Source organism: Mytilus californianus, unplaced genomic scaffold, assembly GCF_021869535.1.
Source record: "Mytilus californianus isolate M0D057914Y unplaced genomic scaffold, xbMytCali1.0.p SCAF_3, whole genome shotgun sequence".
NCBI classification, from domain to species: domain Eukaryota; kingdom Metazoa; phylum Mollusca; class Bivalvia; order Mytilida; family Mytilidae; genus Mytilus; species Mytilus californianus.
Genome location: NW_026262679.1, coordinates 88,939,301 through 89,011,389, shown reverse-complemented (window position 1 = coordinate 89,011,389; position 72,089 = coordinate 88,939,301). Strand labels below are relative to the sequence as shown.

The 72,089-nt window shown below is 32.3% G+C and overlaps 1 protein-coding gene across 1 annotated transcript; it reads left to right on the top strand.

Annotated features, from left to right (window-relative positions):
* The first annotated feature begins 31,881 nt into the window (after positions 1-31,881).
* On the top strand, positions 31,882-48,660 carry LOC127735341 (neuropeptide Y receptor type 5-like). The gene is made up of 2 exons (XM_052245505.1): positions 31,882-32,016; positions 47,563-48,660. Exon 2 carries the CDS (start codon positions 47,584-47,586, stop codon positions 48,658-48,660), a length of 1,077 nt encoding a protein of 358 aa, XP_052101465.1. The 5' UTR covers positions 31,882-32,016; positions 47,563-47,583.
* Positions 48,661-72,089: the final 23,429 nt, after the last annotated feature.

The following is a 72,089-nucleotide window of genomic DNA, read 5'->3' as shown; positions in this document are numbered from 1 at the left end:
TTCAATTGTATTTTCATTTAAAACAGATCAGCATGCATGTATTCCGATTTTTATTTTCCATTTACATTAAAAAAAACTCTCATCAGTTTTAATACAATTAACAAATATTCATGTTTGTATAAATATTTCTATGTAATTGAAAAAAAGTAAAGGCATGTAAAGACAAATAAGCAGCTTATTAAAAAGGAGTCGTAAAACTTATTTTTTTGTAGCCTATTTAGAATTTTTTTTCAAGAAAAGCTCAATATTAATTATTAAAAAGTAGCGATAAAGTTGTTATTTCGTAATCCCGTCAGAAAAAAATGCAACGAAATACGGAAAAATATTCTAGTTTTCTAACTAGTTTTCTTTCACTAAAGTAATACAGTAGCCAGCCAAGTTTACTGTTACATATGTATTCTAAATCAAGCAGAGGAAAAGATATAGCATTGTGTCAGTACAATAGAAATGTATATCACGCTAACAGTATTTGATGTAACTCGGTCCCAATAACAGCGAAATGTAAAACCCCCATCACAATCATTCTATCTTCCAAATTAAATGTAACCTACACAATTAAAAAGTAAATAAAAATACCTCATTACTTCATTGTTCAGGACAAATTCTTTTTCTCCATATATGATAGGGAAAGATCTAGCTGGATCACAAACATTCTTCTACCTTATATACAAACCCGAAATAAATTACAGGAAATTTAAACGAACAATTTTAGTGGAATATCATGTACTGTTTTCCTCTTGCAAATTTCTCTGTGTATATTGATCTGACAATGAATATCGAAAATATCATCGATCATATATATATGAAAATCATTATGCGAATTTCAAAATAATTTTAATGAGGAGATTGCGTTCAATTAAGAATAGAGGTATTGATTTTGATAAGTTTAAGTTTGCTCGTTTATTTAATGACTCAATCTTTATTTCTCCTTATTGTTACAAAGGTCCATCTGATGACATGAATAATTCAACAGACTAACATTTTGGTCACCTGAACTCTTGTCACATAAGTTTTTGAAATGTGTAATGGATTTGGAATATCTTAATCGACCTTTTTCATTTTAGTTTTTATTGAAAACTTTACACCCAAATAATTTGGAAAAACATCAATTTTTGTTGTTGCAAATCAATAATGAATAGCATAACATACCATATACATCAATGTTGGTTGAAATTCAAGCAGAAAAGGTTGGTTCTCAATATGTTATGATTTTTTAACAAAAGCTAAGTTTTCTATCCCAATTTTTATCCAAATATCACAAAATAACAAAGGGACCTTCCTTTCCTGGGATTAAACAATGTGAATCAAAATTGTGGAGATCAGTTTAGTCAATCAGGACTTATCGTACAAAATAGAAGTGGTGATCTTTACATGTAGAACATGTCTACTCATTTAAAATTTTAAATTTATATTATGATTTGGAGAATTCCTTGGTTACTTTGGATATTTAGAATAGAAATTTGTTGCTCATATGAAATTCTTAAAATACTTACAAGAACTCGGAACTGGCTTAATCTATTTCTATTATTCATTAGCATTTATGTTTATGTTTCTTGTAGAGCTGGATAGAGTGATCGCCCCTGCATGAAACCCTAACAATTCATCAAATTTTAAGTATCTATTTCAAAAAGCAAAAGATATATTTGAAAAATCCATATTCTGGCTACCATTTAAGAGAAATTAAGAATATCAATCCATCTCATGGTTTTTTTCCCTCAACTAGCAAATGGTTGCAAATGCACATTTTCCAGTAATATCTATGTTATTAGACTTATTACAGGGTTTGTACTAACATGAGCAACACGATGTGTGCCACATGTGGAGCAGGATCTGCTTACCCTTCCGGAGCACCTGAGATTACCCCCATTTTTTTGGTAGGGTTCGTGTTGCTCAGTCTTAAGTTTTCCATGTTGTGTTTTGTGTACTTTTGTTTGTTGGTCTTTTTCTTTTTTTAGCCATGGCGTTGTCAGTTTATTTTCTAGTTATGAGTTTAAATGTCCCTTTGGTATCTTTCGCCTCTCTTTTATTTCTATTTAAAAAAAAACAAACTCAGAAATACATGAGTCTTTAGATCGAATCAAAGTCAAAATAAGGACGTGTGACCCTAACTTGTTTAAACATAAAGTTCTGGTTTGGAAGTTTTGTTGTAACTGTAAATTTTGTTATTACAATCGCGAAATTACATCCTTATTTTTACGGTGATGTTCTTTAGAGAGCCCGTAAATTAAGAAACTTAACGATCCTTTGAATAAAATTATTCTAAAATTTTTGAATATATTGTTTTTATTGCTAATCAATAAATTAAAGCATAACTAAATATTATGTATTTCTATATAGTCATAAACACGTACGGTCAACAATTTTGGCGATACCTATTTCGGCATTGTCCAATGTCATGTTTTTCTCAGACTTTTGATGACGTCCTAAATTAAATCTATTGGATGTGTATTGATTGAAAATTTGTCCTGGATACATGATTTTTTAGTTGTTTTTGTCTTTGAACTTACTCTCAGTAATCGTTAGTACTTAACTTACTGATTTTTTACAGTTTGATCTTATTTTGCACAGTTTGTATCTACTGATTTTTTACAGTTTGTTCTTCTTTTGCAGTTTGTATATACTGGCTTTTACAGTTTGTTCATCTTTTGTACAGTTACACCACTGTCACATGTTATGGTAGGTTTAGGCACTCGCAATCATGTTGAACCCTGCCACATTCACTATATGCCTATCAATAATGATATCAAATCAGGAGTCTGTAATTGTCGTATATTATATTTTGTTTTCATGTCGATGCCTTTTATAACTTGCATTGTGGTATAGGTTTTGCACATTGTTGAAGGCTGTATGGTGACCAGTAGTTGCCTACATCTACGTCATTTGGTCTCTGGCCGATAGTAGTCTCATTGGTGATCATACCAAATCTTCTTATTTTATATAACCACAGGTAAAATTATATACTAAAAACTATTTAACTGAAATTTCAAAAACTACATATAACAGACTTATCTTGCATGTAGTTTTTTTGGGAAATATTTTGAACTGTTTATAAGAATAAGTCTCAGTCAAAACATTACATGACAGAAGCATACAGTTATACATAAATGAAAGTATATGTGTATAAATACTATGAAGGTACTGCATGTACGTATTAGTAAAATTTAATCTAATGTAACTACCAAAACCGTTAGTTACGCGCTAACCTCATGAATATTATACCGGAAACACGTGTTACGCATGTATAAACCATATCATAGATTTTAAATAAACGAAACGTAAGTTATAAGATGTGTTTATGGTCCTCCTAATTAATGCATAATGCAACAAATAGTTAAAATAAAAACAAAACGGTTGGCTTCTCAGTGTATTGAGCAATCATGTCTTTGTAGTGTAATATTTTCAGGTTTTTATCTATATATTAGGATTCAAAGAATATAATGAAAAAAACTTTGACTGAAAGTAAAGTTGAAAACAAGAGTAGCATGACACATAAAAAAATAATTAATTTGAACACATTTGTCAAGCATAGATTAATTCGTAGAATATCTTTTAAGATTTGTAATCAAGCATTTTAGAAGAGTAGCATTATTTATTGCTAAGGATATATATGAAAAATAACTCCTAAAAACACTAACAACAACAAATATAAAACAGTAAAAAAACAAACAAAAAAAAAACAACGTGGGTTCACTCCACCATACTCCTTTCTTTCACAGAATGTAAAATAGTAGAAAAAAATTAGCTCAAATAATGGTTCACCAAAAGACGTTACAACTTTGTCATAATGATAAAAGTCCTTGGCAGGACATCACTTATCAAAATACTTATATGCGACATATTAAGATGCTTTGTAATCGCCTTGTGTGGATGAAATGCCTTGTCTTGGTAATATATAAATAAACTCTTCAAGGCAATACAAGTAGTGTGTAGGATAAATGTCAAATACCATTAAATGTCTTCCTGCATAAGCATTGACTGCTTTTACGACTAACAATCTGCTATGGTTTTGTCTATTTAGAAGACATTATCAGGATTTTGTATCATCAACTCTCAACTATTGGTTTTTGAAAAGTCGTGCGTAATCTGTGTTTTATTTTCGTGTATTGTCCATGAAATTTTCATTGATTGATATTCGTTGGTTGCCGATTAACAAAAAGACTTTTCGAAAACACTACACATAATGTATTGCGAGAATCGAATTGACCAATCAATTGAATTTTGATCATTTATTTTGAATCATAATTAAATTTGAATTGTATGTTCAGTAAATTAATCCAGTGATTTTTTTTAAAGAAAATAATAAAAGGAGATAACAATAAAAAAAGAAATCAAATAAATCTCACTACATTTGGCTTTGTTGTTTGTTTTTAAGTCAAGCACGTACTTGCCCTGAAAGTGAACCAGGAAGTTTTAATAGTTATGATATAAAAAAAAATGTAACAGGTTAATAACTGATACATGTTTACTAGTATCAACAAAAATAATAACAGGTCATCATGATATATAAATATAATAATAAGGAGATGAGGAAAGATTGTCGATTAGATTATATCCACCAGATACCAAACAACGATGATGTATGCAACTACAGGTCAAAATGCAGCCTTCAACAATGAGTAAAATAAATACCGTATAATACGCTACATGTATGAAAGGCCCCTTTATGACACATTTTGAATGGCAGACAACACAGAATTTGGTGGGGGTTAACATGTCTGTAAGCTCTCATACCTTCCATAACCCAGGACAGTGGTGTAGCATGTTAGAACAAGAGAAAGGCGAAAGAAATCAAAGGGACATTCAAACTCAAAGTCAAAAATAAAATGACAGCGCCATGACTAAAAAAGGAAAAAGACCAACAGTTCATAAAACACAACATAGAAAACTAAAGACTGAGCAACACGAACCCCACCAAAAACTGGGAGTGGTTTCATGTGCTCCGGGATGATAAACAGATCCTTTTCCAAATGTGGCACCCGTCGTGTTGCTCATGTAAATGCAAACCCGGTGATAAGTCTAATTTGGTAGGTCACATTTAGGGGAAAGGGGACGGAATTATAGTTACGACAATTGGAACATATCCGTCGTCATCTGTGAAACAGAGATTACATAACAGTCAACCAACTCGTGATGGCGTCCGAAAATTTTACAAAGGGATGATTTCAACATTACCACTTGGGACTCTTGGTTTAATAGCTTTCTTGTGAGCAGCAACCATCTATCAAGGAAATCATGATAGGAAATGCAAGCGACGCTCATTGTCAATTTCTAGATGTAAGTCAAGATATGAGGCAGACTCAAGTGTATCTGTTATATTCTTTATCTCAAGTTTGACGGGGTAGATGCGTTCAACATAGTCACCAAATGTTTAACTATTAAGGGAGAAAACATTATCTATACAGCGGAAAGTGAAGTTTTCTTTCTTCCTCATAAATTCCTGTATGAAGTCAGCCTCATATGAATAAAGGAACAAGTCGGCAAGAAGAGGAGCACATTTGGTTTCCATGGGAATGCCGATTATTTTTTGAAAAACACGTCCTCCAAATGTAACGAAAATGTTGTCAATCAAGAAATCAAGCATCTTGATGATGTCAGTTTCAGATAATTTTTTGTTTAAATCAGAGTTACTTTTTACAAAGTACGATTTATCCATCCATAAGACAAGACACTTGTGTCTATGTTGGACATCCTTTTTTATGAAACAAAGCAAAACCAACTCTTTCAATTTTTCTGTTAGTTTGGAAAGGGGAATACTTCTGTAAAGTGTAGAAAAGTCAAAAGTCAAATGTTTTAATAATATTGCAAGATGAAAGAGTCTTAGATTGTATGTACTCTTAAAGATCCATGGAATTTTTAGTATCCACATCTGATTCATGCCACCTCTAGAATAGGTAGTTTCACAATAACTTTGAAGCCCCGCTTCGATTGGTGATGAAGTTGATGTTAATAATTTAGAAAGAGGTTTCATGGAGCATTTGTAAGACCCAGCAATATCACGTTTTTGTAAGGACACTTATGTAATTTAGGTATCTAATACTGTAAAGGAAGATCTAGTTCTTCATCTTTAGTTGAAAATGCAAAGGAACAAATTGTAAAAATCAGTTAGGAAGGACTTGACTCACCAGATCGTCGTTAAACCAAAAACAAGTAACACAAAAACAAAGAACAAAAAGTACCAATGTAAAAGTATGCAGCCATTTCAAAACCCAATTTCAACTAATACAATAAATCATGGTTTCCCAGATTAAAATACCAATCAGTATTATTAATGCTTTTATACTGACATTTTTCAAAAATAATGTTGTCATAATTGTTGAAAGTAAGTAAGTGAAAGAAAATTCACAAAGATTAATGTTTCTTTAATAGGTCCCTTTTGGTCATATAACATCGGAAAATTCGGGATATAATGAATCCAACAATTTAGACAAAAATAGGAAGGTTGAATGCTAAAAATACAAGTTAAGTCCCGCAACATGTGAGAGTCTCGTTCTCGTCAGTAGTTATCTGTATTTAATTCTAAGAGTTGTTATTATACTCCAAAGAACTTTGTGTTGATGGTATTGTTTGCTAATCTCTGATAAATAAATTTCAAACTTGTCTTGACTTGAGGAGATTTACAGTTTGAGAAATGTCAAAGACAAAAGCTTGTGCATTGTGTAAGACTGTACGTTTGCATTCTAAAAGTCCCTTATGGTTTCATTGTGATTAAGAGTTTTTTTTCCTCATAGACATATACCCTTTGTATATATAAACATAAAGAAATGTGGTATGGTTGCTAATGAGACAACTATCCACTAAAGTCCAAATGATTGGATGCAAGCAATTATAGGTCACCATACGGCCTTGAACAATTAGCAAAACCCATACCCTATACTTGACAAGCATCAAGGCTGGAGTCGAGCGCACCTGCCACGTGCGTTATTCGAACTCATAACCTCAGCGTTGGGAGGCTAGTGATACAGTAGTGGAACTACTTAGACCACTCTGACACCACGGACCCCCAAATTTAAAAACACTGTTAAAAATGTATCTTCCATTTTACATGTAGACTGGTGATAATGTACAAAAATAACGGGTTTTTTTCAGCTGTTGAAGACAACTTTGATATATTGTTGCAAATTTTAATTATAATTTATATAATATATTTTGCACAAGTTAATTTGTTTAAGAAAGAAAATACATAACTACACTTTCGAATAATGTTGATTTTAGTTAAGAAAGTCTCTATTATTTTTTTTTTGTTTGTTGTGTGGGGGAGGGGAGGGGGTTATACTCCACAAATTGCCAACACATATCCAAACTATGGTTTGGAACCATTCTTACGCATTGCTACTTGCTCGAATGTATATATTACATCATACTGTTGGTAGAACCTAAGAAACAGATTTGAAAAAAGGAAAAAGACTCTAGTGTCAAGAAATTATATTATTGATCATATCTCGTTTAAAAACGAAAGATCAAAATACCAGGTAAACTACATTGTTTGATCAAAATGGGATCTTAATGTTTAAACAAACTGTTGAATCCAAATTCATGCATTTGTATGCACCTGTCTAAAGTCATGTTTGCCGTTTGTTGATGTGGTTCAGAAGTGTTTCTCGTTTCTCGTTTTTTATATAGATTAGACCGTTGGTTTTCCTGTTTGAATAGTTTTACACTAGTCTTTTGGGGGCCCTTTATAGCTTGCTGTTCGTTGTGAGCCAAGGCCCCGTGTTGAAGGCCGTACTTTGACCTATAATTGTATAATTTTTAAACATTGTGACTTGGGTGAATAGTTGTCTCATTGGCACTCATACCACATCATCTTATTTATATTTTAACAAGGAATTAAGTTTCTACAATAATTATATATATTTATCAGTAGCCTAAAACGAGTCAGCAAATCCTACATAGCAATATACATTCTGTTTTCCAATTATATATATAATTCTTTCAGGAAGAGGAAACATTGTAAAAAGTGAAGAGTTAGTATAATATGCAATTCAAAACCATTTCCACATATTAACAGTTGTTAATTGAATGGTGATAATAGTATTGCCTTGAAAAACAATAAACATTGTTGTCATTGACCAGTTTCAATTTGTCCTTGATTTCAGTCTCATATCCTCTCACATTTATGTGTTCATGCAATTTGTCAATTTATATGCATAGACAAAGATAAGCAAGATTATTACACTGTTTCGTAATCTTTTATTATTTTTATAATTAGAACATGTTGGTAGTACATGATGCATTTTTTAGGAGATCTTAGCTGATATCACTACTGGTTTATATTGCCAAAGAGAAAGATAAAAAAAAGCGAGGTTTTGTTTTACATGCACTGAAAATAACACTTATTCAATATTGTGATTTAGTTTAAAACCACTTAAAATGAGTTGGTGGTCAATATCATCGATGCATCTCTTTTCTATGGTGACTACACTCACAAGAAGAATCACTCTATCTGAAATTTATAGGTTGTTTTCTCAAATCAAATAGATCACCTCGGTGGTCCCGTGGTAGCGTGTTCGAATCGAGTGCGGGAGGTCGTGGGTTCGAACCAAAGACTTTAAAATTGGTATTTGCTGCTTCTCCGCCAAGCACTCGGCATTAAGGAGTTAGAGCAAAGACTGGTGGGCTCGCAGTCAAAATAATGTGTCTGGGTGAGGTGACATGTCTTCTTGTGGACTTTTACCTTGTGAGCTAGCACGTTAAAAATCCAGCTCAGCGTGGCGGTCTAGTACAAAACAAAGCAGAGTAAATATTCATATTACATTACATGTTCTCGTCCTCAATATGCATATTAATTTGCCGCTGTACGTTAAGCAGCCATTCATCATCATCATCATCATCATCATCAAATCAAAAGGGACAGGATAATGTTGTTTACTATGATGGTCATAAGACACATAATTTCAAAATTTTCCGAATGTGAATAAAATGCTGAATAAATCATTAGTTATACATTTATATATATATAGCATATAATAAAGCTCTACAGATTTGTCATCATATAATTCTAATATTGAAATTATAATCAAAATATTCATAATTTATAAATATATTCATCTTGAGATATGTATTTATTGTTTCAAGTGGCTGCTAATGTTTACGGTCTATTAAATCTGATTTCCGTTCATTATTTTGTCAAAAATCAGGTTGTCTTTAATAGTTGCCTTTTGGTCATATAACATCGGAAAATTCGGGATATTATGAATCCAACAATCGAGACAAAAAAGGGATGGTTGAATGCTGAAAAATACAAATTTAGTCCCGCAACATGTGATAGTCTCGTTCTCATCAGTAGTTATCTTTGTTTAATTCTAAGAGTTGTTATTATACTCCAAAGAACTATGTGTTGATGGTATTGTTTGCTAATCTCTGATAAATATATTTCAAACTTGTCTAGACTTGAGGAGATTTACAGTTTGAGAAATGTCAAAGACAAAAGCTTGTGCATTGTGTAAGACTGTACGTTTGCATTCTAAAAGTCCCTTATGGTTTCATTGTGATTAAGAGTTTTTTTCTCATAGACATATACCCTTTGTATATATAAACATTAAGAGATGTGGTATGGTTGCTAATGAGACAACTATTCATTAAAGTCCAAATGATTGGATGCAAGCAAATTATAGGTCACCATACGGCCTTGAACAATTAGCAAAACCCGTACCCTATACTCGGCTATAAATGATTAAAGCATGACAAAATGTGATACAATTCAAACGATAAAGCTAACAGCCTAATTTATAAGAAAACAATTTACGAAAACCAATATTACAGACATGAAATAGGTCACACCACTGAATTACAGGCTCCTGACTTCAGACAGGCACATAAAAAAAATGTGCGCGTGGCGAGTTTAAGCATGTTTGCGATACTCAACCTTTCTTAACCTTTGTCAGTGGTGTAACATCACAACATAAGAAAATGACTGCAAATGGCTTAACTCAATAGATTGGTAAGAAGCAGAAAAACAACTAACATATAAACATTTGACACAAATTACCGATATAAGAGTACTAGAAGTTACTGAAAGCTAGTTCCAAACCAATTACAATAATAAATAAATCATGTTCGCCTCGACTGAACTTATCAATATGTACACATCCATTGGATTTAGTGTAAAGACGTAACGTAAAAAAACTCTGAGATGACCTTGTGCAATGCCAAAATATAAGTATACAGTATCGACAGGATGTAGTAGCATAAGAACAAATGACTGTATACATCTCTATTTATTCATAATTTTTGATTCACTTATGCATTCATTTAAGGCAATATCATTCTACCTCAGCCAGGTAACCAACTCATATGCCCAACAAGAACAACAACAATCCTTAATTCACCTCTTACACTTCACTGTGTACAAGAGGATAGCTTAAACATAATACATGATACGAACAATTGAAGACTATTGGAAATTTAAAAAAAGCAATTGGCCGTTGAGGCAGCCAGAAGACAGTGTAGTACAATGTTTAAACTGTCGGTCAACAAACTCCCCAAAGTACTCAATGAAAATAACACTTTATACATTTCATGGGACCGAAGCGCTTTACCGGATTTATCTTCTTCTGGAACGCTCAAACCTAATCATTTGAAAGTCAGAGTTGTATAAATGCACAGAAACGTTAGAACATTTATGCTTGACTTGTGTCGAGACGTGTCACGTGTTCCATTAAAAACTTTAGAATTAGCTGCATCTACGATGAGCAGGAGAAATTAGGAAGTACACCTAGGGACCAGTCGGGTTTATTTCGGCCTAACTTGTGGTAGACAATTAACACTGTAACAACAATACAATTAGGCTAGAGTGCCGGTTTTATCTCAGAAATAAACAATATCATATCAACTTGATATAACAAAAACATTGCTGATAGTTAATTTTGTTATTTTATTGTCCATATAAAATGGATAGAAGTCAAAATTAATATTTAGAGCTATATATTTTATTTGTGTCGTACAATAAGTTTGCGGCATACTTCCGAACACTGGTTAGCCCATCTACTGACCAAGTTCATGTTTCAGCCGTTTTGCTCCCCACGATTTGCTGCCTGACTTGATTTTACATATGTTTGTAACCTCCACCTGCACTGCTCAAACCTGTTCGGGACTTAAATCGTTCGTTACTTTCTTTTTCCTTTCCTTTCCTTTGTTAACATGAAACCTTCATTTACAAAACATTATCGTCCTTCCTGTTGTATTTAAAGTAACCTTGGATTTGAAAACGTCACAATATTCAAGCGTAATGCCAAACCATCGTACTTCAGCGAAAGGAACATCGTACTTCGACGCGGACCATCGTCTTCAGCATGACCATCGCACTTCAGCGTCCCCACCAAACCTCCGAGTCCTTCTTATATATCATACGAAAATGTCTAGCTCGCTCATTTATACTTTATATACAAAACCAAAATAAATTACAGGAAATTTAAACGAACATTTTAGTGGAATATTACGTATTGTCTTCCTTTTTTTAAATTTCTCTGTTGTATATTATTGATCTGGCAATGACTTTTGAAAAAATTATCAAAATATCATCGATTATATACTTGTATATGAAAATTATCATGTGAATTTCAAATTAATTTGTAATGAGAAGATTGTGTTCAATTAAGAATAGAGGTATTGATTTTGATAAGTCTAAGTTTGCTCGTATGTTTAATGACTCAAAACTTTATTTCTCCCCATTGTTACACAGGTCCATCTGATGACATGAATAATTCAACAGATTAATATCTTTGTCACCTAAACTCTTAACTGTCACATAGATTTTTTATCGTCCGTAATGGATTTGGAATAGCATATTCGACCTTTTTCATTGAAATCAGAGCACAATTTGTGAATTTTTTAACAAAAACGTAGTTTTTATGCAAAATTTTACACCAAAATAATAAAGAAAAAAAAATCAGTTTTTGTTGTTGCAAATCAATTTTGAATAGCATTGCATACCATATACATCAATTTTGGTTGAAATTCAAGCAGAAAAAGTTGTTTCTCAAAGTTTATGACTTTTTAACAAAAACTATGTTTTCCATCCAATTTTAGTCCAAATATCACAAAATAATAAATGGACGTTCCTTTCCTGGGATTTAAGACTGTGTATTAAAACTGTGGAGATTAGTTTTATAGTACAACATAGAAGTGCCGATATCTACATGAAGAACATCTTTCTTCAATTAAAATTTCCAATCCATAATCTGATTGTTTTGGTTGCTATGGAGTATTCCTTGGTCACCATAGATATTTAAAACAGAAATGTGTTGCTCAAAGGTTATTCTTAATATACTTACAAGGACTGGAAACTGGCTTGATCTATTTCTATTAATCATTATGTTTATGTTTCTGTTTCTAGTAGACCTGGATAGAGTTATCTCCCCTGCATGAAACACTATAAACAATTCATCAATTGTCTAAATATCTATTTTAAAAGCACGGTACCCCATTAAAATAACATATTTTAAAGATCAATATTCTGGCTACCATTTTAGAAAAAATAAGTATATTAATCCAACTCAATATAAAAATGGTAGCATACGCTATATATTTATTACTTTAGGATTCCATACGGCATATTTTGTTGATAGTGTATAATAAAATGCTTCGCTGAGCGCAGCCTGATACGACCGCAGAGGTCGAACCCTGGGGAAGTTTGGACACAATAGTCAAGCTTGATACTGTCTGAATTTGGATTGTGATATTTTTGACATAATATAGGTTTCTGACACAAAATAAATGTGGTCAAAGATCAGCATTCTTAAAAATTTGAAATGGGACATTTATTTTACCTAGAATGGTCTGATATCCAAAATCTAACAACATGGTTAGATACAGCATATAAAAAAACACCAATAATTTAATTTTAGTTGAAATAAAACAAAGTTTAATTTTGAACCCTTCAAACCTTAATATGAACTTATTTGAAAACAGGGCCCAAAATAAAAATCTAAATGCACAATAAGATTCAGCAAATCATACAGCCGCAATAATTCAGTTTTTGATGAAATCAAACAAGGTTTAATTTTGGACCCTTTTGACCTCAATGTAGACCAATTTAAAACGGGGCCCAATATCCAAAAAAATTATACAAGGTTAGAACCCCCAAAAATTAAAGATCTAATGAATCCCATCGAAATTGGTTAAAACATTTGGATTTGTTTTCAATTGAAGATTTCTTGCTATTGCGCAATACTGTACAATTGAAGATTTCTTTCTATTGCGCAATACTGTGATATTGCACAATAATGTGCTATTGCGCAATACTGTGCAATTGAAAATTTCTTGCTATTGCGCAATACTTTGCTATTGTGCAAAAACTGTGCTATTGCGCAATACTGTGCAATTGAAGATTTCTTGCTTTTGCCCAATACTCTGCTATTGTACAATACTGTGCTTTTGTGCAATACTGTGCAATTGAAGATTGCAAAAATTTGAAATTTCAAAAATTTTGAAGAAAAAAAATGACCCCCCCCCCCCCCCCCAAAAAAAAAAATTGGAAAAAAAAATCCCCCCAACTTTTTGAACCCCCACCCCCCTTTTGGAGTAATCACCCCCAAACTCAATCCCAACCGTCCCTTTATGGTATGGAACCTTGTAGTACAATTTTAGAGAGATTCATACACTTAGACACAAGTTATTGTCTGGAAACTCGAAAAATGCTTGTTTTTGGCCCCTTTTTTTACCCTAATTCCCGAACGTTTGGGGCAATTAACCCAAAACTCAATCCCAGCTTTCTCTTTGTGATATGGAACCTTGTGGTACAATTTCAGAGAGATCCATACACTTGCACACAAATTATTGTCCGGAAACTACAAAAATGCTTGTTTTTGGCCACTTTTTGGTCCCTAATTCCTAAACTGTTGGTACCATCAACCCCAAAATCAATCCAAACCTTCCTTTTGTGGTATTCTGGTAAAAATTCATAGAAATCCATTCACTTAAACTAAAGTTATTGTCCGGAAACCAAATGTGTCTTTGGACGACGACGCAGACGACGACGACGACGTCATAGCATTATACGACGTAAAATTTTTTTTGCTGTCGTATAAAAAGGTAAAACATGCTACACAAAGGAACAAGTGATCAGTATGCTGGAGTTTCTTATTGACAACATATTTGTTGAATTTGGAGGTAGACTTTTTCAACAAATTGTCGGCATTCCTATGGGGACGAACTGTGCGCCTCTCCTTGCCGACCTCTTCTTATTTTCATATGAGTTGAAGTTCCTTCAGACAATTGTCACAAACAAGAAGATCAAAGAAGCAAGATAATTTAATTTCACATTCAAATAAATTGATGATGTTCCTTCCATTAAAAATCCAAACTTTTCTGATTGAGTTCCATTAATATATCCTCCAAAACTAGAAATTAAAGAAACAACGCCTCATTTTTAGACTTATACCTCGAATTTGACATAAGCGGTCATCTCAGTACAATAATCTATGACAAACGAGACGATTTTAATTTTGAAATTATCGATTTCCCATACCTTAGTAGAAATATACCAACTTCACCTGCATATGGGATATACATTTCCCAACTCATTCGGTATTCAAGGGCTTGCAGCTGCTACCCAGATTTGATAAAACGTCACCAGTGTCTGAGCAGAAAGTTGATGAACCAGGGTTATGTCAAAGAACGTCTCGTCCTTTTTCTAAAAAAAGTTCATCGGAAGATATAAGACCTTGTTGATAAATATTCCGTATCAACTTCACAAATACATGTAATACATGATGGTCTTGAAGTATAGATTCTAGGTACTGACGTTGTTTATCATCTTAATTATGTGTTATAGTGTTCTTTAATTTGTCTTTGTAAATTAACCTTTACTGTTTAGCCCATTTTTGGTAATATCCTTTTGACGTGGCTTGGTATTTATGCATCCCGCCAATGTGTTGTTGTGCTGTGGTCATTTTTTCTATTCTTGTTTTTCATTTTTGCTTATGTGCTTTGTCTATATGCCATTTTGTTTTTCTTTGTTGACATATTTGTTTGTTTTATAGTGATTAGGATTATAATACAATGTTGGATGCTTTACCCCTATTTTTGACATTTTTACCTATTATGTCTGTTTGTTTTGTTCACACATTGTTGTCAATATAATGGAGTTTTAAGCGACGGTCATACAAGTGAGAGGTTTAGCTAGCTATAAAACCAGGTTTAATCCACCATTTTCTACATAAGGAAATGCCTGTACCAAGTCAGGTATATGACAGTTCTCTTCCATTCGTTTGATGTGTTTGAGCTTTTGATTTTCCATGAGATTAGGGACTTTCCGATTTGAATTTTCATTGGAGTTCGGTATTTTTGTTATTTTACTTCTCATAGATACAAAGAGTTGGTTTGTAAGCTTTGACGTAGAAAACACTTACGGTCCTACATCTTGTCGATACCTATATTTCAGCATTGCCCAATGTCATGTTTTTCTCAGACTGTTTATGACGTCATTAACTAAGTCTATAATTTTGGATGTGTACTGATTGAAATTTTGACTTGGGTACATGAGTTATTGTCTTTGAACTAGCTTTCATTAACCGTGAGTACAAAATAGGTATCGCCAAGATATAGGACCGTTTAAGTGTTTTCTACATCACTGTCACAGGTTAAGGGATCTTTTGGCGCTCGCAACCATGTTTTAATCCACCACATTCTCTATATGCCTGTCAATAATAATATCAAAAGGAGCCTGTAATTCAGTGGTTGTCGTTTGTTGCTGTATATCATATGTATGTATATATGTATTAGTAAATTTAAATTCAATGTAACTACCAAAACCGTAGGTGTCGCGAATATCTCAAAGAGTTATAGCATACCAGTAACACGTGTAACTCAAACAGAAACCATATTGTTTATTTTAAATAAAACGAAACATGAGTTATTAGATAAGTTTATGGTCCACCTCATTAAAAGATTTAAACGGTTGGCTTCTTTCATAAGTAGGCAGATGATTTCTTCATAGTGTAATATTTTCAGTTTGTTTAATGTTATATATTACGATTCAAAGAATATAATGACAAAAGCTTTGACTAAATGAAAGGGAAACGAAGAGATGGGAACAAGAGCAGCATGAAAATATAAATCAATATTTTTTGGTCCACATTTGACAACGATCGTAGATCATCTATTTATATTTTTAATCACGCATTTTAGGTAGGTAGTATTGTTCATTGCTATTAGATATGCAAGATGCCCCCTCCAAAAAATTTATGAGAAAATTGCCAAAAAAAAAAAAAAAAAAAACAAAAAACAAAAAAAACGTGAGTTCATTCACACCATAAACCCTTCTTTCACAGAATGTAAAGATAGTAGAAGAAATTCAGCTCAAGCTTAATGGTTGACCAAAAGATGCTACAACTTTGATATAATAATAAAAGTCCTTGGCAGGACATAACTTAGCAATATACTTATATGCGACATCTTAAGATTCTTTGTAATCGCCTTTTGTGAATGAAATGTTTTGCTTCAGTAATATCTAAATGAACTCTTCAAGGCAATACAAGTTCTGTGTAGGATAAATGTCAAATACCATTAAATGTCTTCCTGCATAAGCATTGACTGCTTTTACGACTAACAATCTGCTTAGGATTGGTATATTTAGAAGACATTATCAGCATTTTGTATGCAAGGTCATCAACTCTATAACAGTTGGTTTTTGAAAAGTCGTGCGTAATCGGTGGTTTATTTTCGTATATTGTCAATAATTTTTTCATTGTTCGATATTCGTTGGGTCCCGATTAACTAATCTTTCTTTTTATTTCTTAAATAAACATTAATATTTCATTTTTGTTTACACTTTTCTAGTTGAGTCAAAGTTTCCTAATGAAAAATAATACATATAATATACTGCGAGAATTGAGTTGACCAATCAAATGAACTTTGAAATCATTGAATCGTAATTAAATTTGAACTGTTTATTCAGTAAATTAATCCAGTGAATCTTTAAAAAAAATAATAAAAGGAGACAACAATGCAAAAGAAATCAAATCAATCTTGGTTGTTTTAATTCATGGACGTACTTGCCCTGAAAGTGAACCAGGAAGTTTTAATGGTTATGGTACCAACAAAAGTGGTACCAGGTTAATTATTGGTACTTGTATCAACAAAATTAATAACAGGTCATCGTGAAATATAAAAGTAATTATAATAAGGAGATGAAGTATGATTGCCGATGAGACTATATCCAGCAGAGACCAAAAGGCTATGATGTACACGACTACAGGTTACAATACGGCCTTCATAATGAGCAAAACCAGTACCGTATAGTACGCTACATATATATAAAAGTCCCAAATATGACACATTTTGAAACAGTTCAAAGGAAAAACCAACGGCCTGATTTATGCTAAAACAATTATGGCAGACGACAATCACAGGAATACATGTACAGGATCCTGGATTGGGACAGGCACATCAATAATTTGGTGGGGGTCTGTGAGCGCTCACCCCTTTTATAACCTTGGATAGTGACGTAACAGCATAACCTACACTGTAAGAACAAACTGTAGAAACCAGTTGACTCATTCATTAAGCACAAAAACAACTAACAGAAAGACAAAAAACACAAAGTACCGATGTACGAGTATTCATCTCGTTCAAACCCCAACTAAGACTAATAAATAAATCTTGCCAACAAGACGAGTACAAGATGTGGAGCAGGATATGCTTACCCTTCCGGATCACCTGATTTCACCCTTGGTATTTGTTGGGGTTAGTTTTACTTTCTTTTTAGTTTCTATGTTGTTTTTGTATACTGTTGATTGTCTTTTGGTCGTTTTTTTTTGTTTGTTTTTTTTTGGCATGTCATTGTCAACTTATGAGTTTGATTATCCCTTTTGTATCTTTCGCTTCGCTTTTTCTAATCAGCATTAATTACCAATGCTTTTATACTGATAATTTTCAACAATAATGCTGTCATAAATATTGAAACTAAGTAAGTAAGTAAGGAAAGTGCATCAAGATTAATATTTCTTTTAGGTGCCTTTAGGTCGTATAAGATCGGGCATTAAAACCAGGATCTAATTTTTAATTTAAAGATGCCAAAAATCGAGATAAAGAATGGAGAGGTTGAATGCTCAAAATACTAACTCGTCTAGACTTGAGGAGATTTACAGCTAGAAATATGTTACAGATATATTGTTCTTTGATTAAGACTACGTTGCACTTTAAATGTCTCAAGTTGTTTTATTGTGATTAAGAGTTTTTGTCTCATAGACTTTTATCCCTTGCTTATCTCTAAATATTCATAATTTCAGATTCACTAACGCATTAAGATTAGGTAATACAAAGACCCTAGCCCGATAATCAACTTATTTTCCTAATAAAAACACCAACAACAAGAAACTATATTGACTTCTAACACTTCATTGTGTACAAGAGGAAACCATATACATATTACATGATTCATTCATTAATGACAAAGAGCAATTGCAATTTTAATTTTATTTAGCAATTGGCCGTTACAATAATTCAGATATCTTAAAATCTTAATTCCGTGTTTAAACTGAAAGTTAATTAACAAATTGTCCAAATATTCTAAAACAAGAATGCGTCCATAATACACGAACTGTTCAGTGGACCGTGAAATTGGGGTCAAAACTCTAATTTTGGCATTAAAATTAAAAAGATCATATCATAGGGAATATGTGTACTAAGTTTCAAGTTGATTGGACTTCAACTTCATCAAAAACTACCTTGACCAAAAACTTTAACCTGAAGCGGGCACTATCATTTTCTATGTTCAGTGGACCGTGAAATTGGGGTAAAAACTCTAATTTGGCATTGAATTATAATGATCATATCAAAGGGAACATGTGTACTAAATTTCAAGTTGATTGGACTTCAACTTCATTAAAAACTACCTTGACCAAAAACTTTAACCTGAAGTGGGACAGACGGACGGAAGAACGAACGAACGGACGAACGAACGGACGCACAGACCAAAAAACATAATGCCCCTAGGTGGGACATAAAAAAAACTAAAGAGACGCAGCATCTTCATTTATAAAGTCGATACCAGTCTCTTAATCGGTTATTTTTTCTAAAATCCAATTTGAAATTAACCGATATCTGACTTTTGACTATTTACTTTTTTTAAATGAAGTCGTCATTGTCGCTCTGTAAACCCGTGGATTAATTTCAAGGTTATGCTTAAAATATACTAGAATTTTTAAGATATTTAGCAAAAACAAGAAGTTATGAAACTATTAAATATAGGACGAAATGGTGCTTTATTCAAGTTGTTGAGTATAGTAGTCGGTATAAAAAAAAAGAGGCGAAAGATATCAAAGGGATTTTCAAACTCATACATGTAAGTAGAAAATAAACTGACAACACAATGGCTGTGCATATAAATGTCGTGCAACCTAAGAACTATTCTGGATTTGTCTTCATCGAAACGCTGAAACCTTTTAAATAAATTGAAAGCTAGGGTTGTATTAATACGTAGAAACCTTGGGAACTTTGTGACCAAAAGGAACCTATAAAGAATAGCCACATTCGTTTACGGTCAACTTGCCTGAGGGAGTTGGAATCTTAGTTTCTTAATACTTTTGTAATTAGTTTAGCTTGTAGTGATAAACCAAGCGAGAACATCGGAAAAACTGAAGGATATTTGCATCAATTTTTTGGACATCTTGCCGAAAAGTCGCAGTGAGAACAGGAAAAGCTAGTTCCATATACAAGGCGTGAAATATGTATAAAAAACTGTTGTCTCGCCACTTTCATTAAAAGCGAGCTCAATTTATAGCTGAAACACATATAATTGGAGATGTAATGTGCTGAATGCATCTCAAGAAACTTTCTAGTTTCGAATGTTTACCGGAAAGAAAAGTTGAAACATTTTAAGCTGTTAATATCACACTGTAAACCATCTTTCTAACGTTATACTCTTTAATCCGTCCTTATTATTCAGTTAACCATCCTTATTATTTAGTTATCCGTCCTTATTATTCAGTTATCCGTCCTTATTATTCAGTTATCCTTCCTTATTAATCAGTTATCCGTCCTTATTATTCAGTTATCTGTCCTTATTATTTAGTTATCCGTCCGTATTATTTAGTTATCCGTCCTTATTAATCAGTTATCCGTCCTTATTATTCAGTTAACCGTCCTTATTATTTAGTTATCCGTCCTTATTATTCAGTTATCCGTCCTTATTATTCAGTTATCCTTCCTTATTAATCAGTTATCCGTCCTTATTATTCAGTTATCTGTCCTTATTATTCAGTTATCCGTCTCATTATTCAGTTATCAACCAAATGAAATAGAACCAAATTTAGCCGGCATTTCAACTTGTGTGGAGTAAACACTGATGATTACGAGGTCCCTACTCATAGACTTAAGGTCACCAAACTGCTTTTTATGGACAAGTGTTCTAATAATGTCAGAAGTGTTTACGCTTTCTACATCTCTGACGTAACTTGAGAACCTATTTGCGCAGAATCTTCGAGAAAGTAGATGATTTACATACCAAAAGCAAATAAAATTTATAAAAACAAAAAAATAAAGTGTTTTCATTTTTCATTTTTATCTTATAAAGCAAAAAACAAAAAAAAACGAATTTTCAGGGAAATTTTCCACAGTAAAGGGCCATAATTCCGCCAGAAGTCCCGATATCTTAACGAAAAACCAACTTGGAACGTATATCATCATTATTTGGACGTTATCAGGCATAACGTCCAAACAACTTTTCGTTTTCAGAAGGACGGACATGTGAAACAATAATATGCCCAGATTTCGAAGTGGCTGGTCATGAAAAAGGACATGCTCTCGCAAATGAGACAAGTCGTTAAGAAATGTTAAGGAAGTTTTGGAACATCGGATCCCTCGTTAGATTTGAAAACAGACATGTAAAACGTGACTGACTGAAATTTTGTACAGGAAACACCCACAATTAACAAAAAAATCTTTTAATTTTTGATTCTTCAAAGCTAATGCATTCTTTCAAATGATAATCTACTGCAACATGAATATTTTGTTTTTGATATCAAAAGATCAACAGATGCACATATTGCACATTATTTCTAATTTGACGTTTATATGTTTTACGACATGTAAATTTAAGGCAGCTTGTTTAACTATCAGATACTAGAAGTGTTAAAAAAATGAGAGAATGCATTGTATTCTGTAGGCGAAATCGTTTTCAAAATATCAGGTGTACTTTAAAAAACCTTGTAATGTAATTAAAACTGTACCAATAGTTAAACGAACTGATGTATGTAGCACGATATGTTTCCTAATTCAACTCCAAATCAACTTAGATCAGACATTTAAGTAAAGCATGGAATGATAGATGTGTTATAAACATCATGTATATACATCACAGCTAGTGCCCGTCATTTCCGTTAATTACAGAATTACAAAATTAATACTTCAGAACATTTCTACTCCTACAAGGATAATTGAAGTACATCCTTCTGATTATTACATTTCAATAAATTTATATTATACAGACCTTTTTTTGCGGACAGACAAATGTGTTCAAAATGAGTTGAGAAGGTACATCTTTACCTTCATCCAAAATCAGCGAAGGGGTCCAAATCCCGAGGAATACACACAATGGAAAATGTAAAACGTGTGTAAGAAAAATCTGGATCAAATTCCCACGGAGCATAATCCTCCGTATTGAACCGGATCCAGATTTTACTTACGAATTGCACTAAACAAAGTGTAATTTCTCCTCGGGATCGGGATTCGGATCCCTCCCTCTGCGGGTTTCGGATCGTGTAACTAGTAATCGTTGTGTACCAAATGGCACATTACATACTTAACAGGTAATCACATATGTTGATATAACCCACAAAATGTGAATCATGCAAAATTTTGGAATCGATGTAACAATATACATGATATACATATATATATCTAATATTATGCAAGTCTGGAGCAGATTTCTCTTACGTCCAAGTAGTATACTAGTATTATTATAATTTGCATAGAAACTGTAACCGCTAGATTGTGGGAAAATGCTGACACAGACTTGTAGCATTTTAAAATTTTCTTCGAATTTTGTTTTTAACAAATAAAATTGGCAAACCTGACTTCTCGCTTGAAAGAGCTATAATATAAATAATATTTTTGTTTAGTTTTTAGATTTAAAAAAATGTGACCCATGTCAACAATTTCATCTACAGGCGTCATGTTCTTTTTGAAGAAAAAATCCTATTTCAATTTTAGGATTGACCATGTTTTATTTTTAAATCGGGAAATCTTAATACCCCTAATATTATATTAAAAACATTAAAAAAGACTCATATTTTTGTTTAGTTTTTAGATAAAAAAAAATGTGACCCATGTCAACAATTTCATCTACAGGCGTCATGTTCTTTTTGAAGAAAAAAATCCTATTTCAATTTTAGGATTGACCATGTTTTATTTTTAAATTGGGAAATCTTAATACCCCTAATATTATATTAAAGACATTAAAAAAGACTCATTTGGGAATGTTCATTCTCCCTTCGGAAACAAAAAGCTCATAAAATTGCAATTTTATGCTCTAGAAACCTTTCCCTATTTTTTTGTATTTTACACTTTAGATTTAATATATATATATATATATATATATATATATATATATATATATATATATATATGTTGTGTACAAGTTATCATTTGTTATCAAAAGTTATCAAAAAACTTGTACAAATTATAATTTGTATTTTGACTTTGTACAAATTGTAATTTGTACAAAAAGTGCCTGTACAAATTACAATTTGTACAAAATTCGACTAAAATTCACTTATAACTTGTACAATAATTTATAGTATGGATTTTGTTATAAAAATGCATTGATAAACACTATAAAACATAATAAACCTTAATTACAAAATACAAAATACCCAGAGACAGCAAATGTAATTGATACATGCATGCCACTTAATTCTGATAGCACAATAGAAATTAGCCCCTGTGACAATTCTGATAGAATGATAACAATTGGCCTCAGTGACAATTCTGATAGTATAATAGAAATTGGCGTCAGTAAAAATTCTGATAGTATAATAGAAATTAGCCCCAGTAAGAATTCTGATAGTATAATAGAAATTGGCCCCAGTGACAATTCTGGTAAAATAATAAAAATTGGCCTGAGTCACAATTCTGCTAGTATCATAGAAATTGGCATCAGTGACAATTCTGATAGTATAATAGAAATTGGCCTCAGTGACAATTCTGATAGAATAATAAAAATTGGCCTCAGTGACAATTCTGATAGTATCATAAAGATTAACCCCAGTGACAATTCTGATAGTATAATAACAATTGGCCTCAGTGACAACTCTGATAGTATCATAGAAATTGGCCTCAGTGACAATTATGATAGTATTATAAAGATTGGCCCCAGTAACAATTCTGATAGTATAATAGAAACTGGCCCCAGTGACAATTCTGATAGTATCATAGAAATTGGCCCCCGTGACAATTAGGATGACACTGACGTTGAAACACCAATCATACGTGCCAGGAACCGTGCGCTGTCTGGCCAACAGATCCAAACCGAATATCTAACCATGAAAACGAAACAGAAATTATCAGAACTTGCTGTGGGGTATAATATCATTATACCAATTCTTCAGTATGATTGTACCCCAACTGATCCTCGAAATATCTTATGTGTTATCATTGAATCTGGAGAATTTGGGTACCGCACTGGAACTGCTATAGGAATTTGAACAGGATATTTGTCGAGAAATCAAATTGAAGCTGTTAAAGACACATCTTTATTTGCAGCAACGGTTTCTGAGCTTCGACCTTCGCTACGTGAAGCAGATAAAAAGCTTTCAAAAACTGGTGGTTAGGGTTTTCTTTCATGTAAATGCAAAGGGGGAGCAAATGTAAATGTAAAAAGCAAATGATGTTGTGCAATTCCTGATGCCATAATTCACTCACATGCTCAAACAAATGATACAGAACTATTTTTTGTATTTTGTAAATAAGGTTTATTGTGTGGTCATTGAATACAACTTCTTTGGTGTGTATCAATGCTTTTTTTTTATAACAAGATACATACTATAAATCATTGTACAAGTTATAAGTGAATTTAAATCAAATTTTGTACTAATTGTAATTTGTACAAGCATTTTTTGTACAAATTACAATTTGTACAAAGTCAAAATACAAATTATAATTTGTACAATTTTTTTGTACAAATTATAATTTGTACAAAATGATAACTTGTACACACAACATATATATATATATATATATATATATATATACAAGTCTAAATTGAAAACAACGTTCAAACCTATGATTGCGTTGGATAAAAACCGCAATTTTTATACGTGTGCATGCAAAACAAATTTCTTGATAGAGGGGTATAAAAATAGCACAAACAACATTTTCCAAAAGACCAAAAAAGTGACAAAGTATATTTTAACAAAACGCATTTGACTAACAGGTCGAACAACAGATGTTCTTAAACCCTGCTGACTGCCATTGGCGATTGCCAAATAAACGGATCACAAGATGTTACAAAATGGATCTTTTAAAATTATTAATTTAATACCAAACTGAAAACAATAAACTTGCGGAAAAGATGGTATACCGCAAACAAAAGGTGCAAAAATTAGTACACCATATCCGGATTTCGACAATTAATGTCTCTTCAGTGATGTTAGGGCTCGAAACGGTATTTGGAAGGCCATATAATTTACCTCAATTTATGCTTGCGGATAGTAGATGAAATATGTAATTGTTGTTTCAATGTTGTAATTTATTCCAATGAAGAAGGCCGTAATGGCCGAAACGTATGGAAAATTGTGTTATAGTTTTTATTATACAATCAGTCATAAGTGCCTAAGAATGTAACTTTAACACACTAATGAGTGTTATAAAATTAGTAGTTATATTTTATATTATTCACTCAATATTTCGCTAAACAAATTAGCTTCATCAGGCGCGTGCAGCCAACCAGGTAAAAGTTAGAGGTTGTAAAGAAATTTTTGCAGCTCAATGTTAGATGTCTAAAAAAATATTTTTGCCGCTTATTGTACATATAGCAATTCTTAAATCAAAACAAATAGTTGTTTTAGTTAAATAGAATGAAGTTCAGGATTTATTCCTTTGGTTTTGGGTAGAACTTTTTTTGTATCTCTCTCATTAAGTCCATCAGGTTCAAGAGTACGTAGCTGATGCATCCAGAACCTTTCTCTCTGTTTTCTCCTTTGGGAGTCCCAATTTTGGTTTACCTCAATTATTTGAAAGGTGATATTTTCAAAAGTATGCCCTGTTCTTAAGAGGTGTCTCGTAATTGGACAGTTTCTTCCTTTTGTATAAAAAGACCGGTGATTGTTAAGTCTGATGTTGAATTTCGTTTCTGTTTCACCAACATACTGCAGCTTGCAAGTTCCACAAGTAAGAATTTATACTAATATTATTTTCCGTTTTGCAATTAGATGTAACATAGATGTTGTATCGCTGCTTTGTTACTGTGCTGCTGAAAGAGTGGTCAGTGTTGGCGACTTTACAGCACTTACAATTGGTTCGTCCGCATTGTTTGTAACACCCAATTTTAGAAGTCTCTTGTTTCTTTACTTAAGATGTGACAAGTATGTCTTTGAGATTTTTGGGTCTGCGATAGGCAATAACAGGAGGTGAGGGAAAAATTTCTTTTAAGGAAGAGTCATTTTCGATAAGACGCCAGTGCTTGCGGATAGTAGTTGAAATATTTGTCAAATCGGGATGGAAGGTGACAACAAACGGAATTCTATCTGCGCGGGTCGTCTTATCTTTGTATTCCATGAGGATATCTCGATCTTTTTCTTGGGCTTTATCAAAAGCGTCTGTGATGTTTTTGGTTTTGTATCCTCTTGATTTTAGTTGTTTTTTTAGTTGTCCCAAACGATAGTTGAGTTTGGATTCCGAGGAGCATATTCGCTTTAGTCTGATGGCTTGACTGTAAGGTATGCTCCTGGAGCAGTGTTTCGGGTGACAACTTTTTGGAGAAAGGAACTGGTGTTTATCAGTTTTCTTTGTGTGGAGATCAGTTGTCATGACCCCGTTTTTTACAAATGTTGTGGTGTCGAGAAAAGCAATTTTCTCGCTTGAAAATTCAGATGTAAATTTAATTGAATGATGGAACTGATTACAATGATCTAAAAGGGGTCTAAATACAGCACAAACAACAATTTCCAAAAGCCCCAAAAAAAGTGAAAAATCTATTTCAACAAAACGCATTTGACTAACAGGTAGAACAACTGATGTTCTTAAACCCTGCTGACTGCCATTGGCGATTGCCAAATAAATTGATCACCAGATCTAACGAAATGGATCTTAATATTATTTGAATACCAAACAAAAAATAATAAACTTGTGGAAAAGATGGTATACCACAAACATAAGGTGCAAAAATTTGTACACCATATCCGGATTTCGACAATTAATGTCTCTTCAGTGATGTTAGGGATCGAAACGGTATTTGGAAGGCCATATAATTTACCTCAATTTAGAATAGACTCTTGAATTTTAAAGAGTCGAAATAGGATGAACGGATCATATAAAACCGAAGGAAAATATAATACAAGCCCAAACGAAAAAAATATATAAAAGTCTAAATTGAAAACAACGTTCAGACGTATACGGTAAATTGGAGTAACCAAATGTATACTTGTTTCAATTCTAAAACTAAGAATATTCAAGTTTATTTTTTAAGCACTTATTTGATATTGATGCACCATCATAAAAGATAGCTAAACATACGTGATATAACCAGTCCCTTTCTCATGTAACAATAATCCCTTTGAAATCGGTATACAATAATGACTGTGAAGGTATCATATCCCTCTTTGGCTAGACTGTATATGAGATGTGTTAATCCTAATTACAAAATCATATATTAAATATCACCGTAATTTCTTCAAAGAAGACGGAAAACGGAACAATAAGATAGAATTAACGTGATCAAGCCATTATATGTTGTAGTTTATATTGATTTTTTGCTTAATAGTTAAGACTTAATTGTATATTTGAATAGACGCTTATTTCTATTATTTATTTTTATCTAATGACCCTAAAATGTGTAAATGACGGGATATGTAGAGAAAACTAGATATGAACCAGATACGTGCACCTTAAAGAGATCTGAACTCCAGTATGAAATGAGATTTAAAACACCTAATGCTTGGAGAGCGCAACGCTTTCACGCGTGAAAAAAATCCGAGCATCTTTTCGGATTGTACACAGATGACTTATGACAAGGCTAAATTACTGGTTTTATCAATTTTACAGGTGGTTTTTTTTGTGACAGATATAAATATCATCCCTTTCTCCTGTCCACTTGTAACTATAAAAATCCCATTAAGTGATGCCCTCGTTTAAATAGCCCTAATCCTAAATAACGCCAGAAGACATACATCTAACAGATTTTTAGTAGACAACTATTAATTAATCACAGAACTTTGATAACAAAATCAAGACAGTCCCTAGTCAGGACTTGAGAAGAATTGATGTTAATCGAAAACTAAGATATTAGCTTTCCGTATCATAGATGAACACTTTTAGAAATATGACTATGATAATCGATAAAACGATTGTGTTTTCTCCAATGTGGTAATGTGATTATCGGGAAAACGATTGGCTAGTGTTTTGTTTTCTAATGTGGAAATGTGATTATCGGAAAAACGATTTGCTAGTGTTTTCTCCAATGTGGAAATGTGATTATTGGGAAAACGGTTGGCCAGTGTTTTCTCCAGTATGGAAATGTGATTATCGAGAAAACGATTAGCTATAGTGTGTTCTCCAATGTATACATAAATTGTAGCTGTGTGTTGCTAAGTGTGTGATGACTAATGAAGCCATTGACTAGTATATATAGCTGTGTGTTGGTCAATAAAACCATTGATTGGTATATGCTTTATTTACCAGCATTTTCGTTAAACATCATGGAAGAAAAACTAGTTCCATGAAATAACATGTATACCATGATCAAACAAAACTTGCTACAAATACCTTCAAATTTTGCAGTAAGTCCATGGTTAAAGTAATGCTGAAAAAGAAAAATAAACACCACTGATAAAATGATAGGCAAGAATGCTATATGTTTCATATATCTTGTGTTAATGTAGATAAAGTGTACATAGATAAACTCATCGTAGATACATTGTACCAGGATTAAGATTGTGTACGCCAGATGCGCGTTTCGTCGACAAAAGACTCATCAGTGACGCTTGAATCAAAAAAGTTAAAAAAGCCAAACTAAGTAACAATTTGAAGAGTATTGAGGACCCAAAATTCTGAAAGGTTTTGCCAAATACAGCTAAAGTTAGAAAATCCTTAGCATTTCGAAAAAAATCAAAATTTTGTAAACAGTTAATTTATAATTATGACCATATCAATGATGTTTTGTGTCAACACAGACGTGCTGACTCTTGGGCTGTTTATATCCTCGGGGATGAAACCTTCACCAGCAGAGGCATCGACACAGTGGTAATCAATAAACTCATCATAGAAACCAGGATTAAAACTGTGTACGCTCGACGCAATTTTTGTCTACAAAAGACTCATCAGTGACGATCGAATCAAAACGTTTAAAATATCACTGAGACAGAATTTTTTTTAAATAAAATTATACAAATGTACATGTTATCAATTGATAAAACCGTTGTATAATACTTTATTGTTCTCTGTCCATTAAGTGTAACACCTACTCTGATGCTACTCATACCTCTGAATAGTGCCTAATCTCACTCCTTATATAGAAATAAAACTTCGTAAGAGTGGGATCAACTGCACTATCAATGCATTAAAATGCAAATAAAATGTAGGTGTTTTACAATATACTAACAGTCAAACTTGAAAAGTAATTTTCGCAAGTTTTAATTAGATTTGCTGTATCTACATTTAGTTATAAATATGAAATAAGGAGATGTGGTATTATAGCCAATGAGAATGAGACAACTATCCAACAGAGTACAAATAACGTGTATTTAAGCACATATAGGTAACCGTACGGCCTTCAACCATGATCAAAACCATTACCGTATTGTTGACTATAGAAGGCCCCTTACATGACAAAATTCTGTAACAATTTAATAAAAAAAAAAAAAAAAAAACACAACCTGATTTTTGACAAAATAATGAACGGAAATCAAATTTAATAGACCGTAAACATTAACAGCCACTTGAAACAATACAATACATGTCTCAAGATGAATATATTTATAAATTATGAACATTTAAATTATCTTAATTGCAATATTAGAATTAATGACAAATCTGTAGGGCTTTATTATATGCTATATATATATAAATGTATAACTAATGATTTATTCAGCTGTCTTGAGCATATTATTCACATTCGGAAAATTTTTAAATTATGTGTTTTAAGTCCATCATAGTAAACAACATTATCCTGTCCTTTTTGATTTGATGATGATGATGATGATGATTGATGAATGGCTGCTTAACGTACAGCGGCAAATTAATATGCATATTCAGGACGAGAACATGTAATGTAAAAGAATATTTACCCTGCTTTGTACTAGACTGCCACGCTGAGCTGGATTTTTAACGTGCTAGCTCACAAGGTAACAGTCCACAAGAAGACATGTCACCTCACCCAGACACATTATTCTGACTGCGAGCCCACCAGTCTTTGCTCTGACTCCGTAATGCCGCGTGCTTGGCGGAGAAGCAGCAAATACCAATTTTAAAGTCTTTGGTTCGAACCCACGACCTCCCGCACTCGAGCCGAACACGCTACCACGAGACCACCGAGGCGATCTATTTGATTTGAGAAAAACAACCTATAAATTTCAGATAGAGTGATTCTTCTTGTGAGTGTAGTCACCATAGAAAAGAGATGTATAATAGATGATATTGACCATCAACTCATTTAAGTGGTTTTAAACTAAACGAATCACAATATTGAATAAGTGTTATTTTCAGTGCATGTAAAACAAAACCCACGTCTCACTTTTTTTATCTTTCTCTTTGGCAATATAAACCAGTAGTGATATCAGCTAAGATCTCCTAAAAAATGCATCATGTACTACCAACATGTTCTAATTATAAAAAAATAAAAGATTACGAAACAGTGTAATAATCTTGCTTATCTTTGTCTATGCATATATAAATTGACAAATTGCGTGAACAAATAAATGTGAGAGGATATGAGACTGAAATCAAGGACAAATTGAAACTGGTCAATGACAACAATGTTTATTGTTTTCAAGGCAATACTATTATCACCATTCAATTAACAACTGTTAATATGTGGAAATGGTTTTGAATTGCATATTATGCTAATTCTTCACTATTTACAATGTTTCCTCTTCCTGAAAGAATTATATATATAATTGGAAAACAGAATGTAAATTGCTAGGTAGGATATGCTGACTCGTTTTAGGCTACTGATAAATATATATAATTATTGTAGAAACTTAATTTCTTGTTAAAATATAAATAAGATGATGTGGTATGAGTGGCAATTAGACAACTATTCATCCAAGTCACAATGTTTAAAAAGTAAACAATTATAGGTCAAAGTACGGCCTTCAACACGGAGCATTGGCTCACACCGAACAGCAAGCTATAAATGGCCCACAAAAGACTAGTGTAAAGTGTAAAACAATTCAAACAGTAAAACCAACGGTCTAATCTATATAAAAAACGAGAAACGAGAAACACTTCTGAACCACATCAACAAACGGCAACCACTGAACAACAGGCTCGAGATCCTGACTTAAGACAGGTGCATACAAATGCATGAATTTGGATTCAACAGTTTGTTTAAACATTAAGATCCCTTTTTGATCAAACAATGTAGTTTACCTGGTATTTTGGTCTTTCGTTTTTAAACGAGTTATGATCAATAATATAATTTCTTGACACCAGAGTTTTTTCCTTTTTTTCAAATCTGTTTCTTAGGTTCTACCAACAGTATGATGTAATTCTATACACTCGAGCAAGTAGCAATGCGTAAGAATGGTTCAAAACCATAGTTTGGATATGTGTTGGCAATTTGTGGAGTATAACCCACTCCCTTCCCCCCACACAGCAAACAAAAATAAAATAATAGAGACTTTCTTAACTAAAATCAACATTATCCGAAAGTGTAGTTACGTATTTTCTTTCTTAAACAAATTAACTTGTGCAAAATATATTATATAAATTATAATTAAAATTTGCAACAATATATCAAAGTTGTCTTCAACAGCTGAAAAAAAACGTTATTTTTGTACATTATCACCAGTCTACATGTAAAATGGAAGATACATTTTTTTTACAGTCTTTTTAAATTTTGGGGTCCGTGGTGTCAGAGTGGTCTAAGTAGTTCAACTACTGTATCACTAGCCTCCCAACGCTGAGATTATGAGTTCGAATAGCGCACGTGGCAGGTGCGCTCGACTCCAGCCTTGATGCTTGTTAGTTTTCCTGCAGAAGAACGATGGTTCTCCTCGGGTGCTTCGGCTTCCTCCACCAATAAAAACTGACAGCTACGAAAAGCGATAGAGCTAAAAGTGTTGTCAAACACCAATCAATCAATCATATTCAAATTCCTGTAAGTTTCAACAATTTTCTGACTTTGACACTCTGAATGTAACAAGTACTAGGGAAATTGACCGTAATAGTCTGATCGTTCCTAACAAGGGTTGTACCGGAAGAACGAATTCGATATTTATTGACAATATTTTAATTACACTAATCTAAAAGAGCTTAAGCAATGGAACCAATCGAAAACCAATTCTGTGTTAATTGAATTACAGATTGTTTACTATCAATTGGTATTAACTGTCATTTTGTTCGTTTTTTAAAATAAATTACTTGTGCCATAACTTAACCATAGTGTAAGATTAAACATTATTATATATCCGATACACAAATATTTTTTATAGGATAAGGTATTTTTATCAACATTGGATACGGTTATGAGATGAGATCTTTAACACCTTCATAAAAGAAGGCAAACGAGAGGTTGGTATTGATTTAAACACATGGAGCAGCAATACTACAGATCATTCATTCACAACACTCGATGATAATGTGTCTCGTTTTAGTTGTGATTGGAATATAGATAAGAACATCACACACTGATGTAACCAGGTAAGTCTATGTTGTCCCTTTTGTAGGTGAAATAATTTCGCTTTTTCATTCAAAAATTATTTCGTAGAGATGCAGAATTAAAATTTTTATAGTTGGAGAATAATTCTGCTAAGTTTTAAAAATTTGGTTAATTGTTCATTCAAATTATTTATTTTATTATTTTTTGCTACATCTGTCACATCTATTATTTATAATTCATTTGCATTTGATTATCACAACTTATGATATCGAGGAAAATTCATTAATTTAGGATACGCTAAAGCCCTGATGATTTTTTAAGCAAACACTGATATTTATCAAGCTTATATTGATATAGATACAGATAAAATTTAGTTTTGAATTGCGATCAAAATTTATCGTATCATCTGAAGAAGACAATAAATTGTGATTTTTTTTAAATTCAATCCAGCGGACCTTTTTATACCACCAAATGTTCGTTCCTCTGATTCAAAATAACAAGCCTTTTGAAAGACTGTTATAAATTGATAGTATGTAAATAACGGAACTTAAAAGGTAGGAAAAAATGACACGTCTGCGTCTTTGTTTTTGAGATATGATCAATTGAAAATTTAGCGGGAAACGATTCTCTCTAGATTTTTCATACATTTAACATTGACCACCTTTTTTCTTTCAAAAACTATGAAAGTGGAAATACAAATATCATATCAGGTGATGTACACGGCAAAAAAATCTAAAGGTTATAGTAAAACTTAACAAGACACTTCAAAGGGAATAACATCCTTATTGCTGTTCCTCATCATCCAAGTTGTTAGTTCTCTATTTTTATTCAATTGTAGCTTTGAAATAAACATAAATATTTTGTATATTGCGCTGCATTTCAAAATTATTTCTATATGGATAATGACATTAAACTAAATAAGATACTGTACTTCAAGGTAAATCAGCCTGATCATTGTTGGAGAAAGATCATAATTTAAACACAATTACTTAAGTTCTGACTTGAAAAAAGACATTTTGGAAATTAAAACGTTAGATTAATCAAGTTTATTGGGGCGTCATCGACTCCCCCCCTCTCCAAAACAAAAGAAATAGTCTAATAATAAAAAATCAAGTTGCATTTTAAAATTATCAACACAAAATTAGAAAAAAATGAAGAACACCACATGTATGACTTTCAATAAGTTCAATGTTAAGCAAGGTTTATAAACAAAAAAGCAATGTACCTATATCTCTTTTCATTCATAACAGTCTTCATATCTCCAAAGTGTCAGAACCACACGACAAGCACAATAAAACAACCGACATTAACAAAGTGTCAGAACCACACGACAAGCACAATAAAACAACCGACGTTAACAAAGTGTCAGAACCACACGACAAGCACAATAAAACAACCGACGTTAACAAAGTGTCAGAACCACACGACAAGCACAATAAAACAACCGACATTAACAAAGTGTCAGAACCACACGACAAGCACAATAAAACAACCGACGTTAACAAAGTGTCAGAACCACACGACAAGCACAATAAAACAACCGACATTAACAAAGTGTCAGAACCACACGACAAGCACAATAAAACAACCGACATTAACAAAGTGTCAGAACCACACGACAAGCACAATAAAAAAACCGATATTAACAAAGTGTCAGAACCACACGACAAGCACAATAAAAAAAACCGACATTAACAAAATTTTAAATGGAAAAAGAAACAAAAGCACACACAAAAATTGAAACGTAAAGACAGCAAATATAAACAGGCTCTTTAAAAGCAAAAGTAGCAACTGAGGTTAAACCTTATTCGTTAGAAGTATTATATATAATGTCCCCCTGTTATCTCGATGGTTTAAAGATAAAATGGTACAGTGAAAAAAAAACATTGAAACTTGCTCCGTTTAAATAGGATAAAATTTTAAGACAAAATTCTTTTCAATTTAGAAGAATGTTAATAATTAAAGGATGTGTATTCCATAGCATACATAAATGGACACAACAAAATTTGCATGACCTATCTCAACCAATCGTGGCATGGATGTTAATCGAACATCTATTATAAATTTCCTCATTTTTTTTACAAGCGAATTAAGCGAAAAACCACCGGATGCGTTGCTTAAATATAATATTATGAATGCCTCAAATATTACAATAAGACATTTCTTGAACTGCATAAGCAAAGTTTCAAATGTCGTCAGTTTTTCATTACTGTTGATTTTTCAAGTTTGTCTATTGAGAATTGTATACAAGTGTCTGGTGATTTGAATTTTTTCTTTTGAACTAATTCACAATTTTTCTTTACTCTAGTCGAATACAATTTGATAGATATTATGGACGCGTTAATGGTAATGTCTGAATGTTGTTTTCCTGGTCATTTTGTGTTATTGGGTTGCTTTTTCATTGACTTATATTCCAGATATGATTTCAATTCCGTTAGAGATCATGTACGTTAAATCATCAAATGTAGCTTTTATAATAATTGACCAGTTTGGTGGACTCGTAATATCGGTTTCTTTTCAATCCTTGCTGGGTCAAACCAAATTCTCTAGAATTGCGTGGTATGTGGTACCTTTTGCAAAATTCACGACATTTAAGAGTAAATGCAAACACTGGTCAGTTCGAATTTAACAAAATCAGTTGACATACTTTCCAGTGGACTTTTACATTGTGAACTAGCACGTTGACAAATACCACTAACTATGTCAGTTCCGTACAATCAAGGGTATTTTCATAGTACAGTTTCATGTTATCGTTGGGAATATACATGTGCTGGAAATCCACGAATCAATTTAATAATCAAAAAATTCTGTGCAAGTGAATATAGCACTAGAAATGTCGGTTAGCAACATAGGCTTCATTGAGCCTCTAGTTTAATTATATCATGATATCATTACATACACATGAAAGAGTGAAGTATTGGCATTCCTTTAATATGTAATATCCAGCCAAACGTGATGGTTAGTTTTTCTGATATAATTATCATCTACAGCTGAAGCATTAACAAGATTTGTCACGAATTATAAAAGCTATAAACACTAAGTGTTTTGAACTCAGTAAAATTGAATATTTTTCATTATAATGAGCATAATAAATAAGGCGAGGACAATAAAGTAGTAATTAAACCTGGCTACACCTGTATTGATTCATTGGGAATATTATATTTGAACTATATTTCTAATATATACAAAACTATCGATAGGAAAAAGCCAATCCACCATTTTCTACACAAGAAAATGCCTGTACCAAGTCAGGAATATGACAGTTGTTATCCATTCGTTTGATGTGTTTGAGCTTTTGATTTTGCCATTTGATTAGGGACTTTCCTCGGAGTTCAGTATTTTTGTGATTTAACTTTTTATACATTCAAGGAATGGATGGGCAGATTGCTGTTTAATATCCATTGGCAAATATTCAATATAGAAATAGGAGGATGTGATATGATTGCCAATGAGACAACTCTCCATGCACCAGAGACCAATTGACATAGAAGTTACCAACTATAAGTCACTGTACGGCCTTCAACAATAAGCAAAACCCATACCACATAGTCAACTATAAAAGGCCCCGAAATGACAAATGTAAAACCATTAAAACGAGAATACTAACGGCCTGATGTATGTACAAAATAATGAACGAAAAACAAATGTATGATATACAGCAACAAACGACGACCACTGAATTACAGGCTTCTGAATTGGGACAGTCACATACAGAATATGGTGGGGTTAAATATGTTTATGGGCGCCCAGCCCTCCCCTAACCTAGGACAGTGGTGTAACAGCACAGCATATGAACAAATTATAAAATTCAGTTGAAAAGGACTAAACTCATCAGATCGATACAAAGAAGAAAAACAAGTAACAAAAACATAGACCGGATGTGGCAGGTTATTTATACATCCCCACAACAAAAAAGACACTAAGTACACAACAAAAAAAGACACTAAGTACAGATCTAAAAGTACTCGCAGTTACTGACAGCTAGTTCAAAGCCAATAACAACTAATAAAAAAATCATTTATATAAGACTAAAGTATCAATCAGTACACATCCAATATCCAATGGATTTAGTGTAAAGACGTCATTAACAATCAGAGAAAAACATGACTTTGTTCAATGCCAAAATACAGCTATCGACAGATTGTAGAACCGTGAATGTGCATATGTATAACAATAATATTAGTTTGGTTTTAATTTACTGATACAAAAAAACCCAATATTTAAAGATCTAAGCATATTGAGAACGACAACATTTTAATGTAATATGAATCCTGACAGGCTGAGCAGGATTTTTGAATCGCTGGCTCACAGGGTACCAGCACGAAGGAAAACATATCATTATACTTGAACAAATTAGTTTGAGTCTCTGTCGTTCCCATTACTCTAAAATGCTTCACACTTAGCAGAGACGCAGCAATTTCAATATTCAAGTCTGTTTCATTCACCTGTGATCAAAACCCATGACCTCCCACACTCGAGGAAAATACGCTACCACGAGACCGCCTCGGTGGTCATAGAATGGACAAGAACAAAAGTGTCTATGCTGCAACGTTGAAATGAAAATAAATTGGCGAAAAATAAGTAAGATAATACAAGATTGAGACAACCAAGTAAACCACCAAACTGTTACTTAACAAACCACAAAATATGTGCACATGAAAACAAAGACACTCCGTGCATATTGTCCTTTACACAATATGAATCTATTTTGTGTATCTTTTTCCAGCAGTGACAAATCAAAAGCTAACACCTTTAATTTAAAAAAAAAATACATAAGATATTAATATTTAATTATTATCTTAAAGCTTAGTGCTAGTGTATTAGTTTTCGAAAAGATAATATTTAATTCCCCATTAGTTGGTAAAAATACCAATTTTTAACCTATAGAGAAAAAAAATTGCAAGAACGACCAAAGTATAGGAAGTCCAAATTTATGACTAATATATTTATAAAATTATTTGCAAGTGTAAAAATCAAGATCTAATAATTTTTTTTTGATTTAAGACGTAAACACTATAAAAAGAGCCTCGCTGGAGAAATATATGCGGTTATGCAGATGCTGTCTCAGTTTCAGTTCGAATCCCGATGAGGGAACGATAAAATATAAATTTGAAAGTATAAATGTAAATTATAAAGTTGTTCGGCTAAATATAAGACGTAAAAGGTATAAAAATATGTGATATACTGGGAGTTTTAAAGTGATTATTACTTTTTATGGACGAAATTACTACTTATTTTATGATGAAAATTCAAGTGCCTATATGTATATTCAATATTCAATGTTCAATACAAAGACCATTTGGAATTGGAAAAATACAATCTCATAATACATCATAAATATTCATTAGACTCAAATGGCAAAATATGCATCTTATATAGGAGGAGAAACGATAAATGGAACGAGAAGACAGAAAGGTTGAGATACTAACTGAACTAATAATAAAGGGAAATGTTGAGTAAAGTAACGACAATCAGGCAACACATGCACAAAATAGACACTAAAAATACAATTCATTTTTTCACGACGAACAAATGTCGCAGTATAAACTATGACCGGACAGCACCAACAATTCTTTGTAATAAATACTAAAACACCAACTGTTTTACACTGGAAATGTGCCGTCCGACAGAAAGACTCGTGCTATTCTATTATTTTTGGGCGTCTGTTAGGCTGTGCTGAAGTTACTTCTGTTTTGTAAGATTGTATAGCTGCATTCGTTACAAAACATGTGAGAACTTTGAATTACCATAATGAAGGGTCCTTTTAAACCAACTTAATCTCTATCTAATATAAGTCACCATATGACTGTGTTTATACAATTAAATAATCGATCTCTAACCTATATAAATACAGTGTATTGGAATATAAGCTATTTTTATACAAGCATGTTGGTCATTGTGAACTGTCATGATAATAATATAATTCATAAATTGAAAGATTTAACAACTTAGTAGTTGGAATAAAAAAATGGCTAACCTAACAGATAAGGTACGTTATAAACTGTCAGGTATTATTATAAACTGTCAGTTTTTATATAATTCATAAATTGAAGGATTAAACGACTTAGTAGTTGGAATAAAAAAATATCTAACCTAACCGATAAAGTACGTTATAAACTGTCAGGTTTTATATAATTCATAAATTGAAGGATTTAACAACTGAGTAGTTGGAATAGAATATGGCTAACCTAACCGATAAGGTACGTTATAAACTGTCAGGTTTTATTATAAACTGTCACGTTTTATAAAACATACCCTTTGAACTGTATACAAACAATTGTACCTCAGTCAGTCCTTATTTGCTTGAATCGTAATTGTAGGTAACTGTGACTATAGGCAAAGTGATTGAACGTACCTTTAGAAAGCTAAAAAAACACATTTGAAACCACACAAGAAGATTCGAAATATAATGGCAAAACACAAGAACAATGAAATTAATTTAATCATGGTTCCTAAATCCTCCCCCCCTAAAAATAAAAAAAAAAACCAAAACAAACAACAACAAAAAACAAACAAATTATCTCGGTTTAGTGGGAGATCTATTAAATGAGGCAAGTCTATTCTTTAAAATAAATTGCAAATCTGTGTATAATTGTTTTGTCAGACGTTCAAACTTAACTCAGTTTTGGTAACGATAGTAACCCGTCATTTATGATAATCGTAGTTCTTTCAAAATACCAAGGGCAGAATTTGGCTAAAACATTTCCAAGCAAACGAACCAACTTGAGTTTTTAACTTCAATTTATTTATGTTGCGTGTTGATATTTTGACCTATAACGAATTACGACATAGTTATTTTTTTCCAATATCTAGTATACCTGATCGATTTATTTTAGGATTATCTATCTACTTTATATGTATTTTTTCATTTGGGTCTTATTTGTCTGTCTTTGTATAGTTTTCTTTTAGCCTGATATTTTCAGATTTGCTGTTTCATGTCAATCTTGTTTGCCATTCTCATGATTAATAAAACCAGAAATTTTGAAAATTGAGTTGTAGTTTTCATTAACATCCCTACAAACAAAGAAGAGTCTAAAATGTAGAAACGAAAATGACTGAAAACAAAATACTAAATAAAATTATAAACTTTATCTTTCCTATTCATTTATCAGGCATTCAGCTTGGTTAAAATTGCATGATGAAAACTTAAAAGACGGTTCAAACAAAGTTGATATTACAAAATTTATCTGATTTGAAATTGTTTTCTTTTCTTTATTACTTTAAACGAAGAAAAGAAAACGTTTTTGCATCTTCACCATGATTTATATCAAATAGCGGTTGGAATTATATATATAAATCAAACACATGTTTTTGACAGATTAAATTGTTTTCATTGTTACAAACATCTTTAAATCAGTTCATGAATACTAAGTCTTGAGAGACTCAACATGCGTTTCATTGATTTCCAGTAGCTGTTATGACCTATGGTATACCGTTTAGTATTCTCCATAGTTTCAGAACGTAGGGATCAATTGATCTGAAGCAAGGGTTCATTCGAAGGTTTTTATTGTTTGCGTTAACAATATTTTTCTCTTGTTGATTGCCGGAAATTGTTTCCAATTTATCTTGTTAAATATGTTTTAGAGTCATTGTAAAAATTGAATGTTTTTCCCGGATGACTTTATTGATAAATAAAGCCATAGAAAGCTTTCAACAAGAAAATTATGATCCTTCATCAATGTCGAAATGTAAAGGTTTTTTTTTGTACAAATGCAAAATATCACAAAATGTTTTAAACATCAACAAACGAAACAAATACAAAAAAATAGACAAAATCATGGACAATTATTCATGTGCAAAAAAGAAGCGGAAGGTACCCAAGGGAGAATTAACACTGATAAGTCGAGACAGGAACGAATGTTTCTTAAACATAGTTATTAACACATCATGTCGGGAGACATCATGGCGGGAGATACCAAGGGTAGAATCAAAACTGATAAGTCGAGAGAGACACGAATATTTCTTAAACATAGTTATTAACACATCATGGCGGGAGACATCATGGCGGGAGATACCAAGGGTAGAATCAAAACTGATAAGTCGAGAGAGACACGAATATCTCTTAAACATAGTTATTAACACATCATGGCGGGAAACATCATGGCGGAAGATACCAAAGGGAGAATCAAAACCGATAAGTCAAGAGAGACACGAATATTTCTTAAACATAGTTATTAACACAACATGGCGGTAGACATCATGGCGGGAGGGAGATACCAAAGGGAGAATCAAAACTGATAAGTCTAGAGAGACACGAATATTTCTTCAACATAGTGTTAAGTCTGTAACATTTGAACTTGGAAAACTAGTGTATTGGGTAGACATTTCTTATAGGTAGAAGTCTAAACACTTCGTTTTACCCATCAGATTTTGTCAAGTTCACATAAAAATTATACACTAGTATCTGGCTATTTCATATTTTATCTAAATTTGTACCTTCTAAGTAAAATCATGACCCTGTTAGTTTTTTTTTTACATTGTCGAAGGAAAATTTTTGATGGAATTCCACGTGATAATTTTCTCCCCAATTTTGTTAATTACGTTTCTTTTTAAACAAAACCAATATTGTTTCGAAATATAAAAGAGGCGGGTTTTAAACATGTGATGAAGTCAACACTCTGTGGTGATAGGAAATGAGATTATGTAATATGGAAATGACATGTCTTGGAATTGGATATATGGTAATTACTGGTATTCAAACATTTGAATCTAATTCTAGTTTCAGTTTTGTAATTTCTTATTTTGTTACATATTATTTTTCGGTATTCTTATTTTCATACCAAACATGTTTTGTGATTTTATAATTTACTGATATAGTCACAAATTTGATCATGTCTTACAGTTACACAAGAAACAACTACCGATATGCTATGGTATCGAGTCGTATAGATGACTTTTAATGTGATCCACGCAACTAGTGTATAATTTCTAACTAGCTGCGCAGAGAACACTGTAATTCTTCACCAGTTTTTGATGCGGTTCATGTTGCTGAATATTCATTTTCTGTGTTCTGTGGAGAGTTGTTTGTTTTAATTAATTTTTCTTTAGACCAGGGTTATCTTTCTGTGAATAGTGGTTTTAATAGCTCCCTTGATAAATTTTTTTTTTTTTAAATCTATTTCAGCTTTAGAACAGTCTACAATATGTCAGTATTTAACTTCGGTCATAGTTGTTGAAACTTTTAAATAAACACCATAATACTTTGCTAGCAAAACATGAACATTCATTGTGCTTACTGACTTCCATAGAAAACGAAACATTTCATAGAAACACATTTTCCATCGTCTATAACACGTCTCTTTTGCTATGATAACGTTGTTTTTTTTTCAAATTATAACCATGATATTTAATTGAACTTGAACTTTTCAACTGTTTTTATAAATGTTTCATTCACCTACGTCTTACATTTAGTGATGGTGGTGAAAAATGAAGTATTAATAAAAAGACGAACTAGGATCCATTCTCAGTTCACAATGAAAAATGTTAACGCGTTTTAATACGTAATAACTCACCAATTTTAGTATTTTTTACATCAAAAGATCAAACGCACCAGATTAATAAAGAACATCCTTCTTTTTACGTAAATAGGTGATATCCGTACAAGAAAATTATATTCGAAGCAATACGATTGATTTTCAAGATGATATTGCCATTATTTATGAATCATTTGAATCATTTTATCATTAAACATCTCATATTATCAATCTCTACTAGAGAGTTCGATCGACAATAAACAGAGCATTAAGCTAATTTTACAATGACTTTACAGAAATCCTTTAGTTTGTAACAGTTAAATGTTTCATCAAAGAATTAAAAGTTTCCTATATATAGTTAAGTCATTATGCTTTCCTCATTTCTTATTTGTTATATCTTATCTTACTTTATCTTGTCAACTGTTTATATTTGGATCTTCTGATTCATCTTAAATTACATATAACTTGGATAATCATACCCCCATCCCCACCCCCCGAACAATTTTATCGGAATATCACCTTGTCGTATATGGTTAATGTCGAAATCCGGATAATAACTATTGCCTTCTAACAAATTATTTCAATAGGTTAACAAAAGCGCCTTAACATCCATCATCTGCAGTTATCGACCAATAATCTTAATTCATTTATCGGTTATGTAATATAACCAACTAATAATAGTTGTAGGCAGTTAATTCTTTTCCGTTAACATTACTGCACTTTGAATCATTTAATTTTATCTCAATGAAATATAGATAAAAGGAAAACAAATACCAGAAATTGTTTGCTTTTAGTTACGACCTTCAAATTCTGTGATGGTGTCATTATTTGTTTGTACCTTGGGTGTTTGATAATAATCCATCAGATGCTTTCAGGAATGCTACATTGAATTTCCTTAATAAATTACGGTTTGAAACACAGAGCTACTGTTAAAATACACAGTTACATGTATACTAATATCCGTGGGCAGGACCATTAAACTTTTATCAAGTACACAAGGGACCAAAAGATTGGAAAGCTAAATCATTATAAAACGTTTGAGAGCACAAGAACCAATAGGATATAAATAGAACAGTCAAAAACGTCAAAGGTCAATTTTGCTTGAGGGAGAAGTAGCCCCCATTTTAGTACAATTGATAAATTATTAATCAGCTTTCAAATTTGCCAATGATATTACCCGGAGAAAGGAAAGGATAAGATTGCCGTCATGAATTTCCCTGATCGTTTGGCCTAGTGCTTCCGCCATAAATGTAAACTGTTGGTTATTGCGCTCTATACGTTCAACTTTTTGTACGGATTCGTCTGTGCCATTTTGTTTCCATTACACAAAACAGATACTAAGTGATCAATTGTAAAAAAATTATGACAAGTTATTACATAATAATTTTCCTTTCATAATCGTTTCTATTAATTTCTTTTGAACACAGATCTTATGGTGCTTACTGAAACACGTTTTGCAAATGTCTAAGTGCTTTTTAACTGAATATATTTAGTATGAAAAAGTTTGTAATCAGGATGTGCTATTGAAATTGCAATGGAAATGAAGCCCATTATTGATTAATTATGTAACAAAAATAGAAGTTTCCTGCGTATCTCGTTAGGTGGTTAATGTAAAATCCACCATTGTGTTTAGCTATTAAAGTTTAAATGTAATGTAAGGCAGTACATATTAGATTAATTGGAATAAGAATAACAAAACAAATGAACATACTGTCCACGTTATATGAACTCTGTTGGATAGTTGTCTCATTGGCAATCATACCGCATCTCTTTATTCTTAAATCATAATAAAGAGTCAACTTGAACTGATCTTTTTTCTGAAGTTTACTGAAGCAAGATGTACTTTAAAGAAATAAGAAGTGTCATAAGCCAAAATCAGAATTACGTAATTAGAAAAAGATACCCAATTAATTTCTTATGAAAGCAAGTGAAAGAACTTTAGTTGTATTTAATGAGTACATAAAGATCATTTGTAGATACAGCTGAATTCTTGAAGAAGCTTGTCATTTTTTGTTTGAAACTTGACGAAAGACCACCTTCAAGCTACTTCGATAATTTTTTACATTAACTGTTATTATAAAATTTTAAATAACCCTTACTTTGTAACTACAAAATATTTCAACATTTCTTATCCTTGCTGCCAAAATTTAGAGATGCATATGGATGAACAAAACAACTACGTCACGGAATTTACCCAATCAAAATATCAAATTGTTTTGGTTTTTTATTTTCCGTGTCTTTTATTGTTTCCTTGTTTTTGCTATTCGTTATTGAAGTTGCATTGAAGTTTGAAATACGAAATGTTCTTCATAAATCAACAACGTAGCCTGCAACATAGTAATAATTGAATACACGTCGAGGAAAACGTTAATGTTAGTTCATTAAAGATCTTCGAAGTCGGTACTGTAACTGTTTCTCTTATTATTTTAAATTTCTGAAATCTGGAGGTTTGAGCAAAAAGCAATTTGAATTTGACCTGTACATGTTTTCATCATGGTCATTTTATGGAAAAATTATAAAAATTAGATAGTATAATAATAAATCACAGCGATAAAGTTTAACCTATTGTCATTCTTAAAAATACCATAAAGTTCTTCCAAAAAGGGTTTCAATTGTTCCCAGCCAAATTCTCAATCTCTTGCCAATAACAATCCAATTAAGATTATAACACAATGTTGACTGTTGTACCCCTATTTTGACATTTTTACTTAATATGTCTGTTTGTTTTGTTCACATATCTTGTCAATATAATGGGATTTTATGCGACTGTCATACAAGTGAGAGGTTTAGCTAGCTATAAAACCAGGTTTAATCCATCATTTTCTACATAAGAAAATGCCTGTACCAAGTCAAGAATATGACAGTTGTTATTTATTCGTTTGATGTGTTTGGGATTTTGATTTTGTCATTTGATTACGGACTTTCCGTTTTGAATTTTCCTCGGAGTTCGGTATTTTTGTGATTTTACTTTTTGCTTATTTCTTTATGTAGATAGGTAGTAGAATAGCAAAACTAAAATCATTGAAATTGAAATTACGATAAATTTTGATAAGAAAATACGAAGATGCTATTTTTTTTGACGAAAACCTTCAAAACAGGTTGGTCGATACAAAGTTGACTTTTTCATTTTTGTTATTTCTGTTATGTGTCATGTTTTATTATCCTGCTAATGATACGCATATATATTAATGAATCTTCATGCATCATTACCAACACTGTATTGAAAGAAAAACCTTTAAATACGTGTGGTTTTCTCAGAATGTTGGAGAAATTCTCTCAATAAGACGTTTCTATATATAAATAAACAAACAATAGTGATACTAAAAATTACAATTGTCATCCAGATAGCTTAAACTTTTCTGGAAAAACCGATCTAGATGAGCTTCGAATTTTAATAAGTATTAGTTGGGTTGCATGTCAATGCCCATCATAGCTATTTAATTAAGTTCTCTTTTTCCTAAAGATTATCGGACATATAGATAGTACTTGAATATCTAAATTTTGTGACAAAAGAATTCATTTTGAAGATCATTGATATTCCGTTCGTGCTGTATTATAAAATAGAATGCAATTTATAGTATTGGAATTATTTGCCTTAGAATTACCAACGATGCAATTGGAATAATTCATAGACATCATTCATTCCCAAAAGTAAATGAAAGGAATACGGTAATCTTTTTCTAAATCTTAAACCACAGCAGGAATCACTAGGTCAAAAAATACGACGCGTACACACGAACTAAAAGAAATTATTATTGTATTCAATTGTCAATTCCCATCGTTCATCCTAGGATACTTTTTATACATGTTATTTTGGTCTCGCTTGTGACGAAAATCATAGCGATCCTATATTTGGTCGGCGTTGTCAACAACTCGATTCAGTATGTGGCTAAACTAGTTTTTGACACACTCGGACATAAGCTTTATCGTGATAATGAGATACATCTAAAATAATTTTTAATATTTTTTTCCGCATATTACAGATACATATTCTTTATGGCAGTCTGGGGTTGAAGGTTTTTTTTTTAGACGTCAATGATTTAGTCAAACTTTCATGGAATTTCTGAAACTTAGTGAGAAGCGGCGATCATGATGTAGTGGAAGCGTCTGGAGCACAAATTTAGATTTTCCTCCGAAAGACCGTCATAAAGAGATTTTTTTTACTAAACATTTAGATACAATCAAGGTTTTTAAAACATCAATTATATCTTTTTTTTAAACTATCAGAGAATTTCAGGAAACTTTTACGGAGGCTTTTCATAATTAAGAGATATCATCTCGAGTGAAATATCATGGATCGCCTCCCATTAACGAACTTAGTGTTAATTCTATTTATTATATATTATATTTTGCTATCAAACTGAAGGTTTGTTGTTAAAAGATTTTAAACTTTAATAACTTTGTCTAACTTCTTCATAATCAAGAGAAAACACCTTTTTTATTCGGGTTTTTATACTTTTCTGATACATGGACTTAGTATTTTTGCAGTCAATATTACTTACTTTTAAAATGAAGGAAATTGTTGCAAATAAAACACAGAATTACGCTCATTCCCGGTTCAAATTATCGTTAAAGGTGACTTTAATGGCATTGTCGCAACATCTTTTCTGGATGAATTATTTGAGGTTCCTAATACACAGCTGTCCTATTTTCAAATATTTAATGACAGATTTGCATTCTCTCGTGTTATTTTTGTCTGAAATAATAAAACGTGTCATTATTGTGATTTTATTAAGTCAACTCGTACAATGTTAAAGCCTTAACATTACATGCAATTACCCCGCTCTCTTTATCGCATATCCGAAAATGTTTTAGAAATGAAAGTCTTGGTATTTATCTTAAAACAATTGCGATAGGATTTGATGATTGATTCTATGAAAATATACCACCGACGTATGTCTATGTGTATTACGAATACACCTTACGTTATATATTTGTTATTTTTTCATCATATGATTCTTCAGCACTGTTGTGAAGTGAAGCCGAAGAGAGAAGAGTCCTTTTAAATATAATACCAATAAGCATTATATTATTGGCAAAAAAGATGACATAGATATAGACTATTTGGTCGCCATTATTTCTGTATACGAAACTCCGCATGTGACGTAAGTTTTCCTACCCGGAAACTTATAAAATCTGATTTTCATTTAAAACATTTGCAAGACACCAACTATTTTGTAATAATTATTTGCAAATCATCATTAAACTTTCTTTCAAACTTTTCTTTAATGTATTGTAAAATATCAAAGTGGAAAGGTTATGTATGGTTTTTCATTAAATTATTTTTGCGCTTTTGTTAATTATGTTCGAGAGAAGTTCATTAGATGCTACTAAATTAAAGGAAATTACGAAAACACGATCACGTTTTCACACCATTAATCAAAATGAGCATTTCAACATGGTAATGACTTAAGAGTTGAACAATCTTTCTTGAAAATTGGAAATTGTTCTGTCTGAAAAACAAATTAGCCATCAATGAATTACTGTACAGATTATATGTTATTCAACTTTCTATTCAATTTGATCAAAGTTTAAAAGCAAACATCATTTGTATATATCTATATAATTCAAGGAATTTGGCATATAAGGGAGTTTGTCCTATCAATGTAATTGATAATAGGTTGGAAGATTTGTCGACACTAGCGGAATCATGTCTTGTTTTATTCTATGTGATCTGCAGACTTTAAGTGAACATGTGGAACCACCTAGTATATACAATAAGGACATATAGTATGATTTCCAATGAGACAACTATCTACTAGAGACCAAATGGAGTAGATGTTAGCAATTATATGTCACCATACGGCCTCCAATAAGGAGCATAACCCATAACAAATGTGTATAGTATGTTCCCTATGTCTTGTTGGTGTAAGAAATTCATCATGAATCCCGGCAGGAATAAATAAATTGAAAGTAAAGAATATACTGCAAGTGTCTATATAAACTTGTAATACATTACATTGATAATCCCATGTCTAAGGTTCTACAAAAGAGTACAATACAAAGTTTGAGAACTTAACGCTAGGTGTGCTTTCTGAGTTTTTGTAATAAATGATATTGACACCATTACACATTATATTAAATAATATTTTTTATACATTCTTATCTTTTCAGACGGTTAATTACTCGGCAGCCATGAATTTATCTGACATTCAATTTTTTAACACAATCAACTTTTCACTGGAACAGTACCTGCAAGTAACAGCAGATCTCCAGTCAGAATCCTGGTTTGAAGACACAACACAAGGGATATTCATTATGATATTCAGTCTATTAGTGGTCGTTGGATTTACCGGAAATCTATTAATGTGTTGCGTGATCATACGGAAACACGTCAAGTCTCGACAGAATTTGTTCATTTTGAATTTAGCCGTTTCCGATATCTTTACATGTGTTTTTAGTATTCCATTTACTGCAGTTAGACTTTTAACGAAAAACTGGCCTTTGGGAGACATTATGTGTAAACTTGTTCCGACACTTCAGGCTGTGTATGTATTCGTATCAACATTTACAGTTTTAGGAATTGCAATTGACAGATATTATGCTATCGTCCAGTGCACAAGTAGGTCGTCCAAAAAATCTAACTTGATTTATGCTTTTCCTACACTGTGGATGATATCCTTTGCCTTAGCTCTGCCAATGTTTATTTCCCATGGCGTTGAAACAGTAGAAGTCATTCCAGATCATCAAGTACATTTACATTTTTGTATGGAAAATTGGAGGTCACAATCATTTAGACAGTTTTATGCTGTTTTGATATTAATAATACAGTTTGGGTTGCCATTGATAGTTGTTGGAGGTCTTCATATTCTTATTTGTAAATTTATGTGTTTGAGACTAAGACTGCAACCGGCTTGTTTTAGCAACAGTCAACGAAAACAACCAAGAAGTGTAATGCGTCATAGAAAAAACGTTATTCTTTTAACTGCAGCCTCCTTGTCATTTGTTGTCACGTGGCTGCCATGGGCTATAATAAACCTACTTGCAGATGTGAATTATAAGATTTTTGAAGGTGTTGATTTCCTGTTATTACATACAATAACGCATGCATTTGCAATGTTGTCAGTGTGTATAAACCCTTTAGTATATGGTTGGTTCAACACAGCTATTCGACGCGGGATCGAGATAATGATATTCCAGAAGAACTATGGCCTTGAACAGTCGACAAGATTTACAACAGTTGGAACAGACAGAAAATCATCAAAAGTATGATCTGATTTGTTCAAATAAAATGTGATAAATTTCTCTTTGTTTGTCTTACAAATGAAGTCAGAACATTTTAAGATATCATTATCACTTAAATCCTAATGATACTATATTTGACAATTTATTTTTTTCTAGTAAGAAAAAAAGATAATGTTTCCATAAGAAGTTCCTTATTTTCATTTTAATCCTGCTTTAGTCTAACTAGTAAGTTCTCTATAATGCTTTTGATGAGAATTATAAAAGGAATCTATGATCGAATAATTCAATGAGAAAAATTATGTTCCATATAAATCTTTAGAAACCTTATTATGAAGGGTTTGGGGAGGATACAATTCTCCATAGCTTTTCAGATATATTGAAATTAGCAAATAACAGCATTAAAATTACAATATATACACAGAAGATAAGTATCTACACAGCAGTCCATCAATATATACACAATAGTTCTTGTATGACATACACGAGGTTTTTTTTATTATTTATTTTGAGTGTTGGGTTGGATGGTAAATCTTTTTTACTGTTTCGATTTAAATCATTTACACTTTTTTGTTGACTCTGTGACGATTTTGAGCTGGACAAAATGTAAACACCTGTCTATTGTTGAAGACTGTATGTTTCCCTCTAGATGACATTTGATTATCTGTGTTGTCTCCTTTCATTCATAAACACGATTAATTGAGATATCAATTTAACAAAACAAAAAGCTAGGAAAGTCATTAATAAAAATGATAAATGATATTCATGATCAATAAGTAACTGAACAAAAAGAGAGGAAAAATAATGCAAAGACATCTACATCTGTTAGCGTAGATGAACTTAAATGATAAAAGTTGAACGTATGGATGAACGTGAGGCATATTAATGTTAACTGCCGGAAACAAAACAATCATTTTGCATTTTCAGGTGACATCTTACTTTTACAAATGAAAACATATTAACATCCCAAACAAAACTGAAAATTATAAACCGTAGCATGTTGTTCAGTTCGTTGCAGAATCAGAACGTGCTTAGATCAACCATACACCAGAACTGATCAAACATGCACCAGAACAGATCAAACATACACCAGAACTGATCAAACATGCACCAGAACAGATCAAACATACACCAGAACAGATCAGACATACACTAGAACAGATCAAACACACACCAGAACAGATCAAACACACACCAGAACAGATCAAACATACACCAGAACAGATCAAACACACACCAGAACAGATCAAACACACACCAGAATAGATCAAACATACACCAGAACAGATCAAACATACACCAGAACAGATCAAACATACACCAGAACATCTCTATTAGTTCCATCAATTCAAAACAGTTCCTGTATTAATTTCATCAATTTCAGATTAATCAAACCAGAACGTAAATATATATTAAGTTTAACCTATTGAATCTGCTGGCATGAAAAATGCCCAAAGCAACAACACGAAAATACAAGGAAATTATTGTTTATGAAATTAATATCATCCCCCCTCAGCCTTTATTACGATTCATGAAGCAGAGAAACATATATATTATACATCATTTAATTGCTACAATAAACCTTGTTTTAAAAACTATTTCTCATTAACTAAGACGGCTTCACGAAGAAGCTCAAATTTCGAGCTTTTTCTTTTTCATGACCTCTTCCTCAGATAGACAGACTAGTCAAATGACAACGGTTTAATTTATAACAATACAATTTACGAAAAAGAAATATGACAAACATGAACAAACGACAACCACTGAAATACAGGCTCCTGACTTAGGACCGGCACATTAAAAATGTTGCGGTGTTAAACATGTTTCTGAGCGCTCAACCCTCACCATAACTAGAGATAGTGGCGTAGCAGCCAAATACAACTTATAAATATAGCATATTATCAAAGACTAAAGCATCAATCAGTACACATCCAACGGATTTAGTTTTAAAACTGTATGAAAAACGCATGACCTTGTGCAACGCCGAAATATAATTATCGTTAGGATGAGTACTGGATAACAACATATTTGTTCTGTTGTTGGACGGTTTTTTTTTCAATAGACAGTCCCTTTTTGGAACCAATTGTGTCTTTTTTGCTTACAACAGACAATAGGTATTTCTTACGGGGGCAATTGTTCTTTCTGACCGTTCTGCACTAGTCCCTTTATTATTACGATGTAGACTTAAGAAAGAGGCATAAAAAAGAACGAAAAGAAGGTCGTATTGTCCTATATCTTTACATTTTGCTATACAGATGATGTTCTCTCACTGAAGTTTTTAAAAAGTTGCGTCTATGTTGATAGCCCCTACCACATATTGTTCCGTCCGAATCATACATTGTCTCAAAGCTACGAATTGACAACGAAGATCGATTAAAAACTAAATTTTACGATTTAAACAGACTTGATAGTTTTCATGATTGAATAAGCATAATTCCGACACCACTTGAATGCAGAATTTATATATTCCATATGATAAAATTCATTGGTATGGTTGCTGTTTACAAGCAACCTAGTAATTCAATTGTTCTTAAGGTCAAGTTGAAATATCTATTTAAAAAAATTTACGTATGCCATCATGATTTGGTTTTGTGTTTATTATGTGGAAAAGCTGAAATCACCACTTTTGTTATAGATTCTGTTTTTAAAGTTGTCCATGTGTGTCATTATCAAGAAACATATCCAGATATAAAGCAGACAAACTTGATTCGGTTATATCATAAATTCAAGTTTACTGCGATATATGAGATGTTTGGCGTACTTAATGGTAAGCTTTTTATCTTTGATGAGTTTTTACAACTGCTGGGTCTAAGCTACTGCTGGTGGACGTTTTGGCCCCGTGGGTATCCTCAACCCAAGAGTCAGACCATTTGTTCTTGCAAGCCATAGCATTGGTATGGTAATTTTTTGTCATTAAAGTTCAAACAGTTAATCAAATATTTATGTCTTTGAAAAAACGTTCCCCTACCATGCATGAATGGTCCAAGTCAGATTTGGTATATTTTTATTAGGAATTAATGGTTTCCTATGATCTTCAAACTCCTCATTGATTTGGTTTTCAAACAGTTTTTTAGGTATGTGTAACTAGTGAGTGTAATTTAAACGAAAATTAACATCCGTCTGACTTTCTAAATTATAATGCTGGTATCTTTGATTAGTGAGATTTTATATTGGTTGAATTTTAAGGCTAGTACCTTTTGTTAGCTATTATTCGTGTGTTTCTTTGTCCTATATGTTCTCCCATTTATTTGTATTGTGGTCCTGTCATGTGATGTTGTCGTTTGGTGTTGTGTTTGACGTTGCCATAAAAGCGGGAGGTTTGGCATGCCACAAAACCAGGTTCAACCCACCATTTTTTTCTTAAAATGTCCTGTACCAAGTCAGGAAAATGGCCATTGTTATATTATAGTTCGTTTCTGTGTGTGTTACATTTTAATGTTGTGTTTTTGTTGTGTCGTTGTTCTCCTCTTATATTTGAGGCGTTTCCCTCAGTTTTAGTTTGTAACCCGGATTTGTTTTTATCTCTATCGATTTATGAGTTTTTGAACAGCGGTATACTACTGTTGCCTTTATTTAGATACTGAGTCTGAATTTTCTGAGATTTATAAAAGTTCGGTATGAATAGCTTAAAGAAAAATATTCTCTTTCTATATTCAATAAAATTCGGTAAAAATTAGCTTTGGCAATGTATAATATTGTGTCCTCAGATAATCTTCATGTCGTTGCTGTATGAACTATACCCGGATCAAAATACTTTTCATAAGCCTGTAAGAAGGCATGTCTGAATCAGCAGGTTAAGCTCTGTGATCTTGCTTCTCAGTATCAGCAAGTGTATTTTGAAATTATAAATCAATGTTGTTGTATTTGTACCAGTTTTTTTTTTGTCTATACCACCGGAGTCAAGTGATCTTTCTAAACAGACTAACACGTTCTCCAACGTACACTTAGATAGTACACTAATCGAGATTAACAGTGAATAGCTAAGAGCTTAATGGAAATAGGTGTCTTGCATTTCATGTTCGTGAATGTTTCCCAAGACAGGAAATTCGCAAATGGTTGCCATTCTTTTACTCATTGGCCAGATTTAAACCATAAGTGTCCATTAAAGTCTGTGATTAAACGTTTTACCAAATATAAACAAAAATAAAAAATGTTTTAAATCTTTGATGAAATTCAGCTAGTCAGTTACATTAAACGTATGGTAAAACTATTTTATGACTTTTGAACAGCGGTATACTACTGTCGCCCAAATTTAATTCAAGTATATTACCGACTGAATAAACTCTACATAAAAGACTTATTATTGACGCCCGAATAAAAAAAAACCCTTTAGGCCAAATAAAGTACGAAGTTGAAGAACATCGATGACCCGAAACTCAGAGAAGTTTTGCCAATTACAGATAAGATAATCTATTTCTGGGGTAAAAAAATCCTTAGTATTTCGCAAAATCCAATGATTTGTTTACAGTTAATTTATAATTATGACCATATCAATGATAATTCATGTCAACACAGAAGTGCTGACTACTAGGACAGCAGTGGCATCGACCTAGTGGTTGTAAATAAACTCATCATAGATACCAGGGTTAAAAAGACGCGCGTTTCGTCTACATAAGACAATGGCAGTAAAATAAAGTAATACTTCCATAATAAGACTCACCAGTGACGCTCGAAACAAAAAAAGTCAAAAAGACCAAATAAAGTACGAGATAGAAGTATGTTGCAGGATCCTGACAAACGGGAAATGTTCTAAACATGACACCCATTCTGACTGTTCATTCCGAATAAATGATTAACAGGGAAAGTAGAGTTACACAAATTTAACCAAATGTGCAAAAAGGTAAGTATTCAAATACCATTTGATTTCGTTTAAATGCTTACAATGAATTTGTATCATTTGTCAGATACAATCAACTTAAATGTTAATTAGTATGAATGACAATTAAATTATATGTATATAACACGTTATAAGATCGAAGTATGTGACGTTTCATCATTTATTCAATATTGGTATCTAATCACTCGTGCTGTGTTATTGTTCGTTTAATCATACTAACTCATATTACTTAAAACAAGTTCAAACTTGTATCATAAAGCTGAACATTTAATGAAAGAGAAAGATAATTAAGCGATGGCATGAAAATTCAACACCCCTCTGTGATTATGATTTTTATAAATATTGTATGTCAAAACTAATTCGAAATGGAACATTTCAAATTTTCTTTAGATCAAATTATACTGATAGACATTAACAATATTCGAATTTCACTCAGTGTCATCCTTGATTTAGTAATAAATTCTACATAACACACAGAGGAGTTCTACTCATAAATTATACACCCACTATGGAATGGTCTAGTATAGGATCGACACTTTCATGTAGTTGATAAATTAAAACTGCAGACCGAAGAGATTTCTGGTATTACACAACTGGAATAAATTGATTAAAACTGAAACTCTTCCTACCCAGATGTATGTTGGCATGCAATACATCAGACAGATACAATAACGTTCATAAAAGCACGATCATACCTATGTTAAACTTTATGATGGTAAACATTCATTTTAAAGAGAAAACTTGCTATTCAATAGATTTTAAAAGGAAGATATATATATATACCTATTGTTTTCCCGACAAAAAAAAAGAATCATAAGACGCGTATAATTCAATTACTGGTATTATATGTCTCTGATATTTATGATTAAAAGCTTACAATCTGTTTATTTTAAAATCAAACATTATGTTTAAGATACAAATTACATATTACATTTTCTAATGATATTTTTTTTCAAAATCAAAATTATGCAAAGCATTTCTTGTAATTACATGAATCTTGTTCCACTACATTTGTACTACAACAATGGTACTCTTCAAATATGAATGCAAAATAGGTGGATCATTTTCACTGCAATTGTATATATAACTCGCAAATCTCTTTTCATACTTTCCTTTGCCAACAAAGACCGTGATGCCATTATTTAAGGCAATATACGTCATCAAAAATGTCAACCGAAAACACTTTCTTTATTCAGTGATCAGTATGTTGCAATAATCTAATATACCAAGAATTTTAAACCTATTTCTACTTAAATCTTAAGGTACGAACACGTGTTGCGGTACCTAAAAATTGACGACAAGTCTAAACCTCCTGAATGGGGCACCTGTACTAGTCCACATTCTTTTATAATCCGACTGGCCACTTCATTACTGGTGCTCTGAACATTGTCAACAATATTTCTCTTCGAAATGTTTTAACCAAAGGGTCTAAATACCGTTAACCTAAATCCATGTATTGCTAATACAACTTTATAGAAAAATATTGAATTCAGTTTGTGTTAAAGCTTTGGGGTCGTCTTTGATACAAATTAGAATTTAAAAAAAAATGATCTATGGACACTCGTACAACACATCTACCTTCAAAGACCAAAATATTGCTAAACACCTGTCCAACTGAAAACAACAAATATGTCGTTGTTCTCTCAGTAAAAAAGACAATGTTTGGTTGCAAATCACATTAAATCAACTATTTGGTAAAAAAAGAATTAACGACTAATTTAGAAACTCAACATATAATCCTACCACATTTACGAAAGAAAAAAAATATAGAACAATCAAAGGTCTGTTATATATTCCTTTGAAATTTCCACCATAATTAACATTCGTTTTACAACAAAAAACCCGTTCTTTACGTTTGAGTAGAAACTTATGTTGTATAAGGGTTTTCTGTGTTATTTAATAAGATGCTAGAAAAGTTGGTTTTGTTTAGTCCTTGCAAAATATAGGATTGTTTCGTCCTTGCATAAGATAGGATTGTTTATTCTTGACCTTTTAGACCCTGGTTTAATATAAATCGTACCATACGTCTTTCTGACGTCATAGAAAAAAGTATATCTAATAGATTTTTGAAGGATAATTTAATTGCCATGCTTTAAGGGTACAATTTACTTACGAAGTAATATGAAAGTAAGGAGATGTAGTATGATTACCAATCAGACGGATATCTACAATAAGTAGAACGACAGAGATGTAAACAACTATAGACCACTGAATGTTTTGTTTAAAATACCACTCAACTATCTAAGGCTAACATCGGAAGATCTTTCAATACTTTTTTTTTTAACTTAAGGTGGTACCCAACACCTTGACTAATATTAATTTGGCTCGTTTAATTTTCATAAAATTTTGACAAAATGTTTACTTTGACCCTTTGACAAAAATGTAAAAATTTCAAAAAATTTGAACCAACCACTTTATCAGAAAAATTTCATTGGTTATATAGCAGTTTGACAAACACTAATTTTGATCATTGAGAAGCTTAATATTTCCTTAACAATACAACGTAATTAAAACGTTTAGCTGATTTTTCCAGAGTTATCTCCCTGTAGTGTTAGGTACCACCTTAATTATATCCAATCTTCATGCATGATTTTTCAAGGTGTAACAATATAATGTCGTATTTCTAAAACAAATAAATACGGTTCAAATATGTTTTTCAGAAAAATGTCGATGTTTAATATATATCCCAAAAATAAAGATGGATACGAAATATAGTTATATCGGATGTAAACCTATACATTATATATTTTAGATTCAAAAGAATTCATTCATGTACATCATTTCCAAATAAAATACAAAATAAAAAATTTGCAATTATATCAAAATATAAGCAATATAACCTCTGAATTTTGTTTTTGGCATTGACTGATTTATGTCAAATTGTTGATCAATCAAAGTATTTTATGAAGACACTAGAAAATTAAATACCTACTATATTTATACATCTCTAGAACGTGTAAATGAAAAAAGAATCCAAGAAATTGGTAACACATCTTTTCATCATTTATTTTTCTTTTCTTGTGACCTTCGAAAGAATGTATTTAATTAACTTTGGCTTTGTTGCCTTTTCATTTCAGTATTCCTTATGAAAGAATATCTAGACTTGTGATTCAAAGGCACCAAATGCTTATTTGATTATCGCCCAATATGATTGATCATTACTTAGACGTACGATATTTCCTTTGAAATCTGATAAAGTGTAGGAAGTTATTATGTATGTAACACGAGGTTCTCAACAAGAAACAAAGATTGCTCATTTCCCTCTTGTTCAATCTCTTCAATATTCATGTAAGAAATCATTGAATATCTCAGAAATGAGTAGCTCCGAAGATATAGCCAACAAACAAAAACATAACGGATTCATTTTTAATCTTTTAGCAAATAAAGCGTAATTGACAGAACAAAGGGCAGACAAAAGCTTCGAAGCTACATGTATGTACCCCACCCCAAGCACCAAGCCATAAATGAAAAATCTAAAAGAAGTGACTTGAAGGTATTTAAAACATGTATAAATAGTGCACACACAGTGTTTTCTTCTTGTTTTATATCTGTGCTATTTATGTCATGCTATTTCTGAATAACATTGTATTGACTAAGGTTTATCAACATAAAGGTAGTCATTTTCAGTTTGTAAAATGACTGAATTTTCAGACAATTTATAAAATGCCGAACTTGACAGGAGTTATATGAAATGAAAAAATATACCTAGCCAGTTTGTAAAACGACTTAAATTTGGAATCAAAATTCATTAAATTGCCTGTTGAGTTTCAGTTGATTTGTAGAAAAAGATACGTATGACCAAAAACAATATCTTGTAAAGAAAATGGTTCAGTAAAATTAAGTGTATTCTTCATATACCAGCTGGGAAAGTTTGTATGACTATGATATAAAAATCAGAAGATGTGGTATGATTGCCAATGAGTCAACTCTCCACCAGAGACCAAATGACATAGAAGTTTACAATTATTGGTCACCGTACATTCTTCAACAATGACCAAAACCCATACCGCATAGTCATCTATAAAAGTCCCCGAAATGACAAATGTAAAACAATTCATACTAGAAAACTAACGGCCTGATTTATGTACACAAAATGAACGAAATACAAATATGATGTACAGCAACAAACGACAACCACTGAATTACAGGCTTCTGACTTGGGACAGGCGCATACAGAATGTGGCAGGGTTAAACTAGTTTGTTGGCACTAAATCCTCTCCTAACCTGGGAAAGTGGTACAGCATAAGAACAAATTATAAAAATCAGTTGAAAAGGGCTTAACTCATCAGACCGACACAAGGCATGAAAAACATCTAACAAAAACACAGACCGGACGTGGCATGGTATTTAAACATCCACACAACAACAAAAAACACTAAGCACAGATATGAGAGTACTCGCAGTTACTGACAGCTAGTTCAAGGCGAACAACAACTAACCAAAACAATCGTGCATCTAAGAATAAAATATCAATCATACAACATCCAATGGATTTAGTGTAAAGATGTCATTAACAGTCAGAGAAATACATGATCTTGTTGACATGAAAATGTTTGTTTTTCTTCAATGAAGCCACGTTAAGTATATACTCTCTCTATTTGTATCTCAGATAGTTAATTCATGGTCTTTTTGTCATGATGGCAAAAGGACAAAGTGTTCCTAAAATAGAACAAAAGTTACAAACGATTTCAAAAAATGTGTTATATGAAACACAGAAAAAGAGTATGTTACACGAGGCATCAGATTTATTGTCTTAATTCAGAAAGAATGCTAATTTTGACACCCTACACAGCCAAACGGAATCTTCTGTATAGCATTTGATTCACTATACAATGCCGGGTTTGGTTGTGATGGTAAGATGAGTATCTACATCTTGACTGCCTCTTTACAATCTGATGAATTAAGGCTACAGTAGTTGACGGATGTTAAAATCTGGTAAATCAAACAAGAAGACACAAATCAAGATAAAAAAAAAACAAAAACTGAGGGTATAGATTGAACTTCACAAGAAGCGAGGCCGGGTGCGTCGGCCAGATAAGCGTCTCTTACTATGTATGCATCACCATCCATTTGAAGATCTACTTCCCCTTTTAATTGCTCTGATAATCCAAAGATTTAAGTCAGTCTAATTATGATTATGTTACTTTAAATCTTTTGGGAACACATGAAAAAGAAGATATCCATGTGTGTGCTGTTTGGAAAAAAACATGTGTTCGAACTTTGAGTGGTTTATCAGAAAAACTATTGACTTTACTGAATGTGTCATGGTCTGGATTTCACCAAATGTGGTTGTAGTGCTAAGACCAAGATTTAACGGAAAACGATATATTTGCAAAAAAAAATCAGGACAGAAGTGTAACAGATCCTTCAATCCAAACATTATATGAATTAAATAAAAAATAATTGTCGAGTTCAGTGCTTGGAATTTTAGATAATCCATTAGAATTTATTTTAACTATTTAGACTCTTAAATGCAAGCGTTAAAATTCAGTAATTATCATAGATTTAACTGCTTTGTTTATAATACTTTCAGTGGTTCACTTTTCCTAAACATTTCGCTCTATAGAATAATTTCAGGCATTCTGTAAAGTGCCTTTCAATTTTTCCAGGCAATTTGAAAAAGAAGAGTCAATACTAGTATATATGATTACTGAAAATGACAGGCATTTTAGAAAATGCTTATAGTTTTGAGGCATTTTAGAAAATGCCTTATATTTTCAGGCATTTTACAAAATGGCTTCATATAGAAAATGCCTGTAACATCGGATACGTTCCTTATGTCGTAACTACAATACCCTTCCCTTTTCACGAATGTGACCTCCCGAATTAGACTATTTACCGGATTTGTAATAACATAAGCAACACGACGGGTGCCACATGTGGAGCAGGATCTGCTTACCCTTCCGGAGCACGCTAGATCATCCCCAGTTTTTGGTGGGGTTCGTATTGCTTAGTCTTTAGTTTTCTATGTTGTGTCATCTGTACTATTATTTGTCTGTTTGTCTTTTTATTTTTGGTCATGGCGTTGTCAGTTTGTTTTCGATCTATGAGTTTGACTGTCCTTCTGGTATATTTCGTCCCTCTTTTATATACATATATAAGGAAGAACAAAAATTTGCTAATGCAAATTTATAGATCTAACATTGTTTGGCATCATTTGAGACGAAGAATATATATATATATATAATTCGTCTGAAATTTAGCCCAACAATGTTTTCGGAAAGCTATATTTTTATGTAGCCTTTGTGGTCGAGTGGTCTAGGGCGCTAGACACGTTACAGGCGGTGTTGCCACGATGTCACAGAAGCAAGGGTTCGAATCCCGCTGAGGGAAGTAAACAAAAATTTGGTTACGCAAATTTGAAGATCTAACATTTAAAGATGAATTATATATATATTATGGTATTGGCCCTGTATAGCCAAGTGTTATCCGATGGCGAATGTCTGTCATAAAGTTGTTACATGTTTAGACGTGTATATGTATCGGTTAGTCTATGAAAAGGTATATACTATGAAATTTAGAGCAAGGGTCTTGCCCCGAGCACTTAATTTCATAGTATATACCTTTTCATAGACTTTCCAATTTAGCACATATTTACAACTCGAGTAATCTTTAAATTGGTTTATTGATTGTTTATTTTGGCTGACTACTTGTATCACAGGTGTTTGTTAAACGGAGTTCATTAACTAAGTTTTATGTTTTGTAAATCTACTCACTAGCATCATAGTAAAATATTTGATTTCAAAAGGAACTTGACTCCAGAATGAAAAGATGGTAGTTGATGGTGTAAGTATGTATATTGATATAAGGCGGTGTTTTACTACAAAATAAATTGATAATAAACAGGCATATATAATTAGATTGCAGTGGAAGCTTTACATGTTTTAACAACATTTGTTTAATTTCTCAGTAAAACTAAAGCTAGAATAAAGTTGAAACATATGTGCGCATAGATAGTCTAGCGGATAGGCATTAAAAAGCAACTATCGATAGATCAAATATTTAATAGGTTTTGTGTGTGTGTGCTTTTTTTTTTATTTATTTCAAAGAAAACTCTAAAAGATTTATCGGAATATATTTATATACGAGGCACATTCCCTTCAGACATTATCACGGGTTTTCAATTGACGGTGAAATGGACCAATTTCCTTAAGAAAGTTAAAAAAAAATCATCAATCAAGTTGCCTTAATTTTCTTACACAAAGTTTCGTTGAACACACGTTTTTGTGTACATAGTAATTGCATGGATGATAAATTACCACAAATATAAGATAGCGTTGTACTCTAATTAAGGTTTTAAGGACCATATTTGTTTTTCTTTATTTAAATGAAAGAAACTTTTACTTATTTTTTTAATCCAAAGATTTAAATAGCAGGATATTTAAAAATCAATGTGACATCTAATTACAAACTTTTAATTTGGGACACAGCATTTTATTCCTAAATAGCCAGTAGGCAATTTTTGTTTTGATACCTTGATTAAAATTCAATAAAATCTTACCCTTGTGGTCATTCATGCATAGTTACTTAGTACTCGGGAAAACTATGTACTATGAAAATTAGAAGGAAAATTCAAGCAATTTGATTGGACGAGAAGTTGTTAATATGTGCTAAATATATATATAATGATTGAACAGTTAATTATATCATTGCAAAGCAAATTGCTAATTGGCGAAACCAGTAAGAGTTTGTTATTGCTTTTGTTCTTCAATGGTCATCGGTTTCTTGTAAATATAAATATACACTTGGCACTCAATAGCCTGGAGCAATCAATTGCATGAGCTCTATTTAATGACTTGTTTTCTTTTGTCAATGCAAATATCATTAGCACTTGTTAGTAAAGAGTATTATCGCTGCAGGTTACATTGTAAAAGACAGTTCAATACTTATTAGCTGTCAATAAAATATGGCATCAGAATGAATGTGAACCTGACGGTATCGTTATTGGACGCGATAGAATGATGTCGTTAACCAAGTCCATGTTAATATCTACGGTAAACATCGAATCTCTCAAAACACTGCTCGGGTTATTTAGTTCTGACAGAATAAATTGAAAAACAAAACAGACGCACATGTCTTTATTGGCCGTGTCAGATTCGTAAAGTATATAGAATATAGTAATCATACAATGATTTCGAAGAATATGTTTGGTCAAATTATTTGTCCAGTGCTAATCAATTAACATATCTGCAAGAATATAAATGCAAAACTAAGGCAAAATAGACCTCTGACTTTTTGCAATTATTTTGTTTAGGAGAATCATGCTGTTTTAAACTATCAACGTCAGATTAGGGATTATGGACAAACTGAGGTCAAAAGTTTTTAGGTCGAAAAGCAACACTTTCATTGACTTCTAGGTGTTTTCCTTTGTTAACTTTTGTCGTTTAATTGCTATTTCATTGACGAGTATGTGATATAAAATTTTTATTTTCAAAACTGCAGTCTTTCGAGTGCGTTCATTTCAACTCAATGCAAATCATTATTTTTCTTCAGTTCAAAGATCAAATTGTTCACTTAAGTAAAAATTTCGAATACCAAACCCTAACTCTAAAAAAATCGGAATGCTTTAAAATTCTTCACAAAGCAAATTATTCTAGTGAAAATGATATTTCAGTAGATCTTGACTTTCTGCATTTTGCCCCTGACAGATGTAATTTCAAGAGTTTTCAATATAAGCCGTGTCTTTTTTTTTTGCCATAGACAAAAAAAAGCTGACAAACTACAAGCTAGAAAAACAACTTTTCGTGTAACTTATTTATATCCTGCTACTTATGATGAGTTTATTTTATATGCTTCTATGGAAGGTAAAAATAATTGACAAACAATAGAATTATCCGTCAATTGCCTTTTAAAGACAAAACTCCTGAATGTCAATTAAAGGTTTTAGTTTATATAGACTCAGAAGCGCACTTGAAGATATAGTTTTTCTGGTTATTTATGATGAGTTTATTTGCTGTGCTTGTATGAAAGGTCAAAATAATTGATAAACGTTAGAATTATCCGTCAATTGTTTTTTTTTTAACAAAACTCCTAAAATGCTCAATTTAAGATTTAAGTTTATAAAGACTCAGAAGCGGGCTTGAATATATAGTATTTCTGGTAATTTCTATTTATAACAATTATCGCAGTCTTTATATATCTGAATGTACTATCGTTTTCAAGATAAAATGCAAAACGCAAATAAATGGTAAATAATTTAACCGGCAATAACTCCTATCATGAGTCAAATAATGAAGCAACAAGTGTTTCTGATCTATTAGGAATGATTGACATTCGTCGGATACTCTCGAAACTGAAAGATTGGAAATCATTCGTGGGCATAAAATCCAATTGAGCTGAAACAAAACAATTGAAACCGTGCAAATGATATACAAGTAAAGAGCTGTAACATTAACGGTACACATTTCACAGTACCAGATGCATATTTCGACAATAAATCTCTCTTCAAGCCAGTTTATTTGAAAATGGAACACTTAAAAGAAAATAAAGACATCATAAACCAAAAGTATAGCCAAAGCCGGGCAAGGAATCAAATTTTTGCATGAGGAAGATATATTCCTTAATTTAAAATAATTTCGAAATTTTTTTTAACAACAAATATACAATATCAACATTGTCATGCCAGTACTGAAGTACTGGCTACTAGGCCGATGATACCATCGGGGACTAACAGTGCCCTAGTAGAGTATGGTATGACTTCAAACGTGACAACTAGTGTCAAGTAGGTCAAACAACTATAGATCGCCTTCAACAATGAGTAAAACCCATTAATACCGTATAACACACAGTACCGTATACAGAGTATCTAAACTTTGTCATGGGAATTTGCAATATTAGTTTTAGCACAATTACATTAATTTATGTACTAGAAATATACAATCAAAATGTGTCCTTTTATTTATGACAATACAGAAACACTGGTTCCTTGGATGATAGTACCCTATGGACTGATTATTCACAGCGGCTGTATATAGTAGACATCCACGCTCTCGGTTGTTTATAATATATAGATCTTTACTGTCTGTACATTGCCAATTGAGTAGTTGGTATCAGAACTTCCGAATGGCTTAATGTTTTCGTAAACAATCCTTTAGGTATTAAACTCTTTCTTCATTAGGGAGATCGATTGCTTCTTGTTTGTAAATAGGTTTATATCTGTAATTAATGGTTAGTCACAAGCTTTAAACTGTCTATTAAACTTAGCATAATTTGATACGTTTTAGCGTCAATAAATATTCAAATATATTCCCTAATGGGAGATTTTTAAGACTATTTAATGACCATACAATTTAGCCCAACAAGATAGCATAACTGACTAAATTGGAACTATTTTATCATGTACGAGTGAATAAAGACCACTTGACTGAAACATTAATATTAATTGCAATTCGGTTGATGGTTTTTTTTTTTACACAAAACTGTTTTGACAAAATAATAGTTATATAAGTTTCGGGTTAATTATTTTAAGTATAAAAGAGAACAGAAAAGAGAAAATATAGGGGTATCCATCCATGACACAGTTCATGCACAGTAAAAAACACAAAAGCAAAGGAACAGCGATTGTATTGCTGTTCATCATCTAGTTGTTAAGAATACATCACAGTGATATATGTCAACTTTGAAAAGATTCCAGTTATACAGCTTCATTTCTTCTGTTCTATTTTAATAAAATATTTGCATTAAGTTAAATTTATTCAATTGATTTGATTTTTAAAAAAAAGATTGAATTCCTTGGGCTAGTATTGAATCTTTTACCGTCTTTGATCGCAAATAAAGACAAATGATCGGACCAGACTATTTATGAAATGAGCAAAATTTGATTCAGGCATGCATTTATTGTAAAATTTTTCATTCAAATAAATAAATTGGTATGGCTTTATCTAATAATAACCCTTTTAAAATACAGAAAAAATCGATTTGAAAATGAATTAGCAATATGGAGGAAGGTTACTCATATAGTTTAGCTTTATAAAGAAATACACAGTAAATTTATCTATTTTGTTAAGTTGCGAGAAGAATTTAAATCCGTTGACACCATTCTTATTTTCATTTTCTCGGTGAACTATATACTATTAAATATATTTCTGAAAATAGCAAGATACTTATTACATCTTTGAAAAATATGAAAAACTTAAAATATATTGTGTATACCCTCATACTATCTCAACGGTGAAAAGGTGAAATGTACCATGGACACGAGACATGCTATAACATTAACGGTGTCAATTTTTCTGCACCAGATGCGGATTTCGACAACAAAAACGTCTCTTCAGTAATGCTCGAGGCCATAATATATACCAATATCAGTATTTTCATGCCAGTACCGAAATACAGTAACTGGCAACTAGGCTGGTGATACTCTTGGGGACTAATAGTCCACCAGCAGAGGTATCGACCCAGTGATAGTATTAACACTAACGGTACCAATTTTCATGCACCAGATGCGAATTTTGACAATTACATATCGTCTTTTTAGTGATGATCCAGGACATAAAACTTGAAAATCCAAAATTTATTAAAAAAATTATGAGCTTGTAAACTAAAAAGGACAAACACATAGCCAAAAGCCGGGTAAGGAATCAGAGCTTTGCATGAGGGAGATATATTCCTTATTTTTAGATAAATTTCCCAAATCTTGTAACTGCTCATTTTAGTAACACAATATCAGTATTTTGATGCCAGTACCGAAGTACTAGTTACAGGGCTGGTGATAACCACGGGGACTAACAGTCCACCAGCAGAGGTATCGACCCATTGGTGGTAATAACATTACGGTACCAATTTTTCTGTACCAGATGCGCATTTCGACAATAAATGTCTCTTCAGTAATGCTTTAGTAATGCTCGAGGCCAAAATAATTGAAAATCGAAAATTAAACTTATTAAACAAATGAAGAGCGTATAAACCAAAAAGGACACAAAGTATAGCCAAAAGCCGGACAAGGAATCACGTCAGAGCTTTGCATGAGGGAGATATATTCCTTAATTTAAAATACAGAAGTACTGGCAACTTAGCTAGTGACACCCTCATGGACTAACAGTCCACCAGCAGAGGTATCGACCCAATGGTGGTAGTTATAACATTAACGGTACGAATACTTTTTTGTGTACTAAATCATTTTTTTTTTCAAATACAGGTATGGAATAATCGTATGAACGTTTAGTTTTGTAATATTTTGTTTGTCTCATATAGGATGTTAGTGGTGATCTATTCTCAGGTTACAAATATAATCTAACTCTGATGCTTAACCTTAAGAATGAACATCGGTAAATACATAGGGAATAAACAACGAATTGCGTTAACCATGGTTACAAAACCAAGATATAACTAAGGCCTAACAAATAACTAATCGTCCTCCGCATTCTTGATAAATTGACTAACTTCTATTTTGACGCGAAACATTTTGTTTCAAAATGAAAATAACAAAACAAATCCAATAATTATAGCTGATTTAAAAGTAAACAGATGACGAAAAAAAAAACATTAGAATATCATAATCGAAGGAATTAATCCTAAAATATACTTTTATACATTTTCAAACAAAATTATACGATTATCTAATAAATGCAAATACAAATTCATTATTCTCAGCAAAATTATTTCTTATCTGAACTTCATTGAATAACATAAATCTTTACATTTAAATTTGAATCGACTTAATGAAGAGACAAGTACCAATTGAATATGACTGTTGTAATACAATTGAATGCACTTGAACATTGTTATATTGATCTGACATAGACTCTGAAAACAAGTTACCTAAGTAATGGCTACTTCATTTTCCCCTTGATTGCTCCGGTTAGCCCTGCGAGATGCTCTTCACAAAAAATTCTAAACCTTCGATCTTCATGGGGAAATATTTCAGTAGAAGCTTAAGAAAGAAGAAAAACAATGACCATTAATTATTAAAGGCTTTTTTAATCATTAATAAATACATGCATTTCTTTCAATTCTCTTGTCCTTAAATATTGAACAGTATAAATGTTGAATCTTCATATTCCGATTGTGTTTGAAATACCTGTCTCTATAGACTCTAAGCAAGAGCTATTCTCATTCAACTATTCAGATGCATTCAACATATAATTTAATCGTATAATTTGTCCCTTTCAGGAGATTCCACGTTATCATGGTTACAAATTTAAATATATCCATATGCCGAAGCCTATTTTTATGACATCACCTTAAAACAAATGGATAAGAGTGGACTTTGATTTACACACAACACACATTCCTTACGTATCTATTGTACGTAGTAATTTTATGGACAGTTTCAGCAACCCGTAATCCTTTGGTATTTAAATATTCCATTGATAAAATACATTAACTGCTCATTACAGACTTCAAGTTGCCGAAAATCTATCAAACATATGAACATGATGAATACTAGTATTTGGTACTAGCATTTTTTTTTTTTTTCATTTTCACTGTAGGTATTTCCTAAAAATATTTTTAATCAGGACAGATAAAAGTACGTCTAATCTTTGAAATTTTGCTGTTTATTGAAAAAAGTATTTCATTGATACTACATAGATAACTGTTTTCTAGATTTTACAGATAATCTGTCATTCATTAAAAGTAAACAAACAAATACAATTCAATTTAGTGCATAAATAATTCATTGATAAGACACCAACATTAAATGTAATTCAGCGAGCGGAATCTCCATTATACATTTCTCAATTAATTTGACAGACAGAATCAAGATATAACTAGTTTATCGTGACATATTGCTCTGTAACACTTTTGACAGAAAGGGATTGTTATCCGTAGGAATGGTTGATGGTGTATGAAAAATAGTTCTGATAAACTGTCGGTACTTTATATTGTTCATTGATGGTCGGGGAAGTATCTTCATTAAAATGATACATAAATAATATGTTTTAGTATGAGAAATTTTCGATATTATAATCTATAAAACTTTTGTTATTGTTTTTTTGATTGCTACCACTTGTTTGATTGTTGGCATTTATTGCACATAAAATGAGCTCAAAATGAAATAAGCTGAGAGGACTTGATAAACCTTTACCAGACTAAATGTTTCTAAATCATATACTTCTTCAAAGATGTCTGTGATGGGAATCACATTAAATGAGTAGGATAAAGTCATCATTTATATATTTTTTCTGAACATAAAAATGCCTGCCATACATATAGGATATCTAGGTTATTCGTGGCAGACTTCAAACTAGGATGTATAGTATGACAAACGTGACGATTTTCACGTTCTTCTTGTCAACTTCCCATTTCTCATTAGTAACACTCTCTGCTCTCTCTGTTTGGCATATTTCAAATTGATACGTTACGCACGTGCATGATTACACATTTTAGTGGTCTTTGATCAGAATAGTCAGCTGTTTAAAAAAATGACCGATTATGTCCCATTCCATATCCTGACGTTCGCATGGCGAATATAACATTCTCAGGGGTAATTCACGCAGAGCACACTGTGTCGCTCCGTTTTTAATCCGTGCGATTTCTTAGTTTTTGAACCCGCGAGTGGTGTATAGTGATGGGAGAGTCCATCCGTTCGTCAATTCGTGTTTCCGCTCGATCCCCTTTTCGTCCAACTTTTGGACTCGCAACTGCCTCTAAACCGCTTGACATAAGTTTTTGTGTATTTTTCATGGAACTTTTCTTTTGCGCCTCTTATTTCATTTCTTTATCTTAATTATTTTTTTTGGATATTTTTGTGTTACATAGATTTTGTCATATCCGCACACGACAGCACACATTTGCACTCGTTTGTTTGTCCTCCTTAATGCAATTCCTTAATCAGAATTAAATGAAACTGTCTCAGAATCTTCACCGTATGATACTTTTTTTGTTTTTGATCCATATTATATTTGATGTTACCCCTAGAAAATCATAAGCTTTATCCTGGCTTACCAAGGGGTTCCCATAATGCCCATTTGGTAACCACAACCTCTTAAACCCCCTAAATAGAACTATTGAAACGTTTTAAATATCTTAACCATATAATTCGCTTGTCCATCTCATATTCTGTTTTTTATTCCGAATAATTTTTGTTTTCCTTTAACATGATCCGCAACTGCTCCAAAACCGCTAGACGGAATTTTGTGAAACTTTCACAAAATCTTACTTACGTTCTTATGCAAATCTTATTCTATTTCCCCATTAAAATGATTTTTCGGGTTTACTTTGACATGGCAAATACATTTTCATAGCCGCACACATTTGTACCTGTTTCTTATCCTTCCCTTCGAGTTTATCAAGTGTATGTAGGGATTTTGTGTCGTGAATAATTATACCATATCCAGTTTATTTTGTTATATATGTTGTGTACAAGATGTACAAATTGTAATTTGTCGAAAAAGAGCTTGTACAATTTATAATTTGTACAAAATTTGACAAAAATTCACTTAAAACTTGTTCAATGATTCATAATATGGATTTAGTTAAAAAAAGCATTAATCTTTAATCTATATTACTAAATGAATAGAGTTGAAATTGGGTGTCGCGTTTTTTTCTTTCACATAAAATCCACGAATATTGTTTTATACTTCAAAGGGGTAATGTCCAGCGTAGTTTATTATGCGTTCATTTCAAGATCTTTTGGGGGGTATTTGGGGGTAAAAATCGGGAAAAAGCCAGTTCGGATCAACCGTCCTTCACGACGTTCGGCGATGAAATTTACGTGCCGTCATCATTTCCGTCATTGCACGTCTGCCCGGCAAAATTAAATTTTATTTCGTAGCAGATACGGTAAATATTGAGCTTACATTGAAACGCTATGTGATACACATTCCCTTGACGCTCTCAGCAATTTAACAACAGATTTTTACACGTCAAAAGCTTTTCCTTCCGGGGAACCGCATCAATTCAACATGAAAAGGGTGGGGGGGGGGGGGGGGGAGTTACTTCAGTTTTCGGTTAAAAATGGGTACCGAAGTGCGGCTGGAATGGGACCCACCCCCATTCATATATTAATGCATAAAATTTGCAGCCCACTCGTATATGGATCCAGGATTTAATGTTTAGGGGGGGGGGGGGGGGGGGTGTGCAAAAAATATTGTTCTGTGGAACGGAACATGTTGCGAAATATTTTTGGGTAAATTAACAAACATTTACGTGCCGTCATCATTTTCGCTTTGTCTGCAAGTATTATGGTCTGCTCAGCAAAAAGTATACCCTAAAGGGTGGGGGGATTACTTCGGTTTTCGGTTAAAAATGGGTACAGAAGTGCGGCTGGAATGTGACCCCCATTCATATATTAATGCATAAAATTTTCAGCCCACTCATATATGGGGGTGGTTCTGAGCACGAAAACACCTGAAATCAGATGCGGATTGACCTTACACTGAAACACTTTGTGATACACATTCCCTTGACAAGATATTTCATCAACAAAAAAAAAACATGTGATCAAGATTGGTAAATTAGCAACAAATGATTTAAGATTTCAGTTTAAAAAGGTGTAAACGAGGTAATTTGCCGATCGGAGGGAGGTGGGAAAAAAATTATGATTAAATTTTCGGAAAATCAAGATTTCATACTCCATCAGTATTTAATCCAAACTGAAAATTGTATATTTTTTTTTTTTACTATTTCTTAAAACATTAACGGTTTGACAGCAATAAACCAAATACCAAATAACTTTGTAATTTGTAAGAACAGTATATAATATAGATAAAAGGCAAGTTTTATGACAATTAAAGTTGATTTGACAAAGTTATAGAAATTTTTAAAGGCGACCATCTGTATTTAATCCAAACTGAAAATTGCAGTATTTATTTACTATTTCTTAAAACATTACAAGTTTGACAGCAATAAACCAAATACCAATATAAAATAATGGGGAAAAAGGGAGAGGGGTCAACATTTTTCTAAAACTTTCAGGAGGGGGTCACACATTTTCTGCAGAAATGGAAAGGGGGGGGGGGGGGGGTGTCATTGAATTTTTTCTGGACTTTCAAAATAATTTGCCGGCCCCCTTGGAGATAAATAATGATCGGTCCCTTATAAAAGAATTTCAAAACCAGACCATATGATGTTTACCAGCACAAATATCGATATCCATTTGCGAAAAATACAATCAACATCTTGCATGCATGATATATTTTAACTCAATTTTAACCATTTTTAAGTACCCAAGCACATGATTCTTCACAACAGATTTAAGATCTTAATATCGCCTTACACCAAAACTATATATCTTCAAATTATGAACCAAAGTATTTCGCGGGTATTTTCTAGTACATACTATAGAAATTTTACTTAATGACCACACAATATACCTTATTTACAAAATAAAATAATAGTTCTGTATCATTTATTTCAGCATGTGAGTGAATTCTGGCATCGGGAATGCTCAACATCTTTTACTTTTTACATTTATATTTAGAAGTTCGGGACCCCCTTGCAATTTCACGAAAGAAACCCCAGACCACCAGTTTTGGAAGCTTTTTAACTGCTTCACGTAGTGGAAAGTCTTTTCTTTAACAGCTTCATTTTGATTTCAAAACAAATATTCTGTTAAAATTCCTACATCTGTTTTAATACGATACCCTAAACCTAATTGAGGAATAGGTAAAATGACCCCCCCCCCCCCCCCCGCTGAAAATTCCTGCTTCCTTTTCTTGGTAAGATATTCGGCTAGCATCTGTTGGACAGACAGCGCACGCTTCATGACAATTTGATCGGTGTTTCAATCTCAGTGTCATCCTGATTGACACTGAGTATAAAAAAGAAGATGTGGTATGATTGCCAATGAGACAACTCTCCACAAGAGACCAAATGACACAGAAATTAACAACTATAGATCACCGTACGGCCTTCAACAATGAGCAAAGCCCATACCGCACAGTCAGCTATAAAAGGCCCCGAAATGACAATGTAAAACAATTCAAATGAGAAAACTAACGGCCTAATTTATGTACAAAAAATGAACGAAAAACAAATATGTAACACATAAACAAACGACAACCACTGAATTACAGGCTCCTGACCTGGGACAGGCACATACATACAGAATGTAGCGGGGTTAAACATGTTAGCGGGATCCCAACCCTCCCCCTTACCTGGGACAGTGGTGTAACAGTACAACATAAGAACGAACTATAAAAATCAGTTGAAAGAGGCTTAACTCATCAGATGGATAAAAATACAAATAATACAAAATTATACAAGTGGACGTGGCCGGGAACTTGTACATCCAAACAACAAAAAGACACTATAAGTACAGATCTGAGAATACTCGCAGTTACTGACAGCTAGTTCAAAGCCACTAACAACTAATTAAAAAAATCATGCATCTAAGACTAAATTAAACTAAACTGAGGCCAATTTCTATTATACTATCAGAAGTAATAAGCATACATGTATCAATTATCAATTACATTTCCTGTCTCCATCTGGGTTTCTAATTCTGATTCGGCCGGTTCACAAACATCTCGGATATATATCTTTGGCAACTTATTAAAACAATTGACCCCAAAATAATGAAAGGTTAAAAAGAACAGTTGAACACAAATTTTTTTTCCTCAAGGCAATTAAAATTTATTATTGTTAAAAATATATAAAAGGCCAACATTTCTTTCATATTTATTTATCATATATCTTTTGTACAAATTATAAGTGAGTTTTAGTCAAATGTTGTACAAAT

Coding starts and splice junctions, on each gene's coding strand:
- LOC127735341 (XM_052245505.1), top strand. CDS start 47,584: ATGAATTTATCTGACATTCAATTTTTTAACACAATCAACTTTTCACTG.